General features: G+C 29.8%; 2 protein-coding genes, 1 long non-coding RNA gene and 1 pseudogene across 4 annotated transcripts; 3 read left to right on the forward strand and 1 right to left on the reverse strand.

Moving 5' to 3' along the window:
• Positions 1 to 29,100: 29,100 nt before the first annotated feature.
• On the reverse strand, positions 29,101 to 31,246 carry LOC137822201 (phosphatidylinositol/phosphatidylcholine transfer protein SFH6-like; annotated as a pseudogene).
• Positions 31,247 to 52,287: 21,041 nt separating this feature from the next.
• LOC137821101 (thylakoid lumenal 17.4 kDa protein, chloroplastic) lies at positions 52,288 to 54,819 on the forward strand. Of its 2 annotated transcripts, none has more exons than XM_068625527.1 (4): positions 52,288 to 52,441; positions 52,584 to 52,720; positions 53,796 to 54,042; positions 54,374 to 54,819. In XM_068625527.1, exons 1-4 carry the CDS (start codon positions 52,339 to 52,341, stop codon positions 54,595 to 54,597), a joined length of 711 nt encoding a protein of 236 aa, XP_068481628.1. In that variant the 5' UTR covers positions 52,288 to 52,338; the 3' UTR covers positions 54,598 to 54,819. The 2 variants fall into 2 exon arrangements, with proteins under 2 accessions (XP_068481628.1, XP_068481629.1); XM_068625528.1 differs by having other exon boundaries at positions 52,590 to 52,720.
• A 6,826-nt stretch (positions 54,820 to 61,645) lies between these two features.
• On the forward strand, positions 61,646 to 68,178 carry LOC137820515 (acyl-CoA-binding domain-containing protein 1). The gene is made up of 6 exons (XM_068624640.1): positions 61,646 to 62,561; positions 62,961 to 63,066; positions 63,230 to 63,327; positions 64,158 to 64,249; positions 67,317 to 67,414; positions 67,676 to 68,178. The coding sequence occupies exons 1-6, from the start codon at positions 62,077 to 62,079 to the stop codon at positions 67,850 to 67,852; spliced, it is 1,056 nt and encodes a 351-aa protein (XP_068480741.1). The 5' UTR covers positions 61,646 to 62,076; the 3' UTR covers positions 67,853 to 68,178.
• Positions 68,179 to 68,194: 16 nt separating this feature from the next.
• On the forward strand, positions 68,195 to 68,738 carry LOC137820516 (uncharacterized). The gene is made up of 2 exons (XR_011082644.1): positions 68,195 to 68,320; positions 68,581 to 68,738. It is a non-coding gene; the product is annotated as an uncharacterized lncRNA (long non-coding RNA).
• Positions 68,739 to 72,089: the final 3,351 nt, after the last annotated feature.

Here is a 72,089-nt window from a genome sequence, read left to right on the forward strand (position 1 = left end):
AATAGTATTAAAGAAATAATGATTATCAAATTATACGCAATTATTGTACGCATCTAATTTGATAATGATAGAATCCCATTATTAGTGGATCCTTATATAATTAGCTTGTAATTTGGACAGAGAAACTCTCCACACACTTATTTCCTACACAAAAGAGAATAAAATTATCTCCATTTTTCTTACCATCTTCTTATTTGCATTTTTCTTATATGGTATTAGAGCACTGATCTAAACAACCTCTGGTTTAGCACAATTCTCATTGTCCCAAAAAATGAAGAATTTGCCAAAGCTCAAGAGATGTGGATTAATATAAATAATCTCAAAGTTGTGTATGGAAGCTTGAGAGAAGTTTCCTACAAGAGGATTGATACTGATGCTACAGTGTTTCGGTGGGATAACGGGAGTTATAAAGAGATCTTCAAACATGGATTTAAACCATGTTCACAAGGAGAAACTCCTAACTCTGGTTATTTTAACTTGGATGACTATGTTCATCATGGAGGCAAATCACTTAATTCCAATAGGCTTCCATTTGAAAAACATGTTTTTGTTGGCGCAATTAACAACCTTTCTTGGAGACCAATAATTCCCACAGAAATCCTCACAGGGGACACTCCATTGAGATTTTACTGTTAAGAGATTTGTGCGACAAGTGTTATTTCAGTTATGCATAGTCTTAAAAGATAGTCATCGCCAATATTATTAAGGAAATAATGATTATCAAACTATACACGTTCTAATTTCATATACTAAATATATATTTTTACTAATATATTAAATATATATATATATATATTAGTTTTAAAATGCACCAACAAATCTCATGTGACATGTTCTCACCATACAAAATAAATGATCCTCGTACAAAAGAAAATATAATTCTACTCACAGAATAAGCCGATAGAAAGAAATGATGGTTCAAATCTTGCTAATTTCAATCTTTAATTGATTAATAATGTAAATGATTTTACACTCTTAATGCATGATCATCATAAAGTAAAACATTGAGTATAAAATTGTGCTCAGCCAAAAGTTTAAAACTAATTTATTATAGATGCAAGTGTTTTAAATGGAGGCAATGGATATGTATGAGTAGTGTTAAGGAGGTGACCAATGGGTTATCATTGGAAACTGCTTTTATGATTCTACTTATGATGGGACCCAAATATGCACTGAAAGAGATAGTTGTAATGAAAAATGTGTAATGAAACAAGTAGAGAGATCAAGGTTGGATTATATCTCATTCTATATAATTTTAATTATCAAATCATATCATCTATCACTAACTACAAGCTATTATATTACATAGGTTTATGAATGTAAGGAGAGAAACAATATATTGTTGAAAAACATGAATTTTAATCCATTATCACATCCTTACATTCCATTTATAATTTGTTTTTCTCCGTACAAATACAAAGATACAAAGATGATAATGATGTATATAGAAACCTTCTTGAATTAACTTTTCCCTAGGGGAGAGAAAATAGTACAGAGAGGTCATAGATGTTGTTGAGGATGTTGTTCTTAAATTGGCTGATATATTTTTTTCTATCAGAAAACATTGATTTTATAGAAAAATATGGGATTAAGAGACTTTCATATCAACTTAAGGTGTGTCCCTTATTCACTGTTCCATTGAGGTTCTTTGAAGTTCATGACAAATAATCATCGCCCTTTTCACATTTTTTGCTTTCTATTGGAGATTGCCATAAACTTCTACGCTCATACACTATAATTACACATGATCCCGATGTGAGTACTGCTACCAACAAATCTCAAGTAACATGTTCTTTCCGTACAAATCAAATGGTCATCATACAAAATAAAATATAATTATACTAACACAAAAAATCGAGAGAAAGAAATGATGGTTGAACTCTTGCTATTTATAATCTTTAATTGAGTAATAATGGAATTGATTTGACACTCTTAATGTATGATCATCACAAAGTAAAAAATTGAGTATAAAATTGTGCTCATCCAAAAGTTAAAAACTAATTTATTATAAGTGTTTTAATTGGAGGCAATGGATATGTATGAGTAATGTTAAGGGAGTGGCCATTGGATTATCATTGAAAACTGAAAGCTGCTTCTATGATTCGATGGGACCTAAATATGCACTGAAAGAGATAGTTGTAATGAAAAATATGTAATGGAATAAGTAAAGGGATCAAGGTGTGATTACATCTCGTGATATGTTCTATTTTATAATCACCTCATATCACCAATCACTAACTATAAACTATTGTATTACGTAGGTTTACAAATGTAAGAAGAGAAACTATATTGATGAAAAACACTAATTTTAATCCATTGTCCCAACCTTGCATTCTATTTCCAATATGTTTTCTTACCTTTTTCTAATATACAAATTTCTTATATGGTATCAGAGCACCGATCTAAACAACCTCTGGTTAAGCACAATTCTCATTGCCTTAAAAGATGAAAAATTTGTCAAAGCTCAATAGATGTGGATTAATACAAACATTGTCAACGTTGTGCAAAGAAGCTTGAGAGAAGTTTCCTACAAGAGGATTGATATTGATGCTACAGTGTTTCGGTGGGAAAGTAGGAGTTATAAAGAGATCTTCAAACATGGATTTAAACCATGGTCACGTCACAAGGAGAAAATCCTAACTCTGTTTATTATAACTTGTATGACTATGTTTATCATGGAGGCAAACCACTAAATTCCGATAGGCTTCTGTTACGAAGTGGACTTTAAGCCTAACTCAACCCCATAAAACCGACTCATGAGGTTGAGGTTTGCACCCACTTATATACAATGAAAGACTCTAATCTCTAGTCGATGTGGGATCTCCAACAGCTTCCATTTGAAAGACATGTTTTATTGGGCGCAATTAACAACTTTTCTTGGAGACCAAGAATTCTCACTGCAATGCTCACAGGACAAACTCCACTCAGATTTTACTGTTATGAGATTTGTGCGATAGGTGGTATTTCAGTTATGCATAGTTTTAAAGATAGTTATGACAGATATTATTAAGGAAATAATGATTATAAAATCATATGCAATTAATTTAATAATGATAGAATCCCATGATTGGATCACTACATAATTAACTTGTAATTTGGAGAGAGAAAGTCTCCATACACTTATTTTCTACACAAGAGAATAAAATTAACTAATTTTTTCTAACCATCTTCTTATACACAATTTTCTTATATGGTATCAAAGCACAAATCTAAACAACCTCTGATTTAGCACAATTCTCATTGTCTTCAAAGTTGTATAATTTTACAAAGCTTAACATATGTAATGTCAACGTTGTGCAATGAAGCTTGAGAGAAGTTTCCTACAAGAGGATTGATACTTGCTACAGTGTTTCGGTGGGATACCAGAAGTTATAAAGGGATCTTTAAACATGGATTTAGACCATGGTCACAAGGAGAAACTCCTAACTCTGTTTAGGTTTCCATTTGAAAGACTTGTTTTTATGGGCGCAACTAACAACTTTTCTTGGAGATTCTACTGTTATAAGATTTGTGCGATAGGTGGTATTTCAGTTATGCATAATCTTAAAGATAGTTATGGAAAATATTATTAAGGAAATAATGATTATCAAATTATACACTATTATTGTACGTAATTAATTTAATAATGATAGAATCCCATGATTAGTGGATCAGTACATAATTAGCTTGTAATTTTGAGAGAATAAGTCTCCATACACTTATTTTCTACATAAGAGAATAAAATTAACTCAATTTTTCTAACCATATTCTTATATACAATTTTCTTATATGGTATCAGAGCACAAATCTAAACAACCTCTGATTTAGCACAATTCTCATTACCTTAAAAGATGAAGAATTTTCCAAACCTCAAGAGATGTGGATTAATATAAACAATATCAATGTTGTGCTAGGAAGCTTGAGAGAAGTTTCCTACATGACGATTGATATTGATGCTACAATGTTTCGATGGGATACGAAGAGTTATACAAATCTTGATACATTGATTTAAACCATGGTCACAAGGATAATTCCTAACTCTGTTTATTATAACTTGTATGACTAGTTTATCATGGAGGCAAACCACTTAATTTCGATACGCTTTGATTTGAAAAACATGTTTTTGTCGGCTTAACTAACAACCTTTCTTGGAGACTAAGAATTCCCATTGAAATCCTCATAGGTGAAACTCCACTTAGATTTTACTGTTATGATATTTGTGCGATAGGTGGTATTTGAGATATGCATAGTCTTAAAGATAGTTTTGGCCAATATTATTAAAGAAATAATGATTGTCAAATTATACACAATTATTGTACGTAATTATACACAATTAATTTGATAATGATAGAATCCCATGATTAGTGGATCACTATATAATTAGCTTGTAATTTGGAGAGAGAAAGTCTCCATACACTTATTTCCAAAACAAGAGAATAAAATTAACTCAGTTTTTCTAACCATCTTCTTATATACAATTTTCTTATATTGTATCAGAGCACAAATCTAAACAACCTCTGATTTAGCATAATTCTCATTGCTTTCAAAGATGAAGAATTTGCCAAAGCTCAAGAGATGTGAATTAATATAAACAATGTCAATGTTGTGCAATGAAGCTTGAGAGAAGTTTTCTATAGAAGGATTGATACTAATGGTACAATGTTTCGGTGCGATACCAGGAGTTATACATATCTTGATACATGGATTTAAACCATGGTCACAAGGATAAATTCCTAACTCTGTTTATTATAACTTGTGTGACTAAGTTTATCATGGAGGCAAACCATTTATTTTCGATACGCTTTGATTTGATATACATGTTTTTGTCGGCGTAACTAACAGAACTTTCTTGGAGACTAAGAATTCCCATTGAAATCCTCATAGGAGAAACTCCACCTAGATTTTACTGTTATGAGATTTCTGCGATAGGTGGTATTTTAGTTATGCATAGTCTTAAAGATATTTATGACCAATATTATTAAGCAAATAATGATTATCAAATTATACGCAATTATTGTACACAATTATACACAATTAATTTGATAATCATATTATCCCATGATCACTACAAAATTAGCTTGTAATTTAGAAAGATAAAGTCTACACACACTTATTTCGTACACACAAGAGAATAAAATTATCTTCATTTTTCTTACCATCTTCTTATATATAATTTTCTTTTATGGTATCAGAGCACCGATCTAAACAGACTCTGCTTAAGCACAATTCTCATAGCCTTAAAAGATAAAAACTTTGCCAATGCTTAAGAGAGGACGATTAATATAAACAATGTCAATTTTATGCAAGGAAGCTTGAGAGAAGTTCCCTACAAGAGGATTGATAGTGATGCTATAGTGTTTCGGTGGGATACCAAGAGTTATAAAGAGATCTTCAAACATGAATTTAAATCATGGTCATAAGGAGAAACTCCTAGCTCCGTTTATTATAACTTGTATGATTATCTTCATCATGGATACAAACAACTTAATTCGCATAGGCTTCAATTTGAATGACATGTTTTTGTCGGCACAACTAATAGTCTTTCTTGGACACCAAGAATTCCCACTGAAATCCTCACAGGAGAAACTCCACTTAGATATTACTGTTATGAGATTTGTGCGAAAGGTGGTATTTCAGATATGCATAGTCCTAAAGATAGTTAAGGCCAATATTATTAAATAAATAATGATTATCAAATTATACGCAATTACACGCAATGAATTTGATAATGATAGAAACTCATGATTAGTGAATCACTACATAATTAGCTTGTAATTTGGACAGAGAAAGTTTCCAAATACACTTATATTTTCTATACATGCATGGAGTGATAACACACAAGAGAGTAAGAAATCTTCATTTTTCTTACCATCTTCATATATACAATCTCTTTATAGTTATAAGTCACTGCAGTAACAATAAAAAGGAAAAAAATAGAAGGAGTGAAATGCTTATTTGATCGGCGTCAACCATTGCAAATTAATGTATATCATTATTATGTTTTCAATATTATATTATGGATCTATATTTTCGACCTTTTTATGTTTTAAAATGCTTTTTTTTTCTTATTTCATATACTAAATATATATTTGTTGTGATATATTAAAAATAAAAATATATTACATATATTAGTTTGAAAACGTTAATTTTCTAATTTTTATAGTTCATTTTTCTAATATTAAGTATTTCAACTTGAATTTACTTAATTTTTTTAACCTTGTTAGCTTATTTTATTTTAATGACACGCAAAGTGCGAATTTCAGTAATTTACATAACAATAACTAGGAGATTGAAAATACTATTCAAGTAAAAAATATATACTCGTATTATTTTATCAAGAGTTGATTCTAATAATTTTAGAATATGAAAATAAATTAAATTTTTTTTAAATAGATTTAACACATGAAAAACATGAATTAATCATTTTAATATTATTATACGCAATTATTATACACAATTATTGTACGTTATTGTATGTTAGTTATTGAACGCAATTAATTTGATAATGATAGAATCCTATTATTAGTGAATCACTACATAATTAGCTTGTAACTTGGAAAACGAAAGTCTCCAAGTACACTTATTATTTTATATACATGCATGGAGTGATAACACACAAGAGAATAAAAAATCTTTATTTTTCTTACCATCTTCATATATACAATTTTTTTATAGTTATAAGTCGTTGTTATAACAAAATAAAAAGGAAAAAAATGGAAGGAGTGAAATGTTTATTTGATCATCGTCAGCCATTGCAAATTAGTGTATATCGCTATTAAGTTTTCAATATTACATTGTAGATATATATTTTTGTTCTTTTTATGTTTTAAAATGCTTTTTTTGTTCTTATTTCATATACTAAATATATATTTGTACCGATATATTAAAAATAAATATATATTACATATATTAGTTTTAAAACGTTAATTTTCTAATTTTTATAGTTATTTTTTTAATATTAACTATTTCTAGTTGAATTTTACCCAATTTCTTAATCTTGTTAGCGTATTTTGTATTAATAACATGCAAAGTGCAAATTTCAGTAATTTACATAACAATAACTAGGAGATTGAAAATACTATTAAAGTAAAAAATATATACTTGTGTTATTTTAGCCAGAGTTGATTAAAATAATTTTAGACTATGAAAATAAATTAACTTTTTTTTAAATAGATTTAAAACATGGAAAACATGAATTGATCATTTTAATATTATTGTACGCAATTATTGTACGCTATCATATGTTAGTTATTGTATGCAATTAATTTGATAATGATAGAATCCCGTGATTAGTGAATCACTACATAATTAGCTTGTAACTTGGACAACGAAAGTCTCTAAATACACTTATATTTCCTATCTTCTTTTTCTTAATAGTATAATCTTCATTTTTCTTGATCAGCGTCAACCATTGGAAACAGTGAAGAAGAGCTTTGAAATAGGGATATTTATAAAGAAAAATGTTTTAAAAAGAACTCTCATTTTGTTAGTGTATATCGTCATTATGTTTTCAATATTACATTATATATCTATATTTTTGTCCTTTGTATACGTTAGAATACTTTTTTTTTTCTGTTCTTATTTCATATACTAAATATATATTTATGTTGATATATTAAAAATAAATAAATATTCTATATATTAGTTTTAAAACATTAATTTTCTAATTTTTATAGTTCATTTTTTTAATATTAACTATTTCTACTTGAATTTTACTCAATTTCTTAATCTTGTTAGCTTATTTTGTATTAGTCACATACAAAGTGTGAATTTTAGTAATTTACAGAACAATAAATGGGAGATTGAAAATACTATTAAAGTAAAAAATATATACTTGTGTTATTTTATCAAGAGTTGATTCAAATAATATTAGAATATGAAAATAAATTAACTTTTTTTTTATTTTAAATAAATTTAAAATTTGGAAAAGATGAATTGGTCATTTTAATATTATTGTACGCAATTATTATACACAATTATTCTACTTTAGTTATTGTACGCAATTAATTTGTTAATGATAGAATTTCATGATTAGTGGATTATTTTATAATTAGCTTGTAATATGAACTGAGAAAGTCTTCAAATACACTTATATTTTTTTATACATGCATGGAGTGATAACACACAAGATAATAAGAAATCTTTATTTTTCTTACCATCTTCTTATACAAAATTTTCTTATAGTTATAGATCGGTACTGTAATAAAATAAAAAGAAAATAATGGAAGGAGGGGAACACTTAATAGATCAACGTCAACCATTGCAAACAGTGAATAAAATCTTTGGAATAGGAGTATTTATAAAGGAAAATGTTTTATAAAGTAGCTCAACAATCATTCTGTTAGTGTATATTGTTATTATGTTTTTAATATTACATTATAGATCTATATTTGCATCCTTTTTATATGTTACAATGCTATTTTTTTCAGTTTTTATTTCATATACTAAATATATATTTGTACTGATATATTAAAAATAAATATATATTACATATATTAATTTTAAAACGTCAATTTCCTAATTTTTATAGTTCTTTTTTTAATATTAACTATTTTTACTTGAATTTACTCAATTTCTTAAAGAATAACTTTTTTACACTTAAAAAATAAAATGTTTACCTAATCATATATTTTTTTTACACTTAAAAAAATTATATCTAAATCTATATTTTTAGATTAGTTATTTTTTATTTCATTATTTATTTAGTTAGTTGTATTATAAATAAAAAATCAATATTTTTAAAACCTCATTTCTTAATTATAATCAATTATGAAAACAAGTTGAAAAATTACTATTGATAAAAGGAAAAAACATTGAACTAAAATATTGAAATTTATGTTACAACACATACCTTAAATTTCCATAAAGAAACTTAAAGAAACTTAAAAAAAACTTAAAAAACATAAAGATCTTCCTAACGAGCAAATGGAGTATAACTCTTCCCCAATTTCATTGCTGCTGAAATAAGTCCTTAAACTCGTATCTCATATCTGAAGTATATTAGTTTATTTGTCTTTTCTAAAAAAACTTGGCTGCCATGACTGACTCTCCGTTGTGCTAACATAGTAGTGGTTTTCCTCATTTTTGAACTAAGAGGAAAGTCTCTCTCATAAATAAATTCATATATGTTATAATAAATAGAATCTAAGGTATCACTCTGTGGATGTGGATGAAACCAGTGTACAAATATATCACTATAGTTCTTGTTGTCCCACCCATATAATATATTATCAGTGTTCCTGTAGTAGACCTTACTAATCTTAGACTTTTCATCCCCAATGTTAAAATGGTTGATATTCGTCCAGATTTTAGTATATGGTCATCAATTTTTGTGCGAAAGAAATTGTGACATTGATGTTAGATTTTATAATCTCATGCATAGTATTCAAATCTGTCACTAGTTCAGTTGTATAAGTTTAGAATCGTGTGGTTTCGTACTAAATAATAGGGAAATGGTTTAGAATACAATTTTGGATAACAAAAAGTTGTACTCTTGATTTTGAGACATATTGTTCAAGGGAAGATAATGCATATGAGCATAATAAAGTAAAGAAATAAAAAAGGAAAATTGTAAGTATGATATGAATTTGATGTGACAGAAAAAGATAAATTGAAAAAAATAATGAGTATCATATCTAGAGTTTTAAGATGGGTGGGAAAAATGCATTGTGAAAAAAACGAAACTTACATGATTATAGGTAACCAGGTAGGTTCCTTTTTGTAACCGCGCTTGAGGAGACTATGTGATTGAAGAGAGTGAAAGGCAGCCAAAACCCATTCACCGAAAACATGTATTGAAATGAATATGACACACAAATATATACAAGTGGATGGAGACTTTCTCTATCCCAATTACAAGCTAATTAGGTAGAGATCCACTAATCATGAGATTCTATCATTTTTAAATTAATTACACATTATTCCGTATAATATCGTATAATATTGTACAATAATTGCGTATAATTTGATAATTATTATTTTCTTAATAACACACTTTTGATTTATTTGTTATGCTGTTTCAAAATTTATGCAATTATAATTTATATATATATATATTATTGAATATAATCAAAAGTATTATTTTAACATCAAATTATTTATAATATCATTTTTTTATAATTTTTATCTTTGTAAAAATTAAATAAATATTTGGAGGAGTACAAATGTGAGTATGAATATTTCTATTATTGTATTGAAATAAATATGAGAAACAAATATGTACAAGTTCTAAGGAAACCATATTTTGTGTAACCTTTATATGCATTACAATATTTTGTAAAAAAATATTTAATAAATATTTGGATGCGTACAAATGTGAGTATAAATATTTTCATTATTGTAGTAGAATGAAGTTGAGACACAAATATATACAAGTGTACGAAGACTCTCTCTCCAAATTACAAGTTGATTAGATAAAGATCCACTAATCATGGGATTCTATCATTATTAAATTAATTACATATAATTGCGTACAATATCGTAACATATCGTACAATAATTGTGTATAATTTGATAATTATTATTTTCTTAATAAGACACTTTTGAATTATTTGTTATGTTGTTTCCAAGTTTATGCAATTATAATTTATTTATGTATTTAATATTGAATATAATAAAAATTATTATTTTAACATCAAATTATTGATAATATAATTTTTTTTAAGTTTTATATTTGTACAAAAAATATTTAATAAATATTTGGAAGCGTACTAATGTGAGTATGAATATTTTTATTATTGTATTGGGATGAAGATAAAACACAAATATATACAAGTTATAAGGAAACCATATTTCTTGTAATCCTTTATATGCATTATCATCTTTTTTTTTAAATATTTAATAAATATTTGGATGCATATAAATGTAAGTATAAATATTTTCATTAATGTATTGGAATGAAGATGAGACACAAATATATACAAGTTTGTACGAAGATTTTTTGCGCTCCAAATTGAAAGCCAATTAGGTAGAGATCCACTAATCATGGGATTCAATCATTATTAAATTAATTGCATATAATTGCGTACAATATCATACAATAATTACGTATAATTTGATCATTATTATTTTCTTATTAAGACACTTTTGATTTATTTGCTATATTGTTTCAAAATTTATTCAATAATAATTTATTTATATATTTATTATTAAATATAATAAAAAGTATAATTTAAACATCAAATTATTATGTTTTTTTTTTCAATTTTATCTTCGTAATAAAAATATTTAATAAATATATGGATGCATACAAATGTGAGTATGAATATTTTTATTATTGTATTGGAATGAAGATGATACACAAATATATACAAGTTCCAAGAAACCATATTTCTTGTAACCCTTTATATGCATTATCATATTTAGTAAAAAAAATATTTAATTAATATTTTGATGCTACAAATGTAAATATAAATATTTTTATTATTGTATTGGAATGAAGATGAGATACAAATATATATAAGTGTAAGGAGACTTTCTTTCTCCAAATTACAAGCTAATTATGTAGCGATCCACTAATCATGAGATTTTATCATTATTAAGTTAATTGCATATAATTGCGTATAATATCGTACAATAATAGCATATAATTTCATAATTATTATTTCCTTAATAAGACACTTTTGTTTTATTTGCTATGTTGTTTCAAAATTTATTCAATTATAATTTATTTATATATTTCTTATCCAATATAATAAAAAGTTTTAATTTAACATCAAATTATTAATAATATCATGTTTTTTTTAAGTTTTATTTTTTTGTAAAAAAATAATTAATAAATATTTGGATGCGTACAAATGTCAGTATGAATATTTTCATTTTGGAAAGCAAATCTCTTCCTGGCGAACAAATGGAGTATAACTCTTTCCCATTGATGCCGAAATACATTCTTGAACTCTTATCTCATATTTGAAGTATATTTGTTTAGAATCATCTTTTCTAAAATCTTTTGTGGATATTTTTAACTGCAATGAATGACTCTCAATTGTGCTCACATAGTAGTGTTTTTTCCTCCTTTTTGAACTAAGAGGAAAGTCTCCCTCATAAATAAAATCATATATCTTATAATAAATAGAATCTCGGGTTTCACCCTGTGGATGTGGGTGAAACCTATGTACAAATATATCACTATAGTGTCTGTTGTCTCACCCATATAATATATTATCAGTATTCGTAGACCTTACTAATCTTAAACTTTTATTCCCAATGTTAAAATGGTTGATCTTCGTTCAGATTTCAAAAACACTACTAATTTTTTCTTCTTTTAAAGGTTGTATGTCTTGTGGCAAGTTTAGAACCATGTGGTTTTGAAGGAACTATTGCCCTCAAAATTTTGTTTTCGTACTAAATAATAGAGAAATGTGTATGGAGACTTTCTATCTCCACATCACAAGCTAATTAGGTAGAGATCCACTAATCATGAGATTTTATCATTATTAAATATATTGCATATAATTGCGTATAATAGTTGCATATAATAATTGCGTATAATTTCATAATTATTATTTTCTTAATAAGACACTTTTGATTTATTTTCAATGTTGTTTCCATATTTATGCAATTATAATTTATTTATATATTTATTATTGAATATAATAAACTCCTTTTTGAACTAAGAGGAAAGTCTCCCTCATAAATAAAATCATACATCTTATAATAAATAGAATCTCGGGTTTCACCCTGTGGATGTGGGTTTATTATTGAATATAATAAACTCCTTTTTGAACTAAGAGGAAAGTCTCCCTCATAAATAAAATCATACATCTTATAATAAATAGAATCTCGGGTTTCACCCTGTGGATGTGGGTGAAACCTATGTACAAATATATCACTATAGTGTCTGTTGTCTCACCCATATAATATATTATCAGTATTCGTAGACCTTACTAATCTTAAACTTTTATTCCCCAATGTTAAAATGGTTGATCTTCGTTCAGATTTCAAAAACACTACTAATTTTTTCTTACCCTGTGGATGTGGGTGAAACCTATGTACAAATATATCACTATAGTGTCTGTTGTCTCACCCATATAATATATTATCAGTATTCGTAGACCTTACTAATCTTAAACTTTTATTCCCCAATGTTAAAATGGTTGATCTTCGTTCAGATTTCAAAAACACTACTAATTTTTTCTTCTTTTAAGGGTTGTATGCCTTGTGGCAAAATATTATCATGCATAGTATTCAAATATGTCACTAGTTCATTTGCATAAGTTTAGAACCATGTGGTTTTGAAGGAACTATTGCCCTCAAAATTTTGTTTTCGTATTAAATAATAGAGAAATAGTTTAGAATACAATTTGATAACAAAAAGTGGGAATAGAATCTCGGGTTTCACCCTGTGGATGTGGGTGAAACCTATGTACAAATATATCACTATAGTGTCTGTTGTCTCACCCATATAATATATTATCAGTATTCGTAGACCTTACTAATCTTAAACTTTTATTCCCCAATGTTAAAATGGTTGATCTTCGTTCAGATTTCAAAAACACTACTAATTTTTTCTTCTTTTAAGGGTTGTATGCCTTGTGACAAAATCTTATCATGCATAGTATTCAAATATGTCACTAGTTCAGTTGCATAAGTTTAGAACCATGTGGTTTTGAAGGAACTATTGCCATCAAAATTTTGTTTTCGTACTAAATAATAGAGAAATAGTTTAGAATACAATTTGAGATAACAAAAAGTGGTCCCCATGATTTTGAGACATATTGTTCATGAGAAGATAATGCATATGGGCATAGTAAAACATCAAGAACATGTATTGGAATGATAATGAGACAAAAAATATATACAAGTGTATGGAGACTTTCTATCTCCACATCACAAGCTAATTAGGTAGAGATCCACTAATCATGAGATTTTATCATTATTAAATATATTGCATATAATTGCGTACAATAGTTGCATATAATAATTGCGTATAATTTCATAATTATTATTTTCTTAATAAGACACTTTTGATTTATTTTCAATGTTGTTTCCATATTTATGCAATTATAATTTATTTATATATTTATTATTGAATATAATAAACTCATTTTTGAACTAAGAGGAAAGTCTCCCTCATAAATAAAATCATACATCTTAGAATAAATAGAATCTCGGGTTTCACCCTGTGGATGTGGGTGAAACCTATGTACAAATATTATCAGTATTCGTAGACCTTACTAATCTTAAACTTTTATTCCCCAATGTTAAAATGGTTGATCTTCGTTCAGATTTCAAAAACACTACTATTTTTTTTTTCTTTTAAGGGTTGTATGCCTTGTGGCAAAATCTTATCATGCATAGTATTCAAATATGTCACTAGTTCAGTTGCATAAGTTTAGAACCATGTGGTTTTGAAGGAACTATTGCCCTCAAAATATTGTTTTCGTACTAAATAATAGAGAAATAGTTTAGAATACAATTTGAGATAACAAAAAGTGGTCCCCATGATTTTGAGACATATTGTTCATGAGAAGATAATGCATATGGGCATAGTAAAACATCAAGAACATGTATTGGAATGATAATGAGACAAAAAATATATACAAGTGTATGGAGACTTTCTATCTCCACATCACAAGCTAATTAGGTAGAGATCCACTAATCATGAGATTTTATCATTATTAAATATATTGCATATAATTGCGTACAATAGTTGCATATAATAATTGCGTATAATTTCATAATTATTATTTTCTTAATAAAACACTTTTGATTTATTTTCAATGTTGTTTCCATATTTATGCAATTATAATTTATTTATATATTTATTATTGAATATAATAAAAAGTATTATTTTAAGATCATATTATTGATAACATGATTCTTTTTTAATTTTTATATTTTGTACAAATGTGAGTATAAATATTTTCATTATTGTATTGGAATGAAGATGAGAAAATATATACAAGTGGATAAAGATTTTCTCTCTCCAAATTACAAGCTAATTAGGTAGAGATCCATTAATCATGAGATTCTATCATTATTAAATTAATTGCATATAATTGCGTACAATAGTTGCATATAATAATTGCGTATAATTTCATAATTATTATTTCCTTAATAAGACACTTTTGATTTATTTTCAATGTTGTTTCCATATTTATGCAATTATAATTTATTTATATATTTATTATTGAATATAATAAAAAGTATTATTTTAAGATCATATTATTGATAACATGATTTTTTTTAATTTGTATATTTTGTACAAATGTGAGTATAAATATTTTCATTATTGTATTAGAATGAAGATGAGAAAATATATACAAGTGGATAGAGATTTTCTCTCTCCAAATTACAAGCTAATTAGGTAGAGATCCACTAATCAAAAGAGTCTATCATTATTAAATTAATTGCATATAATTGCGTACAATATCGTACAATAATTGTGTATAATTTGATAATTATTATTTCCTTAATAAGATACTTTTGATTTATTGGTTATGTTGTTTCATAATTTATGCAATTATAACTTATTTATATATTTAATATTGAATATAATAAAAAGTATTATTCTAACGTCAAATTATTGATAATATCATTTTTTTTAAGTTTTATCTTTGTAAAAAAAATATTTAATAAATATTTGGATGCGTATTAATGTGAGTATGAATATTTTTTTTATTGTATTGGAATAAAGATGAGACACAAATATTGTAACCCTTTATCTAAATTACCATATTAGTAAAAAAATATTTAATAAATATTTGGTTGCGTACAAATGTGAGTATAAATAATTTCATTATTGTATTGGAATGAAGATGAAACACAAATATATACAAGTGTATGGAGACTTTCTCTTTACAAATTACAAGCGAATTAGGCATAGATCTACTAATCATAGGAATCTATCATTATTAAATTAATTGCATATAATTGCGTACAATATCGTACAATAATTACGTATAATTTGATCATTATTATTTCCTTAATAACACACTTTTGATTTATTTGTTATGTTGTTTCAAAATTTATGCAATTATAATTTATTTATATATTTATTATTGAATATAACAAAAAGTATTATTTTTACATCAAATTATTAAAATATCATGTTTTTGTTACGTTTAATCTCTGTAAAAAAAATATTTAATAAATATTTGGATGTGTACTAATGTGAGTATGAATAATTTTATTATTGTATTGGAATGAACATGAGACACAAATATATAAAAGTTATAAGAAAACCATATTTCTTGAACCCTTTATATGCATTACCATATTTTATAAAAAAAATATTTAATAAATATTTGGATGCGTACATATGTGAGTATTAATATTTTCATTATTGTATTGGAATGAATATGAGTCAGAAGTATATACAAGTGTATGGTGACTTTCTCTCTCTAAATTAGAAGTTAATTAGGTGGATATTCACTAATCATAGGAGTCTATCATTATTAAATATTATATTTGGATGTATATTAATGTCAGTATGAATATTTTTATTATTATATTGGAATGAACATAAGACACAAAAATATAGAAGTATATGGAGACTTTCTCTCTCTAAATTACAAGCTAATTAGGTAGAGATTCACTAATCATAAGAGTCTATCATTATTAAATTAATTGCATACAATATCTTACAATAATTGCGTATAATTTGATAATTATTATTTTCTTAATAAGACACTTTTGATTTGTTTGCTATGTTGTTTCCAAATTTATGCAATTATTATTTATTTATATATTTATTATTGAATATAATCAAAAGTCTTATTTTAACATCAAATTATTGATAATATCATTTTTTCTTTTTAAGTTTTATCTTTAAAAAAATATATTTAATATATATTTGGATGCGTACTAATGTGAGTAAGAATCTTTTTATCACTGAATTGTATCATTATTAAATTAATTGTATATAATTGCGTACAATAGTTGCATACAATATATGCGTATAATTTTGTAATTATTACTTCTTTAATAAGAAGCTTTTGATTTATTTGCTATGTTGTTTCAAAATTTATGCAACTATAATTTATTTATATATTTATAATTGAATATAATAAAAAGTATTATTTTAACATGGAATTATTACCAATATTATGTTTTTCTTTAAGTTTTCTCTTTGTAAAAAAAATTTAATAAATATTTGGATAAGTACAAATATGAGTATGAATATTTTATTTATTGTATTGTAATGAAGATGAAACACAAATATATACAAAGTTATAAGGAAACTATATTTCTAATAACCCTTTAAATGCATTAACATATTTTGTAAAAATATATTTAATAAATATTTGGATGCGGACAAATGTGAGTATAAATATTTTCATTATTGTATTGGAATGAAGATGAGACACAAATATATTACATTCATGGAATTCTATCATTATTAAAATTATTACATATAATTACGCACAATATTGTACATTAATTAAGTATAATTTGATAATTATTGTTTCCTTAATAAGACACTTTTGATTTATTTGCTATGTTGTTTCAACATTTATGCAATTATAATTTATTTATATAATTATTATTGAATATAATAAAAAGTATTATTTAAATATTAAATTATTGATAATATGATGTTTTTTTAAAATTTTATCTTTGTAAAAAAAATATTTAATAAATATTTGGATGCATACAAATGTGAGTATGAATATTTTCATTATTGTATTGTAATGAAGATGAGACACAAATATATAATAGTTCTAAGGAAACCATATTTATTGTAACCCTTTATATGCATTAACATATTTTGTAAAAATATATTTAATAAATACTTGGATGCGTATAAATATGAGTATATATATTTTCATTATTGTATTGGAATGAAGATGAGACACTAATATATACAAGTTTATGGAGATTTTCTCTCTCAAAATTACGTCCTACTTAAGAAGATATCTACTAATCATAGAATTCTATCATTATCTACTAATTATAATTTATTTATATATTTATCTTTGTAAAAAAAAATATTTAATAAACATTTGGATGCGTACAAATGTGAGTATGAATATTTTCATTAATTTGTGTCTCGTCTTCATTCCAATCCATGTTCTTGGTGAGTGGGTTTTTCGTGCCTTTCACTCTGTTTAATCACGATGTCTCTTCAAGCGTTGTTATAAAAAGGCATAAAAAACCCACTCTCCAAACATAGAGTCTCTTCAAACGCCCTAAGAGAGAAGAGAAAGACAGATATATAGATAGAGACAGATAGAAAGATAGATAGAGACGGATAGATAGATAGATATACACAAATAGATAGAGAGAAGAGAGAGAGAATGAAAAGAGAGAGAGAAAGATATATATATATATATAGAGAGAGAGAGAGAGAGGGAGAGAGAGAGAGAAATAGATAGATAGATAGAGACGTATAGACAGATAGAGACGTATAAACAGATAGATAGAGAGAGAGAAGAGAGGGAGAGAGAGAGAGAGAGAGAGAGAGAGAGAGAGAGAGAGAGAGAGAGAAAGAGAGATAGATAAAGAAAGATAGATAGAGACAGATAGATATAAACAGATAGAGACGGATAGATAGATAACAACAGATAGACAGATACATAGATAGAGACAAATATATAGATAGAGATGGATAGATGGATAGAGACGAACAGATAGAGACGAATAGATAGAGACATATAGATAGATAGATAGAGACAGATAGATAGAAAGAGACGAATAGATATATAGATAAAGACGTATAGATAGATAGAGATGGAGAGAAGAGAGAGAGAGAAAAGAGAGAGAGAAGAGTGAGAGAGAGAGAGAAAGAGAAGAGAGAGACAGATAATGAAAGATATATAGATAGAGACGGATAGATAGATAGAGACAGAGAGAGAGAGAGATAATGACACATAGATAGATAGAGACAGATAGATATATAGAGACATAGAGATAGATAAAGACGGATAGATAGATAGAGATAGATAGATAGATAAATACAGACAGATATATAGATAGAGATGGATAGATAGATAGAAACAGGAAGATAGATAGAGACTACTAGATAGAGACAGATAGATAAAGAGATAGATAGAGAAAGATAGATAGATAGATAGTGACGGATAGATAGATAGATAGATAAAGACGTATAGATAGATATAGACAAATAGATAGATATATAGATAGATAGAGGGAAGAGAGAGAGAAAAGAGAGAGAGAAAAGTGAGAGAGAAAAGAGAGAGTAGAGTGAGAGAGAAAGAGAGAAAAGAGAGAGAGAGAAAAGAGAGAGAGTAGAGTGAGAGAGAGAGAGAGAAAAGAGAGACAGATAGATAGATAGATAGATAGATAAAGAATGATAGATAGATAGAGACGGATAGATATATAGAGACAGATAGATAATGACAGATAGATAAATAGAGACATATAGATATATAGAGACGGATAGATAGATAGAGATAAATAGATAGATAGATAGAGACGGATAGATAGAGTTGGATAAATAGATAGAGACACATAGATAGAGAGAGGGAGGGAGAGGCAGATAGATAGATAAAGACATATAGATAGATAGATAGAGACAGATAGATTGATAGATAGAGATGGATAGAGATAGAGAGATAGAAGATGCAAATCGATAGATAGAGAAAGATAGATAGATAGATAGATAGATAGAGAGGGATAGATAAATAGATAGAGATCGATAGATAAATAGATAGAAACAGATAGATAAATAGAGACAAATAGATAGATAAGAACGAATAGATAGAGACAAATAGATAGAGACGAATATATAGATAGAGACGGATAGATAGATAGAGACGGATAGATGGATAGAGACAGTTAGATAGATAAAGACATATAGGTAGATAGAGACAAATAGATAGATATATATAGAGCGAGAGAGAGAGAGGAGAGAGAGAGAGAGAGAAGAGAGAGACAGATAGATAGAAAGATAGATAGAGACAGATAGAAACATAGAGAAAGATAGATAGAGACAGATAGATAGATAGATAGATAGATAGATAGAGACCTATAGATAGATATAGACAGATAGATAGAGAGAAGAGAGAGAAAAAGAAAAGAGAGATAGATAAGAGAGAGAGAAAGAAAAATAGATAGAGACATATATATATATATATATAGAGAGAGAGAGAGAGTGAGAGAAAGAGATATAGATAGATGCAGACAGATAGATATATATAGAGAGAGAGAGAAATAGATAGATTGAGACAGATAAATAGAGACGAATAGATAGATAGAGACGAATAGATAGATAGAGACGTATAGATAAATAAAGACATATAGATAGATAAAGACAGATAGATATAGAGAGAGAGAGAAGAGAGGGAGAGAGCGAGAGAGAAGAGAGGGAGAGAGAGAGACAGATAGATAGAGAGAGAGAGAGAGAGAGAGACAGATAGATAGAGAGAGAGAGAGAGAGAGATAAAGAAAGATATATAGAGAAAGATAGATAGATAGAGATACATAGATATAAATGGATAAACAGATAGAGACAGATAGATAGATAACAACGGATAGATAGATAGAGACGTATACATACATAGAGAGAAGTTGTCAATGCAAAGTTGTCAACCATGAAAGAAACTTTCAATAGAAGTTGCCAATGGTGAATGCAACTTTGACAACTTCCAAAGTTGTCAATGGTGAAGGCAACTTCTTTGTTATAAAATTAAAAAAAGTAAAACAAAGTGAAGCGTGTCGTAATGGTTTTCTATACATGAAAAAAAAATGTCACATTCGTATATGAGGATTTGACATATCAATAAAAATTTCAATAATTATGTTAAAATTATATTCAACTCAAACTCAATATTTTTTATATAATTGAACTACAATGGAGTCTTGTAACCATCACTCGTCCTTTGTTCTACACTTTTTCTTCTCTTAATTCTTGAATCCAAGTAAAAAAATTTAAGGCAAAGGTTTGTGGGATACATTATTCTCTCATTCTAGTATTTTTTTTAAAATTTTTCTTGTTTTTGAATAAATATATATTATAATTATTGAATTATAATTATAATTATAATTTAATATTTGAAATTAATTTGATAAATAAATTTTTTATTATGAAGTGAAACTTTTTAATTTGGTGTCTATGCAAAGTTGTAAACCATGAAGGAAACTTTCAATATGAGTTGCCAATGGTGAATGCAACTTTGACAACTCCTTCCAAAGTTGTCAATAGTAAAGGCAACTTCTTTGTTATGAAATTAAAAAAAAAATGAAACAAAGTGAAGCGTGATGTAATAGTTTTCTATATATTAAAAAAATGTCACATTTGTATTTAAGAATTTGACATATCCATAAAAATTTCAATAATTATGTTAAAATTATAATTAACAATTATTCAATATTTGTTATATAATGGAACAACAATGGAATCTTGTAATCTTCACTCTTCTTTTGTCCTACACTTTTTCTTTTCTTAATTCTTGAATCCAGGGAAAAAAAGTTTGAGAAGAAAGTTTATGGGATACATTATTTTCTCCTTCTAGTATTGTTTTTAAAAAAAATTCTTGTTTTTCAATAAATATATATAATATATATTTAATTATAATGTAATATTTGAAATTAATTTGAAAATTATTTTTTATGAAGTGAAACTTTTTTATTTGGTTCCTACGCAAAGTTGTCAACGATGATGGCAACCTTCAATAAAAGTTGTCATTGATGAATGCAACTTTGGCAACTTTTTCCAAAGTTGTCAATGGTGAAGACAATTTTCAATAGAAGTGGTCAATAGTGAATGTAACTTTGGCAATTTTTTCAATAGTTGTCAATGGTGAAGTCAATTTGACAACTTTTTTCAAAGTTGCCAATAGTAAAGACCACTTCTTTGTTATGAAATTAAAAAAAATGAAACAAAGTGAAGCGTGACGTAATGGTTTTCTATACATTAAAAAATATGTCACATTCGTATATAAGGATTTGACATATCAATAAAAATTTCAATAATTATGTTAGAATTATATTCAACTTAGACTCAATATTTTTTATATAATTGAATTACAATGGAGTCTTGTAACCAGCACTCGTCCTTTGTTCTACACTTTTTCTTCTCTTAATTCTTGAATCCAAGTAAAAGAAATTTAAGGAAAAGGTTTGTAGGGTACATTATTTTCTCCTTCTAGTATTTTTTTTAAATTTTTCTTGTTTTTGAATAAATATATATTATAATTATTGAATTATAATTATAATTATAATGTAATATTTGAAATTAATTTGATCAATAAATTTTTAATGAAGTGAAACTTTTTAATTTGGTGCCAATGCAAAGTTGTCAACTATGAAGGAAACTTTCACTATGAGTTGCCAATGATTAATGCAACTTTGACAACTCCTTCCAAAGTTGTCAATGGTAAAGACAACTTCTTTGTTATGAAATTAAAAAAAATAAAACAAAGTGAAGCGTGATGTGATGATTTTCTATATTTTAAAAAAATGTCACATTCGTATTTGAGGATTTGACATATTAATAAAAATTTCAATGTTATAATTATATTCAACTCAGACTCAATATTTGTTATATTCAACTCAGTCTTGTAACATTCACTCGTCTGTTGTTCTACACTTTTTCTTCTCTTAATTCTTGAATCCAAGTAAAAAAAGTTTGAGCAGAAGTTTGTGGGATACATTAATTTCTCCTTCTAGTAATTTTTTTTAAAATTTCTTGTTTTTAATTAAATATATATTATAATTATTTAATTATAATTACAATTATAATGTAACCTTCAATAGAAGTTGTCAATGGTGAATGCAACTTTGACAACTTCTTCCTAAGTTGTCAATGGTGAATACAACTTTTAATATTGACAACTTCTTCCAAAGTTGTCAATAGTGAAGATAACTTCTTTGTTATGAAATTGAAAAAAAATAAATGAAACAAAGTGAAGCATGGCGTGATGGTTTTCTATACATTAAAAAAATGTCACATTCGAATATTAGGATTTGATATATCAATAAAAATGTCAATAATTATGTTAGAAATATATTCAACTTAGACTAAATATTTGTTATATAATGGAACAATAATGGAGTCTTTTAACTTTCACTCTCCCTTTGTTCTACATTTTTTCTTCTATTAATTCAAACTAAAAAAAAGTTGAGAGAAGGTTTTTTTGGATACATTATTTTCTTCTTCAACTATTTTTTAAAAAAATTTCTTCTTTATGAATAAATATATATAATTATAATTATAATGTAATATTTGAAATTAATTTGAAAAATAAAGTTTTTATGAAGTGAAACTTTTCTTATTTGCTTCCTCTGCAAAATTGTCAACCAAGAAGGCAACCTACAATAGAAGTTGTCAATAAACTTTGGCAACTTCTTTCAAAATTGTTAATGGTAAAGGCAAATTTCAATATTGGCAACTTCTTCTAAAGTTACTAATGGTGAAGACAACTTTCAATATTGACAACTTCTTCAAATGTTGTCAATGGTAAAGACAACTTCTTTGTTATGAAATTGAAAAAAAATAAATCAAACAAAGTGAAGCATGGTGTGATAGTTTTCTATACATTAAAAAAATTTCACATTTGTATCCGAGGATTTGATATATCAATAAAAATTTTAATAATTATGCTAGAATTATATTCAACTCAAACTCAATATTTGTTATATAATGATACAACAATGGAGTCTTGTAACCTTCACTCGTCCTTTGTTCTACACTTTTTCTTCTCTTAATTCTTGAATCCAAGTAAAAAAAAAATTGAGGACAAGGTTTGTAAGATACATTATTTTCTCCTTCTAGTACTTTTAAACAAAATTCTTGTTTTTGAATAAATATATATATATATTATAATTATAATCAAAATTATAATGTAATATTTGAAATTTATTTGATAAATAAATTTTTTATGAAGTGAAACTTTTTAATTAGATGCCTATGAAAAGTTGTCAACCATGAAGGAAACTTTCAACAAAAGTTGTCAATGGTGAATGCAACTTTGACAACTTCTGACAAAGTTGTCAGTGGTAAAGGCAAGTAATTTGTTATTAAATTAAAAAAAATGAAACAAAGTGAAGCGTCACATGATGGTTTTCTATACATTAAAAAAATGTTGCATTCGTTTTTTAGGATTTGGCATATCAATAAAAATTTTAATAACTATGTTATAATTATATTCAACTCAGACTCAATATTTGTTATATAATGGAACAACAATGGAGACTTGTAACCCTTCATTCGTCTTTTGTTCTACAGTTTTTCTTCTCTTAATTCTTGAATCCAAGTAAAAAAAGTTTGAGGAGAAGGTTTGTGGGATACATTATTTTCTCCTTATATTATTTTTTTAAAAAAAAATTGTTTTGGAATAATTATATATATTATAATTATTTAATTATAATTACAATTATAATGTAATATTTGAAAAATATATTTTTTATGAAGTGAAACTTTTTTATTTGGTTCTTACATAAAGTTGTCAACCGTGAAAGCAACCTTTAATAGAAGTTGTGAATGGTGAATGCAACTTTGACAACTTCTTTTCAAAGTTGTCAATGGTGAAGACAATTTTTAATAGAAGTTGTTAATGGTGAATGCAACTTTAACAACTTCTTTCAAAGTTTCCAATGGTGAAAACAACTTCATTGTTATGAAATTGAAAAAAAAATGAAACAAACTGAAGCATGATGTGATGGTTTTCTATATATTAAAAAAAATGTCACATTCGTATCTGAGGATTTGACATATCAATAAAAATTTCAATAATTATGTTAGAATTATATTCAATTTAAACTCAATTTTTTTTATATAATGGAACAACAATGGAGTCTTGTAACCTTTACTCGTCATTTGTTTTACAATTTTTCTTCCCTTAATTATTGAATCCAAGTAAAAAAAAATTGAGGAAAAGGTTTGTCAGATATATTATTTTCTCCTTCTAGTATTTTTTCTTTTTTAAAAAATATTGTTTTTGAATAAATATATATATATTAATTATTTAATTATAATTACAATTATAATGTAATATTTGAAATTAATTTGATAAATAAATTTTTTATGAAGTGAATTTTTTTTATTTGGTGTCTATGCAAAGTTGTCAACCATGAAGGCAACTTTTAATATAAGTTGTCAATGGTGAATGCAAATTTGACAACTTCTTCTAAAGTGGTCAATGGTAAAGACAACTTTCAATATTTGTGTCTCATCTTCATTCTAAAATAATTTTATAACACATTAGAATGACATGAAACTTTTTCATACAGTGGTAGAACTTTTTGTACACTTTGATATTAAATTATGATATTACGTGCATTATTGTTTTGGGAATTTGATATGTTCTGGTTGTTTTAGAAATTTGATATTTTATGCAGGATTAGATACATTATATAATAAAAAAATATTTTTTTAAAAAAAATGCACTTATAACGACGGTTCCCACTAGAACCGTCTTTAAAAGTCCTCTGTAGGCAGATAGATATAAAGACGGTTTCATACTAGAATCGTCGTTATAAGTATACTTTTTATTTTTTATTCTTTTAATTTTGCACGTTAATGTGGATTTATAACAACGGTTCTACAACCGTCGTTATAAACAGTTGATTTATAACGACACCCACAATAACGACGGTTCGCGAACCGTCTTTTTATTACATTTTTAATCGTCGTTAATGAGTTATTTTGTACTGGTTCGACTAAAGATGAACCTAGCTCGACCCAGCCTGACTTGGGCTTGGGTCAACCTGTCTCAACTTGGATTTAGGTGGACTACGCTCACCACGGCGACCCGAACTGACTCAACTCGACCTAGATCCATGCCCATTCAACTCGATATGGGCCAGACCGACTTGACTCGACTTGGATTCGAGCGGACTTGATTGTACCTATGCCCGAGCCGACTCAGCTCGACATGGACTTGGGCCCACTCAACTCGACATGGGCCCAAGCCCACTCGGCTCAACATGACCCTAGGTAGACTTGGTTGGATATGGGCCCAAGTCGACTCAACTCGACCTAGGTCTGGGCCGACTTAGCTCGACCTGGATCTAAGCCGACTCGTCTGGTACCAGGTCAACTCAGCTCGACATGGACTTGGGCCCACTCATCTCGACATGGGCCCGAGCCTACTCGGCTTAACATGGCACTAGGTTGACTCGGTTATATATGTGCCCATGCCAACGCAACTCGATATGGGTCCATGCCGACTCGGCTCAACCTGGATCCAGACCGACTCGACTTGACCAGGGTCTGAGTGCACTAGGCTCGATTTGGACCTCGCCAACTCGGCCTGGTACCAAGCCGACTCATCTTGACTTGGATTCATGCCAACTCAACTCGATATGGTCAGGCCGACTCGACTCGACTAGACCTGGATCCGAGCGGACTTGACTGTACCTGGGCTTCAGCCAACTCAGCTCGACATGGACCTAGGCCCACTCAACTCGATATGGACCCAAGCCCACTCTGCTCAAAATGGCCCTAGGTTGACTAGGCTCGATATGGGCTCATGCCAACTCAGCTCGATCTAGGCTTTGGCCGACTCAGCTCGACCAGGATTTGAGCCAGCTCGTCTGGTACCAAGCCGACTCAGCTTGACATGGACCTGGGTCCACTCATCTCGACATGGCACTGGGTTGACTTAGTTCTATATGTGTCCATTTCAACTCGGCTCGATATGGATCCATGCAGACTCGGCTCAACCTGGGCCGAGGCCGACTCGACTTGACCAGGGTCTGAGTGCACTTGGCTCGATCTAGACCCGGTGCTGACTTAACTCGACATGGGCTCGGGCCGAATCAATATGGGACTGGGCAACCTCAACATGGGAACGAGTCGACTAGGCTCGGGCCGACTCGGCTCGACATGGGCCCTAATCGACATGGCTCGACATGGCTCGACATGGGCCCGAACCGACTCGACTTGACTCGACCTAGACCCAAAACGACTTAGGTCAATCTAGGCTCGGAACGACTCGGGTCAACATAGGCCCAAGCCGACTCGGTTCAACCTTGGCTTAGGCCGACTCGACTCGGCCTACACCTTGGTCGACTCAACTCTGCTTGGACCTAGCCAACTCGGCCTGGTACCCAGCCGACTCAGCTTGACTTGGATCCATGCCGACTCAACTCGATATGGTCAGGCCGACTCTACTCTACCTGGATCCGAGCGGATTTGACTGTACCTGGGCCCGAGCCGAATCAGCTCGACATGGACCTGGGCCCACTCAACTCGACATGGACCCAGCCCACGCAACTCAACATGGCCCTAGGTTGACTAGGCTCGATATAGGCTCATGCCGACTCAGCTCGATCTGGACTTGGGCTGACTCAACTCGACCTGGATCTGAGCCAGCTCGTCTGGTACTAGGCTGACTCAGCTTGACATGGACCTAGGCCCACTGGTCTCGACATGGGCCCGAGCTTACTCGGCTTAACATGGCACTGGATTGACTCGGTTCTATATGTGGCCATGCCAACTCAGCTCGATATGGATCCATGCGGACTCGGCTCAACCTGGGTCGAGGCCGACTCGACTTGACCAGGGCCTAAGTGCACTTGGCTCGATCTAGGCCCGATGCTGACTTAACTCGACATGGGCCTGAGCCGAATCAATATGGGACTAGGCAGACTCAACATGGGAACGAGTCGACTAGGCTCGACCGAAGCTCGGGTCGACTCGACTCGACATGGGCCCGGACCGACACGGCTTGACATGGGCCTGTACCGATTCGGCCTAGACCCAAAACGACTTAGGTCGATCTGAGCCCAGAATGACTCGGGTCAACATAGGCCCAAGCCGACTCAGTTTGACCTTGGCTTAGGCCGACTCGACCTAGACCTTGGCCGACTCAGCTCTGCCTGGACCTGGTCAACTCGACCTGGTACCTAGCCGACTCAGGTTGACCTGGATCCATGTCGACTCAACTCGATATGGTCAGGCCGACTCGAATCGACCTGGATCCGAGCGAACTTGACTGTACCTGGGCCCGAGCCGACTCAACTCGACATGGACCTGGGCCCACTCAACTCGACATGGACCCAAGCGCACTCGGATCAACATGGCCCTAGGTTGACTAGGCTCAATATGGGCTCATGTCGACTCAGCTCGATCTGGGCTTGGGCCGACTCGGCTCGACCTGGATCTGAGCCAGCTCGTCTGATACCAGGTCGACTCAGCTTGACATGGACCTGGGCCCACTCATCTCAACATGGGCTCGAGCTTACTCGACTTAACATGGCACTGGGTTGACTCAGTTCTATGTGTGCCCATGTCAACTCGGCTCAATATGGATCCATGCGAACTCGGCTCAACCTGGGCTGAGGCCGACTCGATTTGACCATGGCCTGAGTGGACTTGGCTCGATCTAGGCCCGATGTCGACTCAACTTCACATGGGCCCGGGCCGAATCGAAATGGGAGTAGGTAGACTCAACATGGGCTTGAGTCGACTAGGCTTGACCGAAGCTCGGATCGACTCAGCTCGACATGGACCCGGACCAACTCAGCTCGACTTTGGTTTGGACCGACTCGACTCAACTGGACCTTGGCCGACTCAGCTCTGCCTGGATCTGGCCAACTCGATCTGGTACCTGGCCGACTCAGCTTGACCTGGCCCAAGCCTGCTTGACTCTGCTCGACCTGGGCACGGGCCAACTCGATTATACTTGGATTATGGCAAACTGAGTTCAACTTGGGTACAGGACGACTCAACTTGACATAAGTCTGGATTGACTGGTCTCGATTTAGGCTCGAGTTGACTCAACTCATCTTGAACTCGATCCGGCTCGGGTTGATTCAAATCGACCTAAGCCCGGGTCGACTCGGTTGGACATTGTCTCATGTCATCTTAGATTGACTTGGATCGAATCGATTCAAATTGACATAGGCTTGGGTCGACTCGGCTAGACCTTGGCTTGAACCGACTTAACTTAACCTAGGCTCAGGTTGACTCAATTCAACTTAGATCCGGGTCAACTCAAAATCCATTTTGGATAATCCAAAAATGTATCTAATTTATATGTAATCCATATCCAATTAAATGGATTGGACTTGAAATCCAAAACTATGGATTTAAATTTAAGATAAATCTATTTAAACAGATTTAAAAATAATATAAATTTGGATAATTATGAATTGGATTTGGGAATTTGAAATTTTTGTATAGGAATAGGTAAGTAGTTAAGTACAAATTCTCAAAGAACGAAAGAATGTGAGAAAAAGAATATCAAACGCAACTTATTGAGATAGTTATTGAATTGGAATTACAAATTTTTCATTCCTTTAGATTTTTTCTGTATGCAACGTAGAAATTAATTATGACAGATATTTTGAAAATGTCATTTGTTGGTTAAGTTCAGAAAAAAAACAAATAAGTGTCTACATCCATTCTCAGCTAACAATAATAGCATGTCAAAACCAATAATTGTGCATGAACTAAATAACCTGTTGAGCAAAGTAGCTTTCTCGATGTTGCTTGTTTTTCAACAACAATGGCCTTGTCAACTATGGGAACATACTCAACTAAACGTCCACCATGACTAGCCTTACCAACCAATCTTGCCTGGATAAACGTGAAGTCACTTAAATTTAAATTTTTTGAAACTTTTTTTCTTGCTACCTCAAGATCAACTATAGTAACAATGTATCATGGTCACTCACCTCTTCATAGACAGGAGCTAACATAGGGCTAATACAGTTCCCACATGGTTTGGGAGAAGCAATGTCTTCAACTTCAGATCCTGATTCTCCTGTAGATGTATCACTACCACCTCTAATTAGTTTTCTCATTAGCCCAAAATCCAAAGAAAGACAAGACTTTGTTAATATAATAACTGAAAAATCCCAACTTACAAATTTTCAGGGTTCAAGATGGTAATGGAAAATTTACCATTGGATAAGATATCTTGTCACATTCAATCACTTTCCCCACGTCGTTAGAAACAGTTACTATTTGTTCAGAACATCCCATTTCACCACTAAGTACCATCTGCATGCCCAAAATTGTTCTAGTTAAATCACAGACACAGTAAGATGAAAAGTAGAATTAAAAACCTGAGAGAACTAATTAAAACTTATTGACTACAGCAGTAACCTTTAAAATGTTTGGGTCCTTCCATGGCCCTTTTTCTGACCTCATACAACCACCTTGATCTACACAAGTACGCATACCACCTGGAAGCTCGCTGCAAAGCTTACAATTAGTAGAATTCTCAAATGACAAGTTCATTGAGAAATCACTCCATTACCAGACTTGAATGTAGAGTTACCTCTCATCTATAATCTCAAGTAATTTACTCTGGAACTTGTTTCCGATAACCTGATGGAACATTCAAGTATCAATTAAACCTATACCTAAATTATCTCCGAGCCAAAAATATGGAAACAATAACTCAAAATTATCACGTACATGGATCTTTGAAGTGGTTTTGGGATCAAGAAATGTTTTAACCGTGTTCCAGAGCATCTTAAAACCAGGACCAGCATTGATGATGAACATTTGACAGAGTGTCTGCACAGTAGAGAATAGAACTTAGAAGCACTAAATGAATGAACAATATGGAAACTCAAACAAAATGAAGATAAAACCTACATACTTCAGGATAGTAATCACCATCAATCTTCTGCAGACGGGTGATCAGCTCCCGTGCAGACTTTGTTAGGTTTTTGAAGCCCTGGAAGCCAAAACACAGCATATTATTAAGTTCAAGTTAAAACGTTGTCTACAAAACATTCATTGACCATCTGGACACATACAACTTACCACGCCTTGAACATCCAAAATAGTTGTACTTGAGTCTATGTGTCTTTAGCAGCTATAGAGCAAGCCGGAAACTTAACAGCAAATGTTTTCTCAAAACTATGAACATGGTATCTCAAATACCTTTCCAAGGTAGTTACTTGCATAAGCTTATTGGGATCAACTTTCCCTAGCCTCTCGATGTTGGGAGCTCTTTAACATCTCGAACATCCTCAATGGAGAGGGAATTGCTCCTGCTACCACCTTTTCTGCTTCTTTTCTTAAAAAGAATGTCTGAATTTGGTTGATGCATTTAGTGCTCTCTTTTTCAGACTGCCAATTCTTGTCCACCGCTCATCCTCTGAATTATTCTCGAAACTCAGTTTCCTCTCTCTTCTTTCATCCAATCCTTCAAAGCCTAATCAAAATAACAATAAACTCAATTTCACAAAGAACTAATAATTTCTTGGCAAGTATCCAATCCATTGAAGCTTAATTCCATTCAATCACGCTCAGCTAGCTAATTCACACCTTTGAATCTAAAAGAAATGAAATCTTTATACAAATTCCTAACCAAGAAACATTGAAATAACTATGATAAAGTACAATTCCAAACAATAAAGGAAAGGAGAGCTTTAGTTACTCACAGTTGTTGGTTGACATGTCAGCGAATATGGAATGGTAGTGAAACAGAAATCAAAGGCACAGATAAATTTCAAAATTTATAACTTTTTGTTTTGGGTTGAATGACACGTAAGTTGGTTCTTTCCTTTTCGGAGTGTTCGTTAATAATGAAGCGGACACACGGAGTGTCGGCGGAAGACAAAATTAATGGTACAATAAATTTGGATACAACGTTATATTATCAGAAACAAAGAAAATCTAATGAACAAATTGATACACGAATCTATCATATATATGCTTCACCTCATTCACATGTAAATTATCTCTATTATCACTTCTTTTTTTTTTGCTTCAGATGTTATTTTCCTAACTTTGCCTTGGTGGGTCCACCATTCATGAGTTCATGATGTTCAACTTGCCTCCAATTTACCTTCCTCTTTAACTTCTTCATATTTCTTTTTAACTCTTATTCTACCTTTATATAGTTGTTTCTATTATTTGCTAATCTTACCTTCTTTTAACCTGTTTCTATTATTTCATATAACATAATTTAGTGTGCTTTGGATTATACAATGCCACAATTTGTTTTAAAAGTTCATTTTAAAATATATAAAATGGTAAATTCACTTCCAAATGATTGTCAAATATTTTTTTAATCTTGATGGATTTAGTTTATAAACATTTATTCATAAATAAATTATACTTCTATAAAAATTCTCATGAAATTGAAAATACCTTTATTATATGTTTTTCATCATACAGTATTTTCTATTAAGCATTACACAAACATCCTTTCATTTTATAAAATTTGTGTAATTAAATCCCGGTCCAATAATGAAAATGTCAAAGTTGTTGGATACTTAAACAGTAAATTTTAATATTACATTAAAATAATATGTTGTATTCTAAAAAACACCAGAATTATTTTTAATTTGTCATGATTAATTTTTTATTTAAAATTTTTAAATTATATTATCATCATCATTATTATTATAAATATGAAAAATTATAATTTATTTATTATATATTCTAGGTCTCTCAAATTATATTTTGAAGCAATTATCATTAAATATTTAATAGTTTCAATTTTTTACTACAGGAAGAGTTTTGACTTTGGTGGATTTGCGAAACAAAATTATATTTATAAAGGCTTAAAGAAATATAATATATCATTTATAAATTCTAAAAGGTGTTTTTTTTTCAATCATGATATTTAGCATAAATCTATTAGTAAAATATAATCTTCCCTTTCGAACATTTTTTTATACAGAAAATCCCTAAATTTTAATTATTAGATTAAAACAACACTTCTGAAAATACTTCTGATTCTATATTCAATTCTAAGTTACGAAAGAGTGTAGATAAGTTCAAAAAAATAGGTAAAATTTGGGATTGAATATAGAATGAGAAGTGTTGTTTTAATCTAATAATTAAAATTAAGTGCTCCCGTTATTATAATTAAATCTGAATACACGTTTTTCTGAATGAAACAAATATCAAAGTTTTCCGTTAAAAAACGATGGAAGAATCTAATCCGGATTTTAAATGGTCGGCTAAGGGAACAATTTTAATATATTATTATGCCCACAAATTGCTTTTTTTCTATTATATTAAAATTTCCATTAATATTCTAATTCGCTCAGGCCCATTAGGGAATCATCAAACTAAAACATTCCTAGGCCAGGCCCACTAATAACTAAATTTTAATATTTCAACTGGGTCATTCACACACTTTTTTTCTTTATTCTCACATTCCAAATTTTTTTTCACTTTTTTATAAAAGATATATAATTAAAATATTTTTTTGATCACAGGGGAAATTCGATTTTGAAAATGCTATTTTTGTAAAGAAAACAAGCATATGAACTCAACAAAATGAGTGTAAGAATAAAAAAGTCCTTTTAATATAATGTGCAAACAAATCTACGGCCCACACACTATTTACACAACTTAGTTTAATATTCACCATTGACGGAAATTAGATTTCACATGTTTGATTATGCAATAAAAAAGTAGTTTCTGTTACATGTGTAGACTACTAGAATATTAGTTTCTGTAATAATAGATTTCACACCTCATACCATTTGACAAAACTATCAAAATTAGTATTTTTGTTATGTATTGAACAAAAGGATTTAATTTTTGTAATATTGTTAGAGTGAGAGAAAAACAATTTTATTATTTTAGTAAGGGAATTTGGAAAAAAAAACTCTTAAATAATCCGAAAACCTCTGTTGCGATCTAACTTGAAAATCTTTCATTCTTAAAAATATCATTTGTAAATAGTCCTATAAATATTTAAAATTAACTAAATATATTTTAACTATTTAAAAAAAAAAAATTGTTTTCTATAAGTTAACATATATTTATGCATATAAAGAAGGAATATGGGAAAAGAAGAGGCACAATGGAAAGGGTATTTTACAACGAGTTGGACTGTAGGATCATTTTGTAATCACACATTAACAAAATTTGTCAGTGAAAACAGTAAAATTGAGGGTGGTGGTTGAGAATAATAAGCCCAAGAGAATATCCCAATAAACACCTTTGATTTTTGTTAAGGAGATAGGCCCAATTTATTATTCCTTGTTCATTTTTAGAAGGTGTTTGCTTCCTGCACCCTATCAAATTCTGAAATTCTAGAATTGTCTTTTATTTTGAAGTTGGAAATTTAGAATTAAAAAATACATTCTGGAATAGATTTTTTTACATTCTGGAAATGAAATTTCAAAATAGAATTGGAAAACCATAATCTCATTTCATAATACAATAATACATTTCAAAAAAAAATTATGGAAAATAAAATCCGAAAACATTCTAAAAAGAGATTCCAAAAAACAAAAATTATTTGGATTTAAAAACTAAAGAAAATGTTTTTATCATTTTATATCAAAGATATAGAATACAAGTTCAAATTTATTGGGTAAGGAAGTAAAAGCATTTGGAGAAGCTTAAGAGGATGTCCCTTCCAAAAAAAAGTAAAGCTTAGAAGACTAGAGACATCCATCACACCTTAGAAATATTTGTGATACTCTAAAAAATAGACATTTGTGATGTATGTTATAGGTTAAATTTGAAAAGATTTCGATTCTTTTAGGTTTAATAATTATCAAATTTTATGTAATTATTATATAATATTGTACGCAATTACATGTAATTAATTCATTTAATAATGATAGAATCTCATGATTAGTAGATCTATACGTAATTTGCTTTTAAGTTGGAGAGAGAAAGTCTTCGTACACTTGTATATATTTATGTCTCATCTTCCTTTCACTACAATAATAAAAATATTTATAATATTTATTAAATATTTTATTTACAAAATATGGTAATGCATATAAAGGGTTACAAAAAATATAGTCTCCTTATGACTTGTATATATTTGTGTCTCATCTTCATTCAAATACAATAATAAAAATATTCATACTCACATTTTATACGCATCCAAATATTTATTAAATATTTTTTTTACAAAGATAAAACTTTAAAAAAATGATATTATCAATAATTTGATGTTAAAGTAATATTTTTTATTATATTAAATAATATATATATATATAAATTATAATTGCATAAATTTTGAAACAACATAGCAAATAAATAAATAAAATATCTTATTAAGAAAATAATAATTATCAAATTATGCACAATTATTGTACGATTATTGTACGCAATTATATGCAATTAATTTAATAATGATATAATAGAATCATATGATTAATGGATCTCTACCTAATTAGCTGGTAATTTTGGAGAGGGAAAGTCTTCATACACTTGTATTTATTTGTGTCTCATCTTCATTCCAATACAATAATAAAAATATTCATACTCATATTTGTACGCATCCAAATATTTATTAAATATTTTCTTACAAATATAAAACTTAAAACAAACATGGTATTATCTATAATTTAATGTTAAAATAATACTTTTTATTATATTCAATAATAAATATATAAATAAATTATAATTGGATAAATTTTGAAACAACATATCAAATAAATAAAAAAATGTCTTATTAAAGAAATTATATGCAATTATTGTACGATATTATATGCAATTAATTTATAATGATAGAATCTCATTACTAGTGGATCTCTAATTAATTAGCTTGTAATTTAGAGAGAGAAAGTCTTCATACACTTTGCAAACCTCATCTCATTGAGCCGGTTTTATGGGGTTGAGTTTGGCATAAAGTCCACTTTGTAATATGGTATCAAAGCCATTTCGAGTCTACCCTAGCGAGTGTTTGTGTTGGGCCTATCGTGTCACCTGTTATCGGCCGCTATCGGACCACCCATAATATATAGTCCCACACACGAGTTGGCAGTCTCGGCGTGAGGAGGGTGTGTTGGAGATCCCACATCAACTACAGATTAGAGTCTTTCATAGTATATAAGTGGGTGCAAACCCCTCACCTCATTGAGCCGGTTTTATGGGGTTGAGTTAGGCTTAAAGTCCACTTTGTAATATGATATTTGTGTTTCATCTTTAATACAATAATGAAAATATTTATACTCACATTTGTACTCAACCAAATATTTATTAAATATTTTTTTTACAAACAAAATATGTTAATGCATATAAAGGGTTACAAAAAATATGGTTTTCTTAGCACTTTTATATATATATATATATATATATATATATATATTTGTGTATCATCTTTATTCTAATACAATAATAAAAATATTTATAATCACATTTGTACGCATTCAAATATTTATTAAATATTTTTTTAAAATAGTGATAAAACTTTAAAAAATGATATTATCAATAATTTGATGTTAAAATAATATTTTTTATTATATTCAATAATAAATATTTAAATAAATTATAATTGCATAAATTTTGAAACAACATACCAAATAAATCAAAAGTGTCTTATTAAGGAAATAATAATTATCAAATTATACGCAATTATTGTACGATATTGTATGCAATTGTTTGCCTTATAAATTGTTTTCTTGTTATCTTTTTGAAGGTTTTTCAGAGTATACCTTATTACTACTTATTCAACATAATTGTTTTCATGTTTTCATTGTTCAACGGTGTAAATTAAAATTAATGGTTTAACTAATATGATCATCGTACAAAATAAATGGTATTCTACAAATTAAAGATCATTGTACAAAATAAAATATGATCCTTCTCCCACAATAAACTGGGAGAAAAATAAGGTAGAGAGAATATCAATATAAAGTCTTGGCTTTCGAAAATAGAGATAGTCTGACTCAATATGCCCCTGAGTTCGAAAAACACTGGATAGACAAAAAAACGCTTGCTTTTCTTGTTGATGTGGGAATGTTTAAAAACGATAGGTTGCGATAGACGTAAAATCTACAAAGAAATCAAGAAGCTAGAGAAATTCTTTTAGTTTCTTTAAATTTTTTAAGTTTCTTTAAGTTTAAGTATTTTTAAGATTCTTTAATGAAATTTAATGTATGTGTTGTAACATGAATTTTAATATTTTAGTTCAATGTTTTTTTCTGTTATCAATAGTAATTTTTCAACTTGATTTCATAATTTATTATAACTAAGAAATGAGGTTTTCATAATAGAACAAAGAGATTAATTAATAAAAGAGGTTAAATTATTTTTTGTTTGTTTTATTGTTTATTTATGTTATTAAATTTGATTCTGAAGTTTTGAAGAAAAATAGTTATATTGTCATATTTTTAAAAGAATTGATTATTTTATTGATAATACAACTAACCAAATAAATAATGACATAAAAAAATAACTAACCTAAAAATATAGATTTAGATATAATTTTATTATGTGTAAAAAAATATATATGATTAGGTAAACATTTTATTCTTAAGTGTAAAAAAGTTATACTGATTTTTAAAAGTTATACTGATTCTTCTCCCATAATAAACAGGAGAAAACTATGATAGAAAAAACTTCAATATAAAGTCTTGACTTTCCAAAATAGAGATAGGGTTGGCTCAATTGAGTTCGAGAAACACTTGATAGAAAAAAAAGTGTTTGATTTTCTTGTTGACATGGGGAGATTTAAAAATGATAGGAATACATCCAGTTGGGGATAAACGTAAAATCTACCAAGAAATAAAAAAGCTAAGGAAATTCTTTTAATTTCTTTAAGTTTTTTAAGTTTTTTAAGTTTCTTTAAGTTATTTTAAGTCTCTTTTGAGTTTCTTTAATGAAATTTAAGGTATGTGTTGTAACATGAATTTCAATATTTTAAGTCAATGTGTTGTGAATTCATCTTTTCCATGTTTTAAATTTATTTAAAACAAAAAAAAAAGTTAATTTATTTTCATATTCTAAAATTATTTGAAACAACTCTTGATAAAATAACACAAGTACATATTATTTACTTTTATAGTATATTCAATCTCCCAATTATTGTTCTGTAAATTACTGAAATTCGAACTTTGCATGTTATTGATAAATAAGATTAAGAGATTGAGTAAAATTCAAGTAGAAGTAGTTAATATTAAAAAAATAACTATAAAAATTAGAAAATTAACTTTTTAAAACGAATATATGTAATATATATTTGGTCCGGTCGGTCATCGGCAGTCGGTGACATCAGCAACAGATAGCCATGTGGATCGTTCTTAATGGAACACGTGGGCTAAGGAAGCAGATGAGTCATTGAGTAAGTCACCCAGGGTGGTGATCGGTGATCAGGGGGCAGTGGTCAGAGAGGATGCGCGATCAGCGCCTAGATAAGCGCCTCGAAGCAGAAGGCGTGGCGCTATGGTGCACCGATCGGTCATCTGGTGTGAGCGATGATCATCGAGTTTTCGTGTTACACGCAGTTAAGCTGGAAACGAAGGGTGATTCCCAGCGAGAGCATTGCATATGAGCCTTGCGTGACAGAGTATCAGAATCATCTGGAGAGAGGTTCGGCCAGAGTATATAAAGGGCATTCCGCACTCATGCAAAGGGAGGTAAGATTCATTCTTGCAAGTTACCAGTTTACACACGCACAGAAAAGAGAGAGAGAATCACATAGTGCACACGAGTCTCGCAGAGAGTCAGTTCTTAGTTCTTTGGTGGTTTTGTAAGGCTGACTTGAGCGTCGGAGTGCCACCGGCCGCTAGAGGCGTCGTTTGGTGTGTTTCGCAGGTTTGCTTGGAGTTCTTGAGGAGTTCTTGGAGCGTCCTTGCACTTGTCACGGTTGCGAAGGTGGAAGATAGAGTTTGACGAGGCGAATCCTTGGACGTTTGAATCCCCTGCAAGATCAATATTTATTTTTAATAAATAAGTACAAATATATATTTAGTATATGAAATAAGAACAGAAACAAATAACATTGTAACATATAAAATGGATGAAAATATAGATCTATAATATAATATTGAAAAGATAATAATGATATAGACTAACAGAATGATTGTAGAGTTACTATATAAAACATTTTCCTTTATAAATACCTTTATTCCAAAGCTCTTCTTCACTGTTTGCAATGGCTGACGTTGATCAAGTAAGCATTCCACTCCTTCAAATTTTTTCCTTTTTATTTTGTTACTGCACCGATCTATAACTATAAAAAAATTATGTGTTTCTCTGTCACTGTCACAACAAATTAAAACAAAATGTAATTGGAATAGGCTCTTATTGTGGGAGTATGATTATATTTTATTTTGTACGATTACAATTTATTTTGTACGATTACCATTTATTTTGTCCTATGACCGCATTGGTTGAATCATTAATTTTAATTCAAACCGTTGAATAACTGAAAACATGTCTTCGTAGTATAGGTTATGAAAACATAAAGGCTAAAAAAATTTACCTATACGAACTTCTACTCTCACCTCTCACCGATCAAGTATCCAATAGGAACGAGTCATGAAGATGTACCTATTTGACATAAATAGGTACAGGGAGTTATGCAAGGCATGCAATAAGAGTTTTGATGTTTTGGTCAAATCAGATTAAGTAAGTATATATAGGTTAACAATAGAAGATTTTATTGTAGTATGGGTAGACAGTTTTGTATGCCACTATTATGATGACTTCTTACATATATGCGATGAGGCTTGTGAGTATTTTGATAAAGGTGTAGAGTTGGTAAAAGTATTGAATGATTCTGATATGGTGAATATTCTTGAACACTTTTGTTTTCCGTCCTGAAGAAGTACTCACTTTTTTTCTGCTTTGATAACCCGCATAAAAAAAAAGAACAAAGTTGTATTTTGTACGTTGTGTGCTTCTCTATCACTCTTACAACAAATTAAAAAAAAAATGTGATTGGAATAGGCCCTTATTGATGAGAATAAAAAATACATGAAGATAACCAAGGATGTTGTACTTGAAGGGTCATCTCAACAAGCAAAAAAGGACGTCTTCACAAGGAGGAATGGACAAAGCACTTGAAGTTTTTCCTATTAGTTTTTTTAAAATAATTAGCAAAATGTTGTCAATACGTGGGCTCACATAAAGAGTCAAAATAGTAAAGAATAAACAAAAGTAGAGTAAGTTTTATGTAGAACATAAAAGGAAGGTGTAGATATAGATATAAGGGGTGCTAATGTACAAATATAAGTCACACTTTCCATGTGACATAAAAAGAAGGTGTAGGTGTAGTTTTAGGAGGTGCAAAAGAAAAAAATCAAGTAACACCTCCCTTGTGACATGTAATAGGTGTCAAATTCAAATGCTTCTCATTTGAATCTTCCCACTTTAATTTCAGCCCTCTCACACTATAAATAGAGGTGTTATGATCATGTAAATTCAGATTTGGAATTTGATGAAAAGTTACTCTACTCAAATTGAGAGAGAATTGTGTGAGACTTGTTCTCCTAATACTAGTCTTATCTTGTGAGTTTTGGGAGCTCCAAGTGGCGGCATTCATGCACTTATCTTGGATCAATCACCTTTCAAGTGGCGTGTTCTTCCCTTCCATGTTTTCATACACATAATTCCTTTCTCGTTTCATCTTCCATTTCAATTTTCCGCTCCTATACTAGTCTTGTCTTTTACTATTACAATTTATTTTATACGATGACCATTTATTTTGTACTATGACCGTATTGGTTGAACCATTAATTTTAATTCAAACTGTTCAATAACTGAAAACATGTCTTCGTAGTCTAGGTTATGAAAACATAAAAGCTAACAAATTTTACGTATACGAACATCTACTCTCACCGATTAAGTATCCAACAAGAACGAGTCATGAAGATATACCTATTTGACATGAATAGGTACAAGGAGTTATGCAAGACATGCAATAAGAGTTTTGATGTTTTGGTGAAATTTGATTGAGTAACTATATATACGTTAAGAATATAAGATTTTATTGTTGTATGGATAGACAATTTTGTAAGCATGATGATTTCTTACGCATATGCGACGAGGCTTGTGAGAATGTTGATAAAGATGTAGAGTTGGTAAAAGTATTGGATGATTCCGATATGGTGAATATTCTTGTAGGTTTTGTTTTCCTCCGTCTAGAAGAGGTACTCACTTTTTTCTGCATTACTCGTAACTCGCATAAAAAAAACAACAAACTTGTATTTTGTACGTTGTGTGTTTCTCTGTCACTGTCACAACAAATTAAAACAAAATGTGATTGGAATAGCCTCATATTTTGGGAGTAAGATTATATTTTATTTCATACGATTACAATTTATTTTGTACGATGACCATTTATTTTGTACTATTATCGTATTGGTTGAACCATTAATTTTAATTCAAATCGTTTTATATTTGAAAACAAGGCTTTGTAGTATAGGTTATGAAAACATAAAGGCTAAACTTTTTTACCCATACGAACTGCTACTCTCACCGATTAAGTATCCAATAGGAATGAGTCATGAAGATATACCTATTTGACATGAATAGGTACAAGGAGATATGCAAGGCATGCAATAAGAGTTTTGATGTTTTGGTCAAATCTGATTGAGTAACTATATATACGTGAAAAATATAAGATTTTATTGTATTTAAGGGTAGACAATTGGGGATAGATATAAAATCTAGAAAGAAATCAAGAAGCTAAGGAAATTCTTTTAATTTCTTTAAGTTTTAAGTTTCTTTAAGTTTTTTAAGTTTCTTTAAGTTATTTTAAGTTTCTTTTAAATTCATTAACGAAATTTAAGGTATGTGTTGTAACATGAATTTCAATATTTTAGTTTAATGTTTTTTTTTCTTTTCTCAATAGTAATTTTTCAACTTGATTTCATAATTGATCAAAGCTAAGAAATGAGGTTTTCATAATATAAGGGTATTTGGAGACTTTCTCTCTGTCCAAATTACAAACTAATTACACGAATTTTATCATTATCAAATTAATTGCGTACAATAACTGTGTATAATAATTGCGTACAATAATATTAAAATGATCAATTCATCTTTTCCATGTTTTAAATTTATTTAAAACAAAAAAAAGTTAATTTATTTTCATATTCTAAATTCTTAAATTATTTTATTCAACTCTTGATAAATAACACAAGTACATATAATTTACTTTTATAGTATTTCCAATCTCCCAGTTATTGTTTTGTAAATAACTGAAATTCGAACTTTGTGTGTCATTAATACAAGATAAGATAACAAGATTAAGAAATTGAGTAAAATCCAAGTAGAAATACTTAATATTAAAAAAATGAATTATAAAAATTAGAAAACTAATAAATGTAATATATATTTATATTTAATATATCAATACAAATATATATTTAGTATATGAAACAAGAACAAAAAAATAGCATTGTAACATATAAAAAGAACGAAAATATAGATCTATAATGTAATATTGAAAACATCATAACGATATAGACTTAGAATGATTGTTGAGCTACTTTATAAAAACATCATTTTCCTTAATAAATACCTCTATTTCAAAGCTCTTCTTCACTGTTTGCAATTGTTGACGCTGATCAAGTAAGCATTCCACTTCTTCCATTTTTTTCCTTTTTATTATGTTACTACACAAATCTATAACTATAAGAAAATTGTGTGTTTCTCTGTGAAAACATGTCTTTGTAGTCTAGGTTATGAAAACATAAAGGCTAAATTTTGTTACCCATACGAATTGTTACTCTCACCGATTAAGTATCCAACAAGAACGAGCCATGAAGATATACCTATTTGACATGAATAGGTACAAGGAGTTATGTAAGGCATGCAATAAGAGTTTTGATGTTTTGGTCAAATCTGATTGAGTAACTACATATATGTTAACAATAGAAGATTTTATTACAATATGGATAGACAATTTTGTATGTCACTATTATGTTGACTTCTTACGTATATGCGATGAGGCTTGTGAGAATGTTGGTAAAGGTCTAGAGTTGGTAAAAGTAAATGATGATTCCGATATGATGAATATTCTTGAAGCCTTTGTTTTCCTCCGTCCAGAAGAGGTACGCACTTTTTTTATGCATTTCTGGTCACCCAAATAAAAAAACAAAAAAGTTGTATTTTGTACGTTGTGTGCTCCTCTGTCATTGTCACAACAAAACAATATGTGATTGGAATTGGCCCTTATTATGGGAATAAGATTATATTTTATTTTATACTATGACCATTTATTTTGTACTATGACCGTATTGGTTGAACAATTAATTTTAATTCATACCGTTGAATAACTGAAAACATATCTTCGAAATCTAGGTTATGAAAACATAAAGGCTAAAAACTTTGTTGTCTTTTTATGCTGGTTACCAGAAATGCAGAAAAGAAGTGAGTACCTCTTCTAGACGAAGGAAAACAAAGTCTTCAAGAATATTAACCATATCGGAATCATCCAATACTTTTACCATCTCTACACCTTTATCAACATTCTTACAAGCCTCATCGCATATACGTAAGAAGTTATCATAATAGTGGCATACAAAATTGTCTACCCATACAACAATAAAAATATCTTTTATTGTTAACGTATATATAGTTACTCAATCAGATTTGACCAAAACTTCAAAACTTTTATTGCATGCCTTACATAACTCCATGTACCTATTCATGTCAAATAGGTATAACTTCATGACTCGTTCCGACTCTGAAGACATATTTTCAGTTATTAAACGGTTTGAATTAAAATTAATGGTTCAACCAATACTGTCATAGTTCAAAATAATTGGTCATCGTACAAAATAAAATATAATCTTACTCTCACAATAAGGGTCTATTACAATCACATTTTGTTTTAATTTGTTGTGACAGAGAATCACACAACGTACAAAATACAACTTTGTTGTTGTTGTTTTTTATGTGGGTTACCAGAAATGCAAAAAAAAGTGAGTACCTCTTCTTCTGGATGGAGGAGAACAAAGTCATCAAGAATATTCACCATATCACTTTTACCAACTCTAAATCTTTATCAACATTCTCATAAGCCTCATTGCATATACGTAAGTGAGTACCTCTTTTGTACGGTGAAAAACAAAGTTTTCAAAAATATTCACCATATGGAAATCATCCAATACTTTTACCAATTCTATAACTTTATCAACATTATAATAAATTGTAATCGTACAAAATAAAATATAATTTTACTCTCACAATAAGGGTCTATTCCAATTACATTTTGTTTAAATTTATTGTAATACTAGCAGACAAGCACACAACATACAAAATACAACTTTGTTGTTTTTTTTATGCGGGTTACCAAAAATGCAAAAAAAATAAAATGAGTTGGACGAAGGAAAACAAAATCTTCAAAAATATTTACCATATCAGAATCATCCATTACTTTTACCAACTCTACACTTTTACCAACATTCTCACAAGCCTCATCGCATATACGTAACAAGATAACATAATAGTGGCATACAAAATTGTCTACCCATACAAAATAAAATATAATCTTACTTCCACAATAAGGATCTATTCCTTTAAAAATCAGTATAATTTTTTTACACTTAAGAATAAAATGTTTACCTAATCATATATTTTTTTTACACTTAATAAAATTATATTTAAATCTATATTTTTATGTTAGTTATTTTTTTATGTCATTATTTATTTACTTAATTGTATTATCAATAAAAAAAATCAATTCTTTTAAAAATATGACAATATATCCATTTTTCTTCAAAACTTTAGGATCAAATTTAATAAATTATCTGTTTTGATTCAAAAGAAACAACTTAAGCATGCATGCTTATAGCACGGCGGGCATGCTGGTTTGCTTACTAAAAAAAAGAGTTGTGTTTTGTATATTGTATGATGCTCTGTCACTGTCACAATAGAACGGTTTGAATTAAAATTAACATTAACGATTCAACAAGTACAGTCATAGTACAAAATAAATGATTATCGTACAAAATAAAATATAATTTTACTCGTACAATAAAGGTCTATTCCAATCACAATTTGTTTTAATTTGTTTAAAAAATTAGTATAACTTTTTTACACTTAAGAATAAAATGTTTACTTAATCATATATTTTTTTACACTTAATAAAATTATATATAAATCTATATTTTTAGGTTATTTATTTTTTGATGTCATTATTTATTTAGTTAATTGTATTATCAATAAAAAAATCAATTCTTTTAAAAATATGACAATATAACTATTTTTCTTCAAAACTTCAGGATCAAATTTAATAAATTATCTATTTTGATTAAAAAAAATGCAACTTAAGCACATGCAGGCCTATAGCGCGGCGGGCATGCTGGTTCGTAGACTAAAAAAAAAAGTTGTGTTTTGTATGTTGGGTGTGCTCTGTCACTGTCACAACAGAACGATTTGAATTAAAAATAATGTTTCAACCAGTACGGTCATAGTACAAAATAAATGGTTATCGTACAAAATAAATTATAATGGTACAAAATAAAATATAATCTTACTCCCACAATAAGGGTCTATTTCAATCACATTTTGTTTTAATTTGTTTTAAAAATTAGTATAACTTTTTTACATTTAAGAATTAAATGTTTACCTAATCATATTTTTTTTACAGTTAATAAAATTATATTTAAATCTATATGTTTAGGTTAGTTATTTTTTTATGTCATTATTTATTTAGTTAATTTTATTATCAATAAAAAAATCAATTCTTTTAAAAATATGACAATATAACTATTTTTCTTCAAAACTTCATGATCAAATTTAATAAATTATCTATTTTGAGTCAAAAGAAACAACTTAAGCGCACGCAGACCTATAGCGCGACGGGCATGCTGGTTCGCTGACTAAAAAAAAAGTTGTGTTTTTGTATGTTGTGTGCTGCTCTGTCACTGTCATAACAGATTAAAACAGAACCTGATTGTAACAAACCCTTATGACGATTTTTCAAATTGGACTGAACTAGTTGAACCATAATCTCTTTATCTCAGTTTATTGTGGAATATGATCATATTTTATTTTATGTGATACCCATTTATTTTGTAAGATGATCATATTCATTGAACCATTAATTTTAATTTACACAGTTGTTGAACAACTAAAAATATGACCTTGTGCTACCATTATTACAGTAAATGAAGATGAATATTCCTTGTAGCGTAAATGAATAAATGAAGATCTATATGTAAGATGAATATTACAGTAAATGAAGATGAATAAATGATGCTTTAATGTAGCGTACGTAATCGCACGTAATCATAATGAAGAAAGAGAGGTTTTGATGAACCCTAATTGTAGAGAAAAATAAATATAAAAGAAACTTTTATTCACTTGTATATTAGAGAGCAAAATACATGGTGTATATATAAGAAAAAGATTAAGACCTAGCTGAAACAGAAAAAGGAAAGTTGGGTCAAACAAACAAAGCCCAATAATTTAAAAATAGAAAAATAAATATATTAACAACCATTGCTTATCAAAACAGAATATAATTGGAATAGGCCCTTATGATGTAGAGGATTTTGGTTGTACGTTGACCATAAATTAATTGTGAAGTACTTATGTCAAGTACCTATGTTTGAATACATTCAAAATATAGAGACAAACAAACAATAATGTTTTGTCAAATTGGAATGAACTAGTTGAACCATCATTTCTTTCTCCCCGTTTATTGTGGGGTGGGATCATATCTTATTTTGAGCGATGACCATTTATTTTGTATTATCACATTTTATTTGGATTTTTACTTACAATTTAGATGTTCATTTAACACGGACCTCTGGTTTGTTTAATTCTATTTACCACTCATGGTGTCAATCCTCTAATTAATCTATTACCACTACAAAACAAATTTTTAAAACATATGTATAATTGAATCTGTGTCGTATTTTCAGTGTTATTTTTTTTGTTCTCTACTCTTATAAGGGAATTGTGGGCTTATGAATCATTCTGAAACCTTATATTTGAATCCTTTTATTTTCTTATAATATAGTACTATAAAGTGATTGAAGTATGTGATGAGAAGCATAAGCTTAATGAACCACCTTTAATAAAAACTTAGGACCTTTATTGTTCACCTAATTTTATCTTCTATTTTCCATTTTTCTTTCGATTTATATATATATATATATATATATATATATATATTAATTTATTTTTTATTTATATATATGGTGTATATGTTGTTATTTTATTTGTTTTTTTTTTTAAGAAATAGTGTGACGTTTGATTATGAATGATTTTTAGTACATCCACCTAATATTGTCATCAATAGTTTTGACATAAGGATTGGGAAAATTATATCTTATTATTTTTATAAATACGTAATTAAGAAATAAAAAATTGTAAAAATAGTATTAAAAAATTATATAAGCTTTACTTTTTAAAAAAGAGAAATTTTAATTTATAATATTCTACTTTTAAATTATTTGTGTTATGACTTAATCATATATAAGGATAATATTTTTAAAATATTTTAATCTTTTTTATATAAAAACATTATTTTGATACATAAGGCTGATAAGAATATTAATGAATAGGCATTGAATATAGAGTTGAAGGATGAGCAAATTAAATGAGATAACAATAAGAAACTGAAAATGAATATAAGCCTAATGATCATTATTCAAACATAAACCGTCCCACCATTGATTTTATGCAATTTTTCATCTCAAATTTGATTTTTTTTCACTAAAATGCAAATTTCGTTTCTTAAAAAGTAGTTAAGACGCACAAAAAATGAGACATTCCCAATCCATAACCATGAATAAAATCATGATGTGTGACACTATTGATAAACTCTCCACAATATTTTATTCTAGCTTCTCTGCCAAATATATAGTTTATCATTTTTTTCCATAAGTATTTCAATGAGGATTCTTGGTCTTCAAGAAAGGTTGTCAGTTGCGTCGACAAAAACATGTCTTACAAATAGAAGCCTATCGAAATTAAATGGTTTGCCTCCATGATGAACAGAGTCAAACAAGTTATAATAAACAGAGTTAGGACTTTTTCTTTGTCACCATCATTTAAATCCATGTTTGAAGATCTTTATAACTCCTGGTATCCCAGCGAAACTCCCACCGAAGCACGGTAGTATTGAAGATCTCTTTATAACTCCTGGTATCCCACTATCACAATACTCCAGTAGGAAAGTTCTCTCAAGCTTCCTTGCACAACGTTGACATTGTTAATATTTATCCACATCTCTTAAGCATTGCCAAATTCTTCATCTTTTAATACAATGAGAATTTTGCTAAACCATGGGTTGTTTAGATCGGAGTTCTGATACCATGTAAGAAAATTGTATATAAGAAGATGGTAAGAAAAATGGAGATAATTTTATTCTCTTGTGTTTAGGAAATAAGTGTTTGGAAACTTTCTCTCTCCAAACTACAAGTTAATTATGTAGTGATCCACTTATCATGAGATAATATCATTATCAAATTAATTGCGTATAATTTGATAATCATTATTTCCTAAATAATATTGGTCATAACTATCTTTAAGACTATGCATAACTAAAATACCACCTATCATACCAGTAAAATCTGAGTGGAGTTTCTCCAGTGAGGATTTCAGTAGGAATACTTGGTCTCCAAGAAAGGTTGTTAGTTGCACTGACAAAAACATGTCTTTCAAATGGAAGCCTATCGGAATGAAGTGGTTTGCCTCCATGATGAACATAAAGTTATAATAAAAAGAGTTAGGAGTTTCTCCTTGTGAACATGATTTAAATCCATATTTGAAGATCTCTTTATAACTCCTGGTATCCACTGAAACACGATAGCATAAGTATTAATTTTCTTGTAGCAAATTACAAGCTAATTATGTAGTGATCAATTAATCTTGAGATTCTATCATTATCAAAATAATTATGTATAATTGCGTACAATAATTGTGTATAATTTGATAATCATTATTTCCTTAATAATATTGGTCATAACTATCTTTTAAGACTATGCATAACTGAAATACCACCTATAACACAAATCTCACAACACTAAAATCTTAGGTTGAGTTTCTCGTGTGAGGATTTCTGTGGGAATTATTGGTCTCCAATAAAGGTTGTTAGTTGCGTCGACAAAAATATGTCCACTAATTATGTATGGACACTTACTCTTTCCAAATTACAAGCTAATTATGCAGTGATCCACTAATCATGGGATTCTATCATTATCAAATTAAATTGTGTACAATAATTGCATACAATAATTGTGTATAATTTTATAATCATTATTTCCTTAATAATATTGGTCATAACTATCTTTTAAGTCTATGCATAATTGAATTACCTTGCACAAATAAAATCTTAGTGGAGTTTCTTCTACGAGGATTTTTGTGGAAATTATTGGTGTCCAAGAAAGGTTGTTGGTTGCGCCGGCAAAAACATGTCTTTCAAATGGAAGTCTATCGAAATTTAGTGGTTTGCCCCCATGATAAACATAGTCATACAAATTATAATAAACAGAGTTAGGAGTTTTTCCTTGTGACCATGGTTTAAATCCATGTTTGAAGATCTCTTTATAACTCCTGGTATCCCACCAAAACACTGTAGCGTCAATATCATTGTACAATGTTGACATTGTTTTCATTAATCCACATCTCTTGAGATTTGACAAATTCTTCATCTTTAAAGGAAATGAGAATTGTGTTAAACCAGAGGTTGTTTAGATCGGTGCTCTAATCCCATACAAGAAAATTGTATAGAATAATATGATAAGACTATGCATAACTAAAATATCACCTATAACACAAATCTCACAACACTAAAATCTTAGTTGAGTTTCTCGTGTGAGGATTTTTGTGGGAATTCTTAGTCCCCAAGAAAGGTGGTTAGTTGCGTCGACAAAAATATGTGGCCTATCAGAATTAATTGGTTTGTCTCCATGATGAACATAATCATACAAGTTATAATAAACAGAGTTAGGAGTTTCTCCTTGTGACCATGATAACCATATTTGGATATCTCTTTATAACTTCCAGTATCCCATTGAAACACTGTAGCATCAGTATCAATCCTCCTGGAGGAAACTTTTGTCAAGCTTCCATGCACACAAAGTTGACATTGTTTATATCAATCCACATCTCTTGAGCTTTGAGCTTTGACAAATTCTTCATCTTTTAAGGAAATGCATATAAGAAGATTGTAAGAAAAATGGAGATAATTTTATTCTCTTGTGTAGGAAATAAGTGTATGAAGACTTTCTCTCTGCACATTACAAGCTAATTATGTAGTGATCCACTAATCATGGCATTCTATCATTGTCACATTAATTGCATACAATAATTACACGTGTGGTCATAACTATCTTTTAAGAGTATGCATAACTGAAATACCACCTATAACACAAATCTCACAACACTAAAATCTTAGTTGAGTTTCTTGTGTGAGGATTTCTGTGGAATTCTTAGTCTCCAACAAAGGTTGTTAGGAGTTTTTCTTTGTGATCATGGTTTAAATCCATATTTGAAGATCTCTTTATAACTCTTGGTATCCCACTGAAACACTATAGCATCAGTATCAATCTTCCTGTAGGATACTTCTCTCGAGCTTCCTTGCATAGCGTTGACATAGATCCACTAATAATGAGATTTTATTTGATAATCATTATTTTCTTAATAATATTGGTCATAACTATCTTTTTAAGACTATGCATAACTGAAATACCGCTTTTTGAATAAGAGTAAGAAAAATGAAGATTATGTATTGTCTTGTGTGTATTTACATCACTCTCTATATAGGAAATATATAAATATATACCATGGGATTCTATCATTATTAAATTAATTACGTATAATTGCGTACAATAAGTACAATAATTACGTAAACATATAATAATTACATACAATATTGTACAATAAAATTTTATTTTTTATACTATCTCAATAAAACTTGCACTAATTTATTAATTTAATACTAAAATTTATAAATATTTTTAAAAACTCAAAAAGTTGCATACTCTTAAAAGATAGATTAATGTGCATAACTGAAATACGTCTATTACTATCATTTATTATTATTATTATTAATGTGTATTTTTGTTTTTTTATTAATATTATGTATTCGATTTTTTATTTTTATCATTATTGTGTATCTACATTTTGTAGTTTTGTTATTAATGTATATTTTTATTTTTTTATTATGTATCCATATTTTTTATTTCTATCTTTATTATGTCTCCATATTTTTATTTTTATTATTATTATACACGTATTTATATTTATTAAAATGAATTATAAATTCATACTCAAACATTATAATTCATCATAAATTTATATGTTTTTATATTTTTTTAAATATCAAATTGTATATCTGCATTTTTTAGTTTTATCATTATCACGTGGTATTTATATTTATTGAAATGAACTAGAAATTCATATTGTAATATTTTAATTCATCGTAAACTTATGTGTATCTGTATTTTTTTAAATATTAACATGTGTATTCGCATTTTTTTTATTTTTATCATTATTGTATATCCACATTTTTTTATTTTTATCACTACCATATGTGTATTTTTGTTTATTAAAAACAACTATAATACATAATATACAATTTATTTTTATCATTGTTTTAATTCTATTTTGAATTTGTTTTTTTTTAATGAAATGAATGGTAATTTAAAATAAAATTGGATGCATATCATAGGTTCTAAGGTGTAGGAATTTACCTAATAATATAAAAATAATGAATGCAACAATATATTGAGAGTGATTTATTTTGGTTAATTAAGAGTATAATTGATTATTAGAGAGAGGAGAAAGATAAAGGGGATTAAGAAGGAGAGTGAGAAGGAAGTTACATTTGATTTTTAGATAATGGAATTAAAAAAAAAAGAGTGAATACCAAAAAATGGAAAAGACAACCGTGTCCAAAATAATAATAAAATAACAAAATAACTAAAATAAATTAATAAAATAAAATATTAATAAAGATAAAAATAGAAACAAATTTGTATACACCAAAAATTTATAATGAAAAATTCTCTTTATATATACTAGTGGAAACACAGCGCAACGCCGGTGTATTCGCATCTTCCTCTTTTACTTAACTTTCTCAATAATAGAAATTTAACATACATAAATAATTTTGAATGAGTCGAAATTGAAAAGTAAAAAATGGAGTGCTCTCTCTTTGATATGTGAGATTTGGTGTGGAAATGTGTGAGATTATGGTATCTATTTCTTCATATTGTTTTTGCCTTAAAATAAGAAATTAAGGAAAGAGTGGAGGAATCATATAAAAACTGTACATTAATATTAATTTAAAAGGTTAAAAATAATTTTATTTTTTGAGTAATTTATATGAAATGAGAAAATACTCCATTGTATTAATAAAATAAGATATATTAAATAAGAAAATAAGATATATTAAATAAGAGTGGAATCAGATAATTAAAAAAATAATTATAATAAAAAAATATCTCTGCATGTATATATATATAGATAAATCATACATGGCGCTGCCGCAAGAGTACTAGTTTGTTAATTAGTTTAATATTTAGTTAAAAATAATAATTTGATATTTGACTTATGATAGCAGTGCAATGCAACTAAAGTTAAAAGAAAGTTGAGACAAGATCCAATGAGTGAAGAGAGTTCAATATACATTTTTTTTATTCTATCTTAATTGGTTAACTTGTACTTGAACTATTAAAACTTCTAATATTTAATATTAATTATAAAAAGACTTTTTCTTTAGTAATTACAATGTTTTTATTTAAAAAAATGAAAAGAACAAGCAATGATGTAGAGCCACGTGTGAAGCCACGTAACATATTTATCCGCGGATAAGCGATGGCGGAGAGGTGTGTGGAAGTTCGAAAACTGAAGAGTGAAGAGACACAACAATGGCCAACGTTTCAATTCCACTCCCTCGAAACGGTTTCTGCATACCCAGTTACACAACCAAACGCCCATCTTTCACCCCTTCACTCAGAATTTCTTGCTCTGGTCTAACTCTTCCTCTCTTATTTTCTTTTATTATACTATTTAAATAACGCTTAGCTTAGCAATTTGCTAAATGTGTTGTCTAAATTACAGTTTTACCTCTTGATCTCCGCATGAAAGTTAGAATGATTACCGTGTTTTGTAGGAGTAGCTGAGTTAGATGGATCTCATCAGAATAAGGGAGGTTTGTTTAGTTTCAATGGAATGAAGGGCGTGGCCTGTGGTATTCTTGCAGCTTGTGCTGTTACTTCTGCTGCATTTCCCGTTACTGCTGCTACCCAGGTTCAAACTGTGTTTAAATTTTAACAGTTATAGAAAAACTTTAATTTAATTCTCCACATTGTATTTCCTAGGAATCTTATTTAATTTTTCCTACTTATTTTTATCTATGGAGATATATAAAAAGATCATATCATTAATAGATTGCTAGGTTCTACAGGTTGTCTGACTTGGTTGTAGTCATGTAAACTGCATATGTAAACATAAGCTGTTGTAATTGATGTGCTTTTGAATTCCTATTTTACACTTTTAAGCTCCCATTTGCTCTCAGAAGCTAATATCCCCAGTGAGGAAATTTCATGGATGAGTTTTCCTTTGCTGATAGATTAGCTAACAAAAGTTAAAGGAGACCCTTGTTTGAAAGGAGAGTACTAAAAGCAGGTTTAATATGCAAGATAGGTACTGAAATTGTTGGGTGCTTTGTGGAAGGAATAGCAAGTAGGTAGTTGAAACAGATTTTATTGTGAAGGGGTCGACTAAGGTTGACAAAGATCACGTGGTTTTTCATTACATATTTTTTGATTCTTTCCATGCTAACATGATATCAGCATATCTGTTGTTACAGGCTGATAAGGTAGCTTTTCTTAGGTTACAACATACCATAAGAATGATGGTAGTTTTGAGGATGCAAAATGTAATTCTTAAATTCAGTTCAAAGCAACAAGTATCTTCAAATTTCAATTCTCAGGTTTTGACTTGTTATAGGACACTTGAGGGTTCCCCCTTTAAGTGGGTTTTGAATAGAATGCATATTGCAAATTCGGTTCAAAATGGACACTTGTCAGAAACATTTCTTTCATTGTTAATTCTGATGTTCTTTTCGATAAATCCTAAGAGCCTATAGATGTCCTTCACACCCTGGTCAGATATTTTCCCTTGAGGCTAACTGTGCATCTTTCAATAATATATTATTATTTTCTTCTGTTAAAATGTTCAAATTAATGAGTTTTGGCAGCGTATCATGTCAGCTATAAATGTTAATGGAAGTTTAAATTTGTGAAAGACAAATGTGATTTAAACATCTCTTCAAAAGAAGCATTTGAGGAGAGAATGCAACTCCTATATGTTTTCTATGCAGAGACTTCCCCCCTTGTCGACTGAGCCTAATCGATGTGAGCGTGCATTTATTGGCAACACAATTGGTCAGGCAAATGGTGTATATGATAAACCGTTAGACCTCCGGCAATGTGATTTCACAAATGAAAAATCCAACCTGAAGGGGAAGTCCCTCTCTGCAGCACTCGTGTCAGATGCTAAGTTTGATGGTGCTGACATGACAGAAGTTATAATGTCAAAGGCTTATGCTGTTGGTGGCAGCTTTAAAGGTAACATTTTTTCACTAGTGCAAAATCAGCTGAATGTTAGATTAGTTTGTCACTTCGTCAGCCTTTAGGGACCACCAAATACATGTTCTTCAACATATCTGTTGTGTTTTTGTTGTTGTTGAGAGCAGTAGTCTACTAAGCCTGAATGGCAGAAAGAGATAAAACTACCTTCATATTATTCATCTTTCACAAAACTGGTTTACAAATAAATGAACATGACGAGCCTTTGGATATTTTATAGAACATAGTTCCAAATTATATGTCAACATGCAAGTTGTGATTTGTTCTGTTTTCCACATAGACAAAGCAATGATCCAGGGATATTTTACAGGGGTGGACTTCTCAAATGCAGTGTTGGACCGTGTGAACTTCGAGAAAGCTGATCTTGAAGGAGCTGTATTTAGGAACACAGTATTGTCGGGCTCCACCTTCGATGGTGCTAACCTGGACAAGGCAGTTTTTGAGGACACTATTATTGGTTATATTGATCTCCAGAAACTATGCACAAATAAGTCCATTGGTGATGAAGGGAGAGCTGAACTAGGATGTCGATGAAAATAAAAGTCTGCATTGTCTTTATCAATACGCTGCCATGCCATGACGTAACAAATATTTTGTTGAGAGTAGCCACTGGATTAACGCTACGTCCGAAAGAAAATTGAATTATTTGCTTTTCTTGCATGATGTTGCATAATTTGTAGAATTCCTCGTGATTTTAACTTACAAATTGAAGACCATGGTATATTTAATCATTTAACACGTATTTGGTTTTTGTAATATCTAGTTGATTCTTTACAAAATCAGGGCATTTCATAGTATATGGATACAAACTTAATCTTATGAGTATGTTTAATTAGGTTTAAAATTCACATGTTAGCTTCTAAAGGTACAACAATAATTTATTTAAATTGTGGTATGATATGAGATTGACTAAAATGGATGAAAATTCTAACAAGGCTGGTGTCTTGCACTAGTCCATGGGTTTTGGAATGTGTACCATCTGGGCACATGATGGGACTGTTTCTTCCTGCACCTCCATATCTTCTTTTGCCACCTCCATACATAATATGAAAATACATTTTTATCTTTCTTGTGTCACCTTCGTAGATTAGTTTATGGATTCATAGACTTCTGGATTACATAATCCGGAAGCTAAATAAGACTTCTGGATTATGTATTCCGAAAAGTAATCATGCATCTGAAAAAAGGCTTCTGGATTATGTAATCCGGAAGCTAATTACAAAATTGAAAAATGACTTCCAAATTACGTAATTTAAAATATTATAGAGGGGTATTTTTGGAAATTTGAAAATTTATGGAGGTGAGAGAAGAAGGTATAGAGGTGCAGGAAGGAACAGTCCATGATGGGCGTTATTGTGATCTTCCATCATCATGTCTCCCAATGTTGCCAACAATAAGTGAATTTGTAAGAATGATTAATTGTAAGTTTACAAATTTATTTTTGTTATTAAAAAATATTTAAATAATAAATTATGATTTTTTTACGTAGGTTTGAATTAATTAAATTTTTTTAATATACAATAATCATAATTACTTATATTTTATAATAAAAATTAAAAAATAATAGAAAATATTTTTTTGTTAAATTTAAATATATTTATTAAATATATTAAAATTTATGAAAATAATATTTATTATTATATTCATTTGTTATTTTATATAACTATATATGTTTGTTGATATTATAATTTTATTTTTCTATTTTATTATTTTTATTATTTATAATTATATGTTTTTATTAATATTATAATTAAATATTTTTTAAATTATTAAATAAATTTATGTAATATTTAATTTTGTATATTGTAATAAAATACATTTACAAGGGTATTTTTGGTAAAATACAAAAATTCTACATTATGAATTATCACAAATTTCTTTATTTGTGTGAAGAATGAAAAAAAGACTTTCACCCTCTCCCCATCCACTTCCCCACTCTCAAAACCATTAATCAAACACAAAAAAACACTCACTCTCAAAATCATTGAAACAAACATAAAAAACACTCACTCTTCCCTCCCTCTCCCTCCTCATACTTGGAAACAAACACATCCGGTGTGTTTGTTTCCATGGTTTTGAGAGTGGGGGAGTGGATGGGGGAGAGGGTTGAGGGTTTTTTTCATTCTTCATAAAATAAAGAGATTGGTGGAGATTTATGTAGGATTGTTATATTTTACCAAAAATACCCTTGTGCATGTATTTTATTACAATATACAAAATTAAATATTACATAAATTTATTTATAATTTCAATAATACTTAAGTATATTATTAATAACAACATACAATTATAAATAATGAAATAATAAAATAAAATAAAAATTATAATATTAGCAAAATATATATAGTTATATAAAATAACAAATATTATTTTCATAAACTTTAATAATTATTTCAATTTAACACAAAAATATTTTCTATTATATTTTTTAATTTTTATTAAAAAATATAAGTAATTATGAATATTATATATTAGAAAAAATTAATTAATTCAAACCTACACACAAAAAGAATTATAATTTATTATTCAAATATTTTTTAATAACAAGGATAAATTTGTAAACTTACAATAAACCATCTTCACAAATCCACTTTATCATCCCTCAATCCAAATAATCTCACATATCTTCACACATCCTCTTTAATCCTCACAAATTCACTCATTCCCCTCTCCACAAATCTACTAATAGAGAGATGGTGTGATGCGCATACTAAATTAAGATAATTTAAGGTATATTCAGAGTTTGACACAATAGATAACTTGATTATTGTCTTATTAGAGACAAATGAAAAAATTATTATCTCAAACTATTTTATTATAATTAATAATTAAAATTTGATTTTAAGTATTAATGGTTTAAGTTATAATATTACATTATATTTGTATAATTTAAATAATATAATATAGAAAAAAAAGATTTAAAAAGAAAATAATTTAAAACAAAACAAGAAGTGGGTAACACTCCTCATTCCCTGTGGTTCGCCCAGTTGACAGGACGGGATATAGCATGTTGTCAAACTAAAAATATTATTTGTCCTATTAAATTAGTGCCGATTTAATATCCTATTATTGAATGGTAACGGTGGAATCTCAACATTTTTTAAAATACTTCGAGATCTATTACAAAAGTTAATTATAAGTCAAAGCCTTAGCATATATGTGAAAAATATTTAACTTCATACAAATATATAATATAAAATAGAATATTAAAAAATATATTATTTTATTACACTATAAGAAAATTATTAAATAAAAACTAATTTAGGAGACAAAAAAAAAATTAGTTGTTATATTGACTAAATTATATATTATTTTAGAGGCTAAAAAAATTATTGGTATCTAGATTAGTTTATTGATAAATAGTTCCTAAATTGATTTCTAATTAGCTACTAATTTTAGAATCTAATATTTGTAAAGGTTTCTAACATTTTGTAATAGAATAATGTTTTCTCACAAAAGATACTTGTTGAGCACAATGGAAGGCACCAACAAAAGAAATGGAAAGGGATTTGTGGAAGGAATCGATGTGAAGGTATTGAAAGAATTGATAGAAGAATTTATATGAATTTAAGATAAAGCACTCCCTCAAGTGTTTCTATAACGCTTCGAGAATCAAAACAATCTATTCTTATGACGAAAACACAACAACATCCACAAACACAAAGCACACATGGGAAATTAGGATAAAATTAAAATTAGAGAAAGAGAAAGAGTAGAGAACTTGATCTTATGCAAAGGGAGTGAGAGTGTTGAACCTAAACTTAGGCAGAGGCAGGGAGAGCAGGAAGATGTAAGCGGGACACGTACATGAGAGCAGGAAGGTGTGACAAAAAACATGAGAGTTTTGGTAGAGATAGTGTTGGTGAAGGAAATGCAACATGAGTTAGGAAGAAAAAAAATCCTTAAAAAACTTACTATGACAGGTATCAAGTCAACATATATAAAATATATTTATTATGATGATTTTTTTTATATCTGATATAATAAATTCTCTTATAATTATCATTGTGTCATCGTTTCACTTACTATGACAAGTGTAATAGAACCGTCATAATAAGTCATCATTAAATATATTTTTTTACTAGTGCTATTGAGTCAACTTCTAATCTTATATTAAGAGTGTGAGGTCCTAAATATAAAGAAAATCCTAAAAATTATATATTGTTTAAATATATAACTAATTAAATAAAGTATATAAATAAGTCTGTGTGTTGAAGATTCAATGCTAAAAAAAATACTAAAGCATAAAATATAATTCATTTTTTAATAACAATTTCTTAATAATCATCTTTAAAAAGGTGTGGTGGCAGTTTTGAAAATTTAAAGTCACTTTTAATAATGATTTATTGTCAAGCATCTTTAAAAATAAAGAAATAATAATAATTATAAAAGAATCATTGTTGAAAAAAGGCGATAACAATTTTTTAATTAATTTAATGTTGAAACACTTTTTAGTGATAGTTTTAGGTTATTTGTCGCTGAAAATACAATTACGCCAATTTATATTTAATTTAATAATGAAATAACATACTTTTGATGACAATTAGAGTCATCATCATCATATGTAGAAATAATGGTAGTTATATAAATAAATGTTGTAAAAAATCTTATTAAATCTTGAGGAGAAAAGTTTTTCTTTCACTTTTTTCTATTAGTTTCTTCGTGCACAATTTTAAAGTTCTTTGAGGTCTAGTGTGTCACCACCATTCATTGTCTTTGTTGTGTCAGTGTTGTTTTGTCTCAACAAGAAGAGAAAGAGTTGTGTCGTCAATGTTGTGTTGCTAATGCTATTCTTGTTAATGCAAATTGTTGCCAACGGTTGTAACTTCACAAGAAGAAGAAAAGCGATTCTGTTTTCACAAAATGAAAAACAATAATACCTTCATAAGAAGAAAAACAATTGTAGCTCCATGGAAAAAAAGAACAATAAACATGTTATTGCGGTGAGAAAAATAAGTTTTACTACGTAATTACAATAACTTTTTTATTATCTCAACAAAATGATGATGATCTCCTTACAATTATCATTTTATATTAAAAGAAATGACAAATGGAATCGTTATCACATATTTTAATTTTAACACGGTTTATCGTCATCATAAACCATTTTCAAAGTTAAAAAAAAAAAAACCTGTGTTTTCAAATTATTTTTATAGAATGGGAAAAACATAAACCCACTTTTTTTAGATCTTTTTCAACATTTCAGAGTTGTCATGCTACCTGTGATGGAGAACGGGGTTCCTTAAAAGAACACATGCAATCATCTCATAATCATAAGTTTGTTTATGTCACTGCACTCATACCGTTTCAAGCAGGAGGTAATTTAAACCGTTCATCCATTTTAAGGTTTTTTCTCTGCGAAGTTTCGAGAGCTCGTACGTGAGTTACTTATGGTGATCCCTTAAATGTTTGGTTCATCGTCAATGTTTCTTCAATGCTGACCCTGTGTCCGTGTTGCCACACTTTAAAATGGTTTGGACTCACATCAGAAGTTCAAGGCATGCAAACAAATTAAAGCATGCAGCTACGCCATACTTATTAGTTTTCAAGCTTTAAACCAGAGATTATAACATTAATTAGTTAATTAGGAAGCACTGTATCTTATAATTCTCATGTATCATGTAAATTATACTTAAACAAAGGAGTGGAAATTAATAAGCACCTACTTTCTCTTTTTGTTTATTTAGTTTTTAACTTTATGGTAGTGAGTTTAAGCCAATAATATTTAGAAATAAAATTACCAAAATTTTAAACTTTTGAAATTTATATTATTGAATAAATGTTTAAAGATAAATTCATTCATGATTTTAAACTGTCAAACTAAAGCAGAAGGGAAACATTATATCCATAAATTCTATTGTTAATTGTTATACTTTGTAATTTCAAAATAAAAACTTTTTTTCATAACAATGTGATAAAAAAATAAAGGAAATATAAGATAAAAAAAAATGACTATGTCATTGTAGTTGAAAGTAATAATCAGGGGGAACAATTTATAAGAAAGGGGAAGTAGGAGAAAGAGAGAAAAACATATTTCAAATACTGCTAAAATCATCTTTTCTAAAATTAAATGTGTTGGTTAAGTCGATAAATTTCAACAATGCCTACTTTAAAAGATATAATGAATTATTTTCAAAATTTAAAAATTCAAAAAATCAGTTTTAAATTTAGAGAATTAAAATAATTATTTTAAATTTAAGATACCTAATATCAATTTTACATCTTTGAAAGATAAAAATCTCACTTTAATTATAAGAATTAAATAAATTTAGATATTTCAATTCAATTCTTATTTTGGTCCATTGAGTTCTAAAAAATCCTATATTTTTAATTAAGTTTTTGTCATTTAAATTTTATTTCATCATCCTGTTTAGTTATTTTCACTTTTTTTTTTTAATACTAGACAATATAGTTTTGTGAGTAAAATACCACGTGACTTTTATTATTGGATGAGGATAGAGGATAAACAAAAATTAAAAGAAAAACAAAACAAAAATCTAAATCCAACGTTGAGAAACTACAAAACAAAGGTGAAATTTGAGGGCAAATTCTTCACCCAAGATATCAATTTTAACCTCCACCATATCAATTTTTTAAATTTTCAAAATTACCCTTATTCCAAATTGAAAAATCCAAAATAATAATTATAATTGAGAAATAAAAAAATACATGGAAAAAAAATTCTGAACACAAAACTAAAAATACATTCTGGATAAAAAATTTCAGAATTTAAAAATATGTTCCGAAAATTGAAATCCAAAATATTTCAGAAGTTTCAAAAATAATTTTTCCATTGTTGTGTAAGGTTATTTTCGTCATTTAAGAGGGGTATTTTTGTCATTTCTTAAAACTGATTGGGTGCATGTTGAAATTGATACGGTGGAGTAAGAAATTGCCAAATTTGAGTTGTGTAGAGATGTGATGTCGTGGAGATAACAAATTTTAACGAATTTACTTATATTTAACCCTAATACTTATTTTGTCATTATTATTTTGTTTTTCAACTCCACACTTATTCTCTCGTCTATCTGAAAATCATATTTAAATTTTCATTTTATTTTCCTTTTCATTTTTGTTTACCTCCGTTCAATAATAAAAGTTACATGTTAGGTTAACTATATTGTTTAATATTAACATAAAATAATATGGAAAGACAATTAACTAAGGTGAAGATGAAATTAAATAACATCAAAAATTAAATAACAAAAATTTAATTAAAAAATATAATTTTTTTAATACTTAATGGAAAAAAAATTAGTAATAACAACTTTAATTTCAAATAAGTTTGAGAAATTCTCTACATGATAATTTTTTTTTTCTCCCCAATTTTATCTTCAGTTTTTACAGATTTTCTTACCTACAAAAATGTGTTTCTAAAATCCAGCTACTGGAGAATTGAATTCCCATAGAACATCAATAAGATAAGAAAGTTGATATTCGGGTTCCCAAAAATCAAATTTCCTTATATTACTGCTAAAAAATAAAGCCAAAACAGTCCACTTGGAACTTTTTTTCTCTATCCATACCATTACGGGGAAAAAAAGTGTGAAAACATCAGTTATTTGCAGTACCAAAATTCGAAATGAAAAGGAAGTGCATTCAATAACCTGGTCCATGTCGTTAGAAAAAGGCAAAGTTATTCCAAAGATTACTTTCTTTCTTCCATTCTCTTTAACCTTTGAATCACGGATCGTCGGTGGCGATCTCGCGCAGACTCCTCAAAAGGTAACACGTGTCGCTCTCTCAACGGTTATACTGTAAAGCACAGGTTAAACTAGAAGCACCTGATAAGCGCCCCCCAGCGCCAACAGCACACAGAGAGAGAACCCTCTCCGTTCCCACCCAGCCAGCGCATGCTCCATTCTGAAAATTCCTTCGCAATCTTCTCAATTTCTCCGTCAACAATCCCAACATGCTTTCGCTCCCACTCTCGCTAGGGTTTTAGCTCACCCTCGCGACTAAAGCGATTTCTTCGTTAACCTATTTTCACCTTCTAGGGTTTCCTCAACCGCCATGGCCGAGTGGCAATCTCTCCTCCAGTCGATTCTAGTCGGCCTCATTTTCTCTTACCTTCTCGCCAAGCTCATCTCCATCGTCGTTTCCTTCAAGGAAGACAACCTCACCGTCACGCGCGCTGCCGCTTCCACCGCCGCCGCACGCGGGGAACCCGAGGCTGCCAAACATGAACAGGTAGTTCCCGATTCCGCGGCCTCGCTCAGGTTAGAGGAGCAGTCCGTGGTGGCCGAGCACGGTAGCGTGAGGAATGATAGTGACGGCGACTACGACGATGATGATTGGGAAGGTGTGGAAAGCACCGAATTGGACGAGGCATTCAGCGCCGCGACGGCGTTCGTTGCCGCTGCCGCTGCCGATCGGCTCTCGCAGAAGGTGTCGAGCGACGCGCAGCTCCAGCTTTACGGGTTGTACAAGATTGCGACTGAAGGTCCCTGCAGCACGCCCCAACCTTCGCCCCTCAAAATGACCGCACGTGCTAAATGGTATATTTTTCGCTATTCTCTGTTCTTATACTTGCTTTCTGCAAAAGTGACACTGTAGAGGAAAAGAAAAAAAGAGAAGGAAGTGAAGTAGTATAAAGTAGTAATCTTTCGTGTTCTTCTGTGTGTTTATTTAGCAATGTGTGTAATGTGGAATTGGCGATCATTGAGCTTGGTTTGGATGTATGTTTAGTTTGTACTATTAAAGCTGAGGCTGATACCACACATATGAATCCTCTTTGTCTTTTTTCTTTTTGGTTTTTTCTTTTTATGTAAGTAATGGCAACTTTTTTTCAGCCTAAGTGTTTGCGGTATATCTAATGTACTATTATGGAATATTGTATGCCAATGTTCAACTACTTTTTTTTCCCCTTACCTGTGTTATTGCCCCCTCCTTTGTAGGCAAGCATGGCAAAAATTGGGCGCTATGCCTCCTGAAGATGCAATGCAGAAGTACATTGATATTGTGACTGAACTATATCCTACTTGGCTTGATGGTTCATCTTTGGTGAGCCAAAATGCTTTTTCTTCTTTAGCCTTGGATGGATGAATCACTAATTTCTTCGAAAGAAGGAAAAATTATATTTAGAATCAAAGTAGTATGTTTAATTACATTCTTTGTGTGTTTATTTTTGCATTGCTCTGCCTAACTCTTAGAGCTTCTGGAACAGAGGAGTAGAAGTGGCGATGGTGCTGGCTCAGAGGCTAAGGGACCAATGGGGCCAGTTTTCAGTACTTTTGTTTACGAAGAAGAATATGGCAGTGACTCGTAAGATTCCTAAAACTGAAAATAATTTGTTCTGGGAGTGTATGTGTGTGTGTGGTGCTAAATGTAATTATAATGATGTTTCCTTGGTGACACTAATGTATTTAGAATGGCGGGGTATCGCGAAAGGATAAGTCAGAGGGTTTAGTTTCTTTGCTAATTTGCTTTGGTCCTACAAGATTTCTCAATGCTATTTGTGAATTTTTACGTCTGTTTATTATGAAGTTAAAAAACTATCATGCATATAAATCATGTTCATTGCTGATCACAACTTACCAGTGTGTACCTTCTAGCAAAATCACATATATAACGGTAAAATCTTGAATGTAATGGTTTTGATGCTTTATTTTTTATAACTAATTAACTAACACAATTACACTTTGTGTGTATTCTCTCTCGATGGGAATTTTTTCACCTATTTTTGGAATGGTTTCTATCGTTTACTTGATAATGGTACTAGACTACTAATACAAATCCTTCTGAAGTATTTATATTTTATATGGATGCAGTTCATGTTTCATTTCCACTTTCTTGTACATCACCTTGTCTTTACGCTAATCATCAACCCTCACCTATCACTAAACTCTTTACGCCGTTGACATTTTTGGGGGATTATATGAGCTGATCACGAGGTTTTTTTGAAGATGTAAATTGTCAAACTTAATATATACAAAGTATCGAGGATATTTTTTGATGATTAATAACTTTTGAACAGCCACAAAGTAATAAAACTCCGTAGTTAGGATAGGATGCTTCATCATCAAAAGGGTACTGTTTACGGAATGAACAAAATATTGATAGGCATATTGATTTTTAATTTTCTTCCTTTACAGGCAAATGGAAGCCATTCATGGATTTGCCAGGGAAGGAGATATGGCTAATCTGCTCAAGTGTATTGAAAATGGTGTTTCAGTTAATTTAAAGGGTGAGTTATTTATAATAGCTATTTTCCTTGTGTATACATTATTCTCCACCGTGGTGTGAGTTGTCAGTAATTTTTTTTGTTTTGGTTTTTGAATTGATCAAGCTCCTAATAAAAACTTGTGTCTAGCACTAGAAAGTACAGTCAGTGATCTAGTAAAACATCATCTACCTGAATTTTTGCAGCATTGTTTGATAAGTCTAACATGAATAAATTTGTTTTCACTGTTTTTAAAACCAAAGGCAGGTGCTATGTTTTTGTTCTGACTTATGAGTTACAACCCAAAACCCAAGCCATAATAGGTACACACGCTAAGCTACTAATTGAAGTACTACTTACCCTGGTTAGCCTAAGTTGCTCAAAACATATTTAGCAAGATCCTTTGACGAAACAAATTGTGTTACCAAAATTTCGTTAGTCAGCACAGTCCTGGAACTTCAACAATCACTATATATATTGTTCCCATACATCACAATATTTAATGCAATTCAATATATTCATGACGAGTCTCCTATAGCTGCAGAATTCCCCATAGTTACTAAAAAAATCCAAGAGGGGACTATAAATCTAGCGGAGGCCTGTAAAAAGAAACAATGTTCTTGGAAGGACCATAACCCCCAATAGCATGCAACTCAGTTGCATGATAACATGGATAAACTAAGAGTGGTGAGTTGTATAAACTAAGGGCATAACCGGCATCATGAGCTAGAAAGGCCACAACATTGCAAGGGTAGTTCTTTTCTATCAAAACTCCATTAGAATATGCTAAGATAATGAAGATGGTTGATGACCACTTCATTAAAATGTAAACTGCAACAACTAAAAGCCTTATTCTACCTAGTGAAGTCAATTACATGGATCACCTTGTTGAAGGCTAAAACTTCAGAGATATTATTTACCACGAGATACCAAAACAACTTCCTTGAATGTCCTTCAATAAAATAAAATGTAGGAGAGAATAAAAACCAGGAAACTTATAAGCCAACCATGGTAGTAGAAACAGTAATCTTTGTTTTTGTCTAAAGTGAGAATAGTTACATACAGGTAAACATATAACAATCTGTCATTAGAAAAGGTTTAAAAATTGAATATTGTAGGGGTCACTAGAGAACCAAAATATGATGGGGGCAGCTTCACCTTGTTTCAAACCTTCTCCTAAGGGCAACTCTTCCCTCAGGAGTGGTTCCATGAAATGGAAAATCTTTCCTTATCTTTCAAGGGAAGAGTTGCCCTTAGGATAAGGTTTTTAAACAAGGTGAAGCTGCCCCATCATATTTTGGTCTCTAGTAACTTACAATATTAAATTTTTAAACCTTTTCTATTTACAGATTATTATATTCCATGTTGACCTGCATGTAATTATTCTTACTATTGAAGAAATTATTATTATTGTTTCTGCCATGGTTGGCTTATAAGTTTCCTGATTTTTGTTCTCCTCTACATTTTATTGAGGATATTCTAGTCATGATTTATCTTCTCATCTTTCAAGGTAGCTCTATCTTGTTGATAGCATTCTCTGTGCACTATAGGCTACTTGTAATAGATAGCTCTTTCCTCCTTGATGTGTAATTAGGTGCATACAAGCTGCTACTACTCCCGCTGACAGATATTGGACTCTAACATGGATCCCCCACTATTTCATAGAACATATTCATTTTGAATGATGATCTTATAATTTTTAAATTCAACCTTCCATTCTATAATGCATTTCAAAATTGACATAATTACTCCTCCTGTCACAATTCACAACTAAAATATTGTTAAACAAAAATTTGTAACATCCATAACATATTAGCTTTTTAGTGATCATATGAGTACAGAGACTTGTTTTCACTAGCAAATAATATTTAACTAAATATAGAAAAATAATTAAAAATCATAATAAAAGTAGTAAAACAGGCCACCTTGATAGTCTTTTAACTCAACTATAGAAAATGATTCTTAATCAATTTTCAAAGGACTCTGACAATGAGTTAGTATTTGTGCAAATCTAAACACCAAATGATATTTGGCAAAGCTGTATAAAATTATTTAAGGACAAAATTCCTATATTAATGCTTAGAACTCTAAAATACACCTTCCCTGAAAAGAAAATATGCTGGAAACTGTTTCTTCAATTTTCAGATTGAGTATAACTTAAAAGGAGTCAAAATAAGCAAATTCCCAGGAATTGTGAGCATTTGTCTTCTTTGGAGTAACATACCATCCCTTACTAAAATGGGTAGGCTGTAAAGTGTATCTGGATTACGAAAAGATATTTAGAGTAGAGAGAAGTTGGAGAAAGGTAGGAAAGAAATGTAACAAAATGTGAAGAAGGTGAATGAAGAAGAATTTGAAAAGATGGTTCTTGTGACAACAGTTCCTATTAATTTATTTGTCCGAATTACACAACTGACATTTCTTTTTCTTTTTTCCATTTGTTGATTATTGAAAGCTGAGAGTTCCAATAGTAGTCAGCAAGCCTATGCAACTTGCTTGAAGGTGCATTTGAAGATACACAAAATTGACTGATAATTGATGTGATACAAAAGGAATTAATCTTCTAGGACATGCTTTAGTAATTTCCTTTTTAATTGTGAAAATTAGCTGAAGTGAAGAAATCTGTCTTGTTACATGTTCAACCTTCAATTTAATTTTTGTTCCCGTTTGTTCTCCTGGTTCCTACATTTGTGGGCGAAGAGTTATACCAGTGATTTATTGTGTATTTTATTTTCTTTTGTTTAAATATGAAAGCTTGATACATAGTAAGAGAAGTAGCTATATTCACTCTAGTTGCATTTTCTTTCACAAGTTTGATACACAGTAAGGGAAGTAGGTGGTATAACTATGCAAAGTCTTGTTTAGTTTAACCATAGAGGATACAGCAACATTGGTCATCAGATGATATTAGGGATTTTTAGTAAAGTGTTTCTCCCGTGATTGCCAATTAGTCCCTAAAGGTTCCTCCGCAATCTCATTGTGATTGATATTTGCTGTGTCGTGCCAGTGGCTTATCAAATTAATATTTGCTTTTGACTACTGTTATTATTTTTCCTTTCTATATCAACATGCGTTTTTGAAATGAATGCAGACAGTGAGGGCCGGACACCATTACACTGGGCTGTGGATCGTGGCCACCTTAATGTCACAGAGTTGCTTGTGAACAAGAATGCTGATGTGAATGCCAAGGTATTCTATATGCTTTAGGATTAATAATCTACGCATTAACGCCAGGAACTACTCATATTTCTTGATGACATTGTCGTAACTCCTCAGAATGAAAACAGAGCTGAACCTTAATTGGATTCTGAACCAGACAAACCTCACTGCCGAGGTTGAATAATATCGAAGTTTAGCTTAGGCTTTTGGATATGCTTTTTTGCATGTTATAGTTAATGATACTGATGTAATAGCCACTTTCTGTTGATATTATGTTTTCGTTTTTGGAAGGATAATGATGGACAAACTGCCTTGCATTACGCTGTTACGTGTGAGAGAGAAGGCATAGCTGAGTATTTAGTGAAGCATAATGCAGACATAAATTCAAAAGATAATGATGGGAGTTCACCGCGAGACATCTCTGAGCCAAGCTGGCCATGTTTGCAGCACGTGGAGGAAGTAAACTGATTGCTTGTTTGCTTCATGCTGGATCTGGCCAATGCAACCATTTACCCTAATCCCTTCAGGATGTACGTGTCTATATATAACTATTTTTTTTTTGTCCTTACTCATGGTGTATACACCCTTTTCTGTCTGTGCACCGCTTAGGTAATTGTTCATCAGGTGTATTCTGTTTTATTATTGTTCCTTTGCCCAATTCAAAGATATAGAAGGAAACTAGAAACAGTAACAGGGAAAGGGAGAGAATCTATAACGATATACGTTCCTCGGGAAACCTTCTACCCCTTCTACTGAAGGTGATATAGATTTACAGGCTTATGTTAGGTCTTAAATTGGCGTTAAGATTATTCCTGTGAAATCTTTGGTTGATCATGTTGTCGCAAGTACGTGGAATCTGATGTTTTGCCCCCTCTCTCTTCTCCCCTCCCTTCCGCTCCACCTTTTTCAAGAAAAACAGCTTCTCTGAAGACACTGGTAATTTTTACAATAATAAGTTAATCATAGAACGTGATGAGGGGAGAAAGGTTGGTAATACCTTTAGACGAGTTTGATTATACACATTAACGTATCAAGTTAGTCAATGTATTAGATATCCGAAAAAACCATAATATTTTTTGTTTATACATTAGAAAAAACAGAACAAGGCATGGGCTTGAAAATGTTTTGTTTTTTATTAGTAAATAAGTAGAATTAAAGATAAAGAAGCATGATAAAACGTTTTTTTTTTTGTGCAGGCGTCATATGCCACTGAAATTTCAAGGGCAGACATTATTTAAAGAGCAATGATTTTGTTGTACGTTTATGCATAATTTTTAGACAACTATTAGAAATAATAATTGTTATGAACATGTCAAAAAATCGTACGCCTCTTAAATAGATTCAAAATTATTTTAATTTTTTGTCAGGTCTAGCAGTTCTGTTTTCATTATGTTTAATTTTGAAATTATTTTTAATCGAGCTGAAATTAACCGAAGGTCTTTAATTTTTTTCATAATAATGTATATTTAAACTCTCGGGGTCATTTTTAACCCATAGTTGCCGTCAGACACGAGCTAGCTTTGACCTCATTAACAAGGATGAAGCACTCTTCCAACCTTATCATGCTGTGTTGCACAAAATCAGATTTCTCAAGAATTTCCACTCAAACTTAATATTTCAGCATATCTTTTGGAAAGGCGACCAGTGTGCGAACCAGCTAGCAAAGCAAAGAGCCCAATGTAATGATAATCTTAGGATTTTGGATACTTTTCCTCTGATTTAGCTCATAGTGTGAGTTTCATTACCCACATGTCAGTAATTTTTTTCTCCTTTCTACGTTTTCTTTTCATATAAAAAAACACGCACTTTCACACTATTTTTTAACCCAGTTATATTCAGATCTTAACTTCTAATAAATTATAAACAATATGTCTTTATAGTGGGTATTATTAAACTAATAAACATGGTAAATGGAAGTTTGTCATTTTATAATATTATAAAATTATCTTATACCATTTATGGATAATTTTTATGAGTAGATCGTATAGGAAAATTATACTATCAATTAATTAAATATTATAGATACTATTTTTAATATAATTGAATATACTACGTGATCACTTATAATTAAAATAACAACGGTTTATATTGTTAGTGGATAGACTATTTAGTATTACATTAGACTTTACTTTATATATACTTTTAGAATAAAATTTCATGACTGTTCTTCTTACCCACGCATATTTAGACGGTAAAGATTAACCACTTTGTTACTTACTCTTAAAAATTAAAACAAGAGACAAATCTAACATTTAGAATTTAGAGACCCAACTAAGTTGGTTAGCATCCTTTGTGGTATATTAATGGAATCATAAGCTCGTCTTTCCTCTAAACTAGTATAAACTCAATGTAAAATATCAATGTCTTCATCACCTTAATGGATGAAAGCAAATTCGAGGAATAAGATAAAAATGAAGTAGCACATGAACATATTCAAGCTAGAGAAAAGAAATGAGTTCGAGTTTTCTCAACAAATAACTGAAAAACCCCAATGACACTTTCATCAAGTTTCTTAATGGCGATTAGCTGATTTTTTGATGTTGTAAAGACAAAAAAAAAAATCCTTAGTTCTTCTCATAAGGTTCGTGAATACATTCAAGAAGGAATATGAATAATAAATTCATGGTGAACAATACGTGGCAAGTAAAAGATTGTGGTTAAAATTTCATTTATGATATCTTCTAGCAATCCATGCAGAAGAAATCACATTAAAAGGGAAGAACCATTAGTTAAAGATGTTAAGAGAAAAATATTTAAATGAGAGACAGAACTTGTGAAAGTGCTATCTTTTTTTAAAGATAACTTTTTTTTTCATACAACCAGAGATCACTCCCTCTATTCTATTTTACTTTCTTTTTTTTTTATCCTCTTTCAAAATATTTTTGTTCTTATCCTTTCTTTCTTTTTTTATGTATTTTTCATTGTCTACTTCTCTTTTGCAGTGGTCCTTGACTTCTAAATAGAGACATACAAGTTTTCTTCCATCTACGTATATCACTAGTTACTCAATGTGAGGTCATTTACCTTCTTTATTACCCTAGGTTACGTGAGTTTTAAGCATGGAACAAATATGTTTGACATTCTATTGATCCTTTATTTTTCTCTAATTTTAGGAACATTATAGGTAATTATTTTAGGGTGTGACTTATCTTTACGACTACTTTTATTCACAACCAATACTAATTTATTTAGACGTAACTATTATTATAAATGAAAAAAGAATTCTCAAAAGATCATATATATATATATATATATATATATATTAACGGACGGAATTAATTTGTGTATTAACGAACATAATCAATGTGTGCTACCTACAGAGAATAAATGGGATATAATCACTATTAATGAGTTTATAATTAGACTTAATTACAGGAATATAATCACTATTAATGGGTCTATAATTAGACTTAATTACAGGATGTTAGGTTAGGAAAGAATCTGTACGGTTCTACTGCTATGGTTATATATATATATATATATATATATATATATATATATATCATTGATTGCTATAAATGAAATGGCAGATTGAATAAAATATTCTTTCATGGTATCAGAGCACAAAACTCTGATACCCGACAAACACAAAGCAAAGGCAACGGTGCACAACCATGGCAGCTGCACCAGAAAAGAATAATGTCAAAAAAGCAGAGCACGAAGGATGAGGTGCTAAGAAGACCTACTCGCCATATGATCTCAACGCGAGTGACAATCCCGGAAACATAATCTCGTAAGTCCAATTGCGCAGAGAAAATTACGACGAATGGGCAAGAGCAGTAAAATCTCGCTTCGTGCCCGGAGAAAATGGGGCTTCATTGATGGAAGACATATCCAACCAGAGGATGAGGCACCCGACCTTGAAGATTGGTGGACCGCGTCTTGGATTCTAAACACCATTGAACCAAGCTTACGATCCACAGTAGCATATGCTGAGACTGCACATAACTTGTGGGGAAGACATTAAAGAAAGATTCTCGGCTGTGAATGGAACTAGAATTCAGCAACTAAGGTCAGACTTGTCAAGATGCAAGCAGGAGGGAATGGTGGTGGCAACTTACTTTGGAAAATTGAAGGTCCTTTGGGATGAGCTTGCTAACAGTGACAAAAATCCATCTTGTACGTGTGGTGGATGCAAGTGCGGGATTGGTGCTCAGTTGGAAAAACAAAGGGAGGAGGAGAAGGTTCATCAACTCCTTATGAGGTTGGATGACGCAAGCTACGAGACAGTAAGATCAAACATTTTGGCCTCAGACCCTTTGCTGTCTCTGAACCGCGTATATGCAATGTTGGTACAAGAAGAAAGAGTGAGAATGATGGCCAAATCAACGGAAGAAAGGGGGTTGGTCATGGGTCTCGCGATGCAGGCCAACTACAAAGAAAAAGGGCGTGGAGATGTGGTAGAAAAATCAATGACGTGCAGTCATTGCGGTAAAAATGGTCACGACATGAAGGGATGCTTCCAATTGATCGGATATCCCGAATGGTGGGGTGACAGACCAAAAAGTGAAGGCAAATGGAACGGCAGGGGACGTCAAGGGATGCGAAACAAAGGTAACCCGACACGTGCAAATGTGGCACACGCTAGTGGAAGCAACAGTCAAGCCAACAATGACAACAAGAAACTTGAGATGGCAGGTCTGACCAATGAACAATGGAAGGTACTGGTTGATATGATCAGCAAACAAAAATCAAATGAATCAGA

This window comes from Phaseolus vulgaris, chromosome 9 (genome assembly GCF_000499845.2).
Source record: "Phaseolus vulgaris cultivar G19833 chromosome 9, P. vulgaris v2.0, whole genome shotgun sequence".
NCBI classification, from domain to species: Eukaryota; Viridiplantae; Streptophyta; class Magnoliopsida; order Fabales; family Fabaceae; genus Phaseolus; species Phaseolus vulgaris.

Excerpts from the sequence above, each read along its gene's own strand:
- LOC137821101 (XM_068625527.1), top strand. The coding sequence starts at position 52,339 with ATGGCCAACGTTTCAATTCCACTCCCTCGAAACGGTTTCTGCATACCC. Across the intron at positions 52,442-52,583 it reads ACTCAGAATTTCTTGCTCTG|GAGTAGCTGAGTTAGATGGA; the intron begins GTCTAACTCTTC and ends CGTGTTTTGTAG. Across the intron at positions 52,721-53,795 it reads CCGTTACTGCTGCTACCCAG|AGACTTCCCCCCTTGTCGAC; the intron begins GTTCAAACTGTG and ends TTTTCTATGCAG.
- LOC137820515 (XM_068624640.1), top strand. The coding sequence starts at position 62,077 with ATGGCCGAGTGGCAATCTCTCCTCCAGTCGATTCTAGTCGGCCTCATT. Across the intron at positions 63,067-63,229 it reads GGCTTGATGGTTCATCTTTG|AGGAGTAGAAGTGGCGATGG; the intron begins GTGAGCCAAAAT and ends CTTCTGGAACAG. Across the intron at positions 64,250-67,316 it reads TGTTTCAGTTAATTTAAAGG|ACAGTGAGGGCCGGACACCA; the intron begins GTGAGTTATTTA and ends AAATGAATGCAG.